Raw genomic sequence first — 72,089 nt, 5'->3', positions numbered from 1 at the left:
TGTTTGTGAGTAGACCTGTTCGTGCTAAAAATAACTCGACTGGGAAATTCCCTTCACATTGCCGACCGGTTCGTGCTATTTTTAGCACGAACAGGTCTGCAATCTTTGCTTCCCTGTTGTCCAATCGCGCAACGCGTTAGTTTTGACAACAGCCAATCAGAATGCTTGATACAAGCGATCGTTTGGAACCACTTTGTTTACAATATGGCAGACGGTCAACCCACAGAACGCTTTGCTACAATAAACGAAGAAGAACTTAATGATCTATTGAAGAAAAAAGATGCAAAGAACACACGCAAGAACACTGCTGTCGCTGCGAAATCATTTAGGCAATATTTGGGTGCCAAAGGTCAGTCAACGGGCTTCGAACATTATAGTAAACATGATTAGTTTGAGGATATGAACTATGTGTTGTTGGACTTCAGTGTCTCTTTTTAACTGAATTATACAATTTCATATATTTGTGATATTGAAAGCTACTGGTAATTCATCAATATCTACACTCCAATAAAATCTGACCATGGATTAAATATGAAATCTGTGATATATTGTTACTGATTATAAATGTTGTTTTTGCAAATGGTTCTATTATTAAACTGTTGAATTGTTAACTTCTTAATTGTTATTCATTTGTTTTATTTGGTCATATTACAAAGCAGTTATTGCATTTTGTTTTCGGTGTACACGAGACTATACGGACCTGGGCAAGAGTTTGTTCACCTCGGCCTTCGGCCTCGATGAACAAACTCTTGCCCAGGTCCGTATAGTCTCGGCCGAGGTGAACAAACTCTTGCCCAGGTCCGTATAGTCTCGTGTACACCTCAACAAAATGCAATAATTGTATAATGTCCAACAAGTCATCAAAACACGCATAATGTCCAACAAGTCGTCAAAACACGCATAATGTCCAACAAGTCATCAAAACACACATAATGTCCAACAAGTCATTAATACACACATAATGTCCAACAAGTCATCAAAACACACATAATGTCCAACAAGTCGTCAAAACACACATAATGTCCAACAAGTCGTCAAAACACGCATAATGTCCAACAAGTCATTAATATACGAATGACCTCCAACAATCAAAACACGCATGATGTCCAACAAGTCATTAATACACACATAATGTCCAACAAGTCGTCAAAACACACATAATGTCCAACAAGTCGTCAAAACACACATAACGTTCAACAAGTCGTCAATACACGCATAATGTCCAACAAGTCATTAATACACACATAATGTCCAACAAGTCGTCAAAATACACATAATGTCCAACAATTCATCAAAACACACATAACGTTCAACAAGTCGTCAATACACGCATAATGTCCAACAATTCATCAAAACACGCATAACGTCCAATAAGTCGTTAATATACGTATAGTAACATTCCGGGTGTTGATTCTTTATATCGACATGCCAAGTGAAAACAGGAAACACAGTATTCACGTGCCGATTTGATGTTATTTGTTTTTTGTTTTGCATGAAAAAAAACGCAGGAAAGGACGAAAGGACATGATAAACGACCGCATGGTGCATTGGCGGGATCACCGGCTGTTCCATTAATTTTGCATTTTTTTCGTATATAGCTATCAAAAGTTAAAAAAATGAAAATGACTCTGTTCTTTATGTTTTTATTCCAAAAATATATGAATCAAATGGATTTTTTTTGCGACCATGAATAGTAGTAGTAATCTACGTATCCCGTGGTGCGCGTTATTGAATCCCTATATGATGTCAGAAAAGTTGTCAATACACGCACAACGTCCAATAAGTCGGCATACACGTATGACGTCCAATACACTATGACGACCAATTCACGTATGACGTCCAACAACTAGTCCTTACATTTATGCATATTGTGTATTGATCTTTCAACATGCATCCATGTTTCTGATGTGAAAATATCATATAGAAATGAAGGGTCCGCCAAATCAGAAAAGACAAGGTGGTATGCTCGATAACAAGCCAAAGGCATTCGTCATTCGCTTGCAATTGACCTCGAATGTCGATTTGACTACAAACATAGGAATAGTAAATCACTCAATAAAGGGTTGACAGTAACAAATGTTAATGTTTAAGGGTAGCAACATCTTTTCAATATCAATAACATTATAATACGATGACCTGATGATAGAAAAATATAGATATCTGGGTTTAATCTATTCATTAGCATCATTTAATTGACTACTGAATTATTCTAAATACACACTGGAGTAGATAGATATACATCATACCTTCCATGGAAACCGTACATAATTTGATATATGTTATGCATACTTACCAACTTGTACAGAAATGCGTACCCTATATTGAATATTAGTTATTGATGACAAGGGAGGATAGTGGTACTGTATTTGTCTGGTTCCTAGGTTACACACTAATCATACAGGGTACCATACAAACAGGATATTGTGGTATTGGCATAAAATCATATTCAAATTAGTCCGCCTATGTATCAAAGTCAGGAATATACATACACATTAATATATTTGATAATTGTGGTATTTCTATAGTAACTACTATAGACCTAAATGTAATTACCGTATTGGGGCGGTGTACAATGAAGCTAATTGATGTCTAAGAGAGCCACTACAGCTTGCGTACTCCATACATGCGTGACACTTCTTCGACTCACATTATTAACAATTTATTGCAGTTTATTTGGATGTACTTTACGAAATGAGGATATTACATGATGGCGATGAAGGCGAGACTACCCACCAGGAAGGATATTACATGGTGGTGATGAAGGCGAGACTAACCATCAGGAAGGATATTACATGGTGGTGATGAAGGCGAGACTAACCATCAGGAAGGGTATTACATGGTGGTGATGAAGGCGAGACTAACCATCAGGAAGAGTATTACATGGTGGCGATGAAGGCGAGACTAACCATCAGGAAGGATATTACATGGCGGCGATGAAGGCGAGACTAACCATCAGGAAGGATATCACATGGCGGCGATGAAGGCGAGACTAACCATCAGGAAGGATATTACATGGTGGTGATGAAGGCGAGACTAACCATCAGGAAGGATATCACATGGTGGCGATGAAGGCGAGACTAACCATCAGGAAGGATATTACATGGTGGTGATGAAGGCGAGACTACCCATCAGATAGGATATTACATGGTGGCGATGAAGGCGAGACTAACCATAAGCATCAGGAAGGCGTCTATAAATTTCATGTACTGATCGGAAGACGAGTGGGGGCGCTGACACAAACGCAAGATGAGTGGATCAGTAGCATATTTTATATAAGTGGTGGTATTAACACGGGCGGGATGAAAACTTTACCAGTCTGTCTGAAAATTAATCTCATTGCAGAGGAAAAGGAAAAGACCGATAATGAAAATACAACAACACTGTTCTCAGTATAAAACTCAAAAGTCAGCATTAAAATTAGAGACAATCAAAACCTGACATAAAAGCACGTGTCCTCATATATTACAAGTTTGTAAATATATGGATGTCATAATTATGATCAATTCACTTAATTGTTTGTCGAATAAAGCAAAACGGTTAATTAAAGTTTCACAAAATCATGTAATTAGCATCCCTTGCATAATGAAAAATCGTATAAACTTATAAAACTAATCATTCAAGAATTGACATGCTTTGATAACGGGCATGAATTTATTTCTTAAATCATACCACAATTAATATAAAACCACACTATATGAAATGATTAACACTCATCCATCGCTGGACTTATAAGTATAACTCAATTATGACTTCAGTCTCGGTGTGAAGTGTACCCCACGATGCATTAGTGTGTATAAGGTCATCGCGGACCATAATGTACTACTCTTCCCTGGGGTAAACTTTGTGATCACACTAGTTTTTATTTCGAGAATGTGATTTAGTCTTCATTTGACCTAGATTAGCATGACGAGACTTGCCGATGAACATTAAACACCTTATCATCTTATTTTAACCTGATTTTGTCGATTATTATTTTCGAGTTTCGGCTGTTGTTGTTTTTTAAATCTACAAAAGCATAATGAAGCACACCATTTACAAATTACTCATCTATTCAGGATGAACGTGTGCAATCTATCCAACTATCAAAATCATAGTATATAACTCAACGTACCTGTGTTCTCAAGGTCATACCAAACTCACCATGCACAACTGAGTGTACCATCCGGGTCCTAGTGTAAAACTCCAGGAACTAGTTCACTCAGGGACATAATGTACAACTCAAGCAAAGGACATTGTTCACCTCCGGCTGCAGAGTGAACAACTCAAATATATGTCTAGTTACCTGACAGCTAAAAATAAATCAACAAATTTGATCGCTGCGCGATGCTGATATGCCTCCTATGTTTTGAAATTTGAATTTTTTCGCATCAGTCAAATTAAAATTCAGAGACAATAGAAAACATGTGAGTGCGTACCTTAGCCCTAAGATTATAGTGGTTATGCAGTGAAAACAAGTGAAAACAAGTAACTCTGCTACAATTATGAGAAAGTGACTGAACAACGATCTTAGGAACAAATTAACGGCTTACTGATAACCATAAAACTACATTTGCCTGGTCTGATAATATTCCTTTGATGTTGCCACAGGCGATCATGTGGGTGGTCACTTAGGTCCTCGTGTGACGGGCGAGGCTGACATTTGGGGTGCTTGTTAGCTACCCGCAGGTACCTACCCTCACTCACCTCGCGTTCATCAGGCATAATTGATCACCCGGGACGCTGATATCCCGCTTACTGCCCTTATATGGAAATTAACGTCCTACTGAAAGTATCAACCTGCGAAAAATCAAAGAAAAATTGGCCCACAACTGACAAAATTACGTGTTTTCATCAGACGTAATTGCTTGTCCAAATAAATAGTTGATTGAAATAGGAAATAAATTCTCTAAATCTATGTTATTTAGAGTTTATTCCTTTATCGAATTATTTCATAAAAGAAAATATGTGTTAGTTATAGTTGTTATATACATGACTATTTGTTTTGTACGATATGCTATATGTTACGATATGCTATGTGTAGACATAGAGACACACATGATACATGTCTATGGAAAGAGATATAATTGACCAGTCATTTTTTTCGATTTCATTCACATTTTTTCATTTATTTCAATCACTTTTTCATTTTTTTTATTCACCTCTCTCCTATTTCATTCACCGTTTTCTTTTTTCCTCACTTCCCACTAATTTATTCACTTTGACTTTTTATTTTATTTTTTTCTATAATTCTTTCACTTTTCTTAATTACAATTTTTTTTTTAATTTATTCACCTTTTCTCTTATTTTATTAGCGGGTCAATATAATACTAACTATACCAATACACGCGATATGTATACATTGAGTTTTAAAACAATGTTAACTTAAATTAAATTAAATTTATATCAAGTTATATTTTCAATAAAACATGTAATAGGTTATAGGTGTAGTACATTTGTATGGTGTACAGTATGTTATGTAGGTGAACAAATACGACAGAGCTGAGAAATATTCATTGGGAAATGATGTATTGTGGTAGAGTAAGGTAAGCGACTGATTGACAGTATTATAGATGCCAGTGGGCGGATCTGATTGTCGACTGCAATTGACAAGGCATTCCTGTGCCTTTGTCTACGTATCGGTGTATGACCAGTTAGCGGTTGTAGGTGTGGAGTGATGGGAAGTCTGACTGTATTATGTTATTGTCTAACCTGGTAACACTGTGGACTCTACTACCTGGTTAATATTTATACTGGAATTGTGATTCATTTATCGATGTGTTGTAGACAATGTGTTGTGTAAAGTCGTTATATTTCTATTGTTCATTTAACGTCACTAGAAATTGTACGTACTTATTCTGCTTTTTTTACGTCATTGTTCCTGGTGTTTATCTTACCTCAGTACAAACCTATTTCTGGTGTTTATTTCAAATCCCTATTCGTAGTGTTTATTTTACATCACTATTTCTGGTGTTTATTTTACATCACTATTTCTGGTGTTTATTTTTACATCACTTTTTCTCGTGTTTATTTACATCACCATTTCTGGTGTTTATTTCACATAACTATTTATGGTGTTTATTTTTACATCACTATTGCCAGTGTTAATTTTATATCACCATTTATGGAGTTTATTTTTCATCACTATTTCTAATGTTTAATTTACGAAATTATTTCTAGGGTTTATTTTATATCACTTTTTCTGTGTTTATTTTTTTGTTACTATGTCTGGTGTTTAATTTGAGTCACTTTTATAGGCTAGCGTTTATTTACATAATTGTCTATGGTGTTTATTTTACATTACAATTTCTGGCGTGTCATTTGCGTCACTATTTCTGGTGTTTAAGTTACGTGACTATTCCTGGGGTTCATTTTACATCACTGTTTCATTGTTGATTCTATATCACTATTTGTAGTGTTTATTTTACATCACTATTTCCGGTGTTTAATTTACGTCACTATTTCTGGTGTTTATTTTATATCACTATTTCTGGTGTTTAATTTATGTCACCATTTCTGGTTTTTATTTTGCCTCACTATTTCTGTTTATTTTATATCATTATTTCTGGTGTTTAGTTTATAACACTATTTCTGGAGTTTAATTTGAGTCACTCTTCGTGGCGTTTATTTTACGTCACTATTCCTAGCGGTTATTTTACATCTCTATTGGTAGTCTTTAATTTGCGTCACTAATTCTGGTGTTTATTGTACGTCATCATTTCTGGTGTGTATTTTGCCTCATAATTTCTGGTGTTAATTTTACATCACTCTTTGTGATGTTTAATTTGTCTCACTTTTTCTGGCGTTTATTGCGCCACTATTTCTGATCTTTATTTTACGTTACAATTTCTGGTGTTTATTTAAAGTCACTAGATACGGGAAGGTTACTTTGCCGACGGAACATTAGAAGTCACATTTTGCTATATCATTGGGATATCTATCAGTCCTGTGTTCATACTGTTGTAGAAATATGGCTAATCATCTAAAGGTTTTACACTGGACACCTTTGCTAAGTTCATTTTATTATGTTTTAAACGACCACACATTGATTTACACTGTTCTGACCTTTAGTACGTGTGATAGAAATCCTAATAAACACACTAATGGCTACATGATGGTGTATATATCTCTCCACGTGTTTCCTGTGATTACCTTTAAACATGTAAGTTATTACCGTTAATAATCGACTTATGAATGCCCTATATGTTTTAATAACTAATACAAATTCATATGATTCATCTTGCATAATTCATCGGACAATTATTATGTAAATTATTGAATTTATCTCCCTTAAAATAGGTAAATTAGATAATAGATACACGGATCCGTGCACCCTGAGGATAGGGTATATAACGCCAGCTTCTGGAGTAAAGATGTTGAAATGATCTGCCATTGATTTCCAACCATCTTTCCTGAACATTAAAACATTGACAGACATGTTATATGTCCAGTATATTGTTACTTATGTAATCATTCACATGTATCAATTTATATATAGAATATCGCCAAATCCACATTTTGTCTGATACCTAAAGCATTACGACGATGAAGAATTTAAAGAATCTGTAAAAATAGGGTTAAATCATTCATCATGTATTTCCTTTCTTATCTGTTGCCCTAAAGCGACACTTTATGGCCAAGAGAAAATTCTATTTTATCATACTGATACAATTCGATTTGTTGGGAGGAACCATAGAACGGCCTAATTTAAAAGCTTATACAAACGTAACAATATATTGGTATTCATGTATATTTCAACAGTTAGATTAGGTATCTATCGATTTTATGAGGCATATTTAAATTTTGATGAAGAGCTTAACAAAACTATCAATCATCACAATAAATAATACACCTAATTGTTTAAAACATTTATGAATGTCACTTGTGCATAAGTTGTAAAAAACACTAATAGCTTTTATGAGTTAGTATTTTCAAGGACAGTGAATGGCGTCTATTCCTTTATGTGGTTAGTCCTGTCTGACTCATCCTTATCTATCTTCTGTCTGAAATATGTTTATGTTTATTGAAAAATTCAATATCCCGAGAATCTTGTGATTATAAAAAGTGCAATCTCTTCATGAAAATAATGTATGAGGAGTGTACGAGGAATATCATTCTATTAACTGCCTGTACTGATAACCTTTATCCTGCATACCGTGTACTAGTATTGATTTATTATGACATATATAACGTGGATATAGTTCACGAGAATAATAGTTATGGATTTATATATTATAACGAAGTATCAAGTGTATATCTATAATTGTGCCATTGCAAAGCACAACATGATCTTGAGAAATGACCCTTGAAAAAGTCTACTTACTTTGTCAATTGAATAAGCATTTAACTTCTAATTTACAACGAATCTCTGAAAGTGTAATCATGTGATGTGTATCGGGAAGTATTCTGTGAAATATAATTATATACAGTATGTTAATGCATTTTGTTGATTTTAAACTTACGACGTATATACGTGAGGTTAATTATAACACTACCAGACTGATACGGAATGATCTGTCGCATGTCAATACACTTTACGGGTATAAAATGGCATCCATGTTTATGTACATTTCTAAAGAAAGTATACTATCATTTAATTATATATCGTTTACGTCCTTTTAGACACAATCATCAATTATAACAACTCACCATATTTAGTTTAAACTGTGTTGTATTTATCAATTTCCATTGAACAATATATATACAACATATAAATCATACAAAAAGGAATCAGAAACCAGTGTCAAGACACTTATATAAATCTGACACCTATATATATAGGTTGACGTTACATAACAGCATAGACATAATAAAACACAACATCTTATCATAATGACAATAGAGTCTAATGTGAAAACATCAGTTGGAATTTGATCAAATGATCAAAATGTGAAAGTGGGATTTTGCTTCCACCTGGTTGTAGAAAGATATTTAATGTGGCATTTATCTAAAATATTAACGTACAAAATATGTACAGGCTACGTTAGCATGGAAAATCCGTTAATTTTACAAGGACCATATTTAACGTAAAGAGTAAAATATTACAATAAAAAATACACCATTTACTTGTGACAATATTGTCAGAGGTATGCCATGATATTATTGTGCTTCTTTTAAAAGGAGGTGGATCAATAAATTCAAAGATACAAGGAAATCGAACATTTAGATAATAACAGTATATTGAAAGAATATTGTATTGGTGGCAGACAAAATGTGTTATATTCTCCGTAAAGCTATAATTTATTCGATAATTCCCGTAACAGGAAAATAAGACATGACGGGTGAATATTCATATATTGATGAGAGTCTGGTGAAGTAAACCACTCCCGAAATCTTATTTTAGCAACACTTTCATTATTAATTTCATAACTTATCAATCAAACTTGTTTTTACATATAAATTCTTTCAGATCTCCTGATTCTTTTAACGCTATCAAAATACAAATGTCCTACACATCAACTTAAAAACTGTCCGAAAATGTTTTATTAGCATAGAAATGAAAGGTAAAGAGATGTTAAGCATGCTAGGCTTTTATACGTCTGCGTTAGTTCTTGACGTCACTTCCGGGTCAGAGTTTCACCTCTGATGTCATAAGAACCATGTTCAGTGAGGTGTGCGAATGTGCCGAGTATACGTGTATGGTTTATGCATAGCTGAGCAAGTAAACAAACCCTATACATATGTTTAATGTATAAGATGTCTAGAACATACACTTTGTTGACTGATGAATTAACTTGGCAAAGGACTTTGTACTTAATGTGCATATTGCGCTTAACGTTAGTTTTTATTTAATTATTTATGTATATATTAATTCATTCAATTGTTTATTCAAATTATGTTTTATCAGTCGGTATATTCAATTCAATAAACATGAATTATGTAATGATACAACTGAAACACATATGATACAACTGGATTGACAACATATACAAATTATACAATTGTATTGTCAACAGATACAAATTATACAACTGTATTGTCAACAGATACAAATTATACAACATGTATTGTCAACAGATATAAATTATACAATTGTATTGTCAACAGACACTAATTATACAATTGTATTGTCAACAGATACAAATTATACAACTGTATTGTCAACAGATACAAATTATACAAATGTATTGTCAACAGATACAAATTATACAAGTGTATTATCAACAGATACAAATTATACAAATGTATTGTCAACAGATACAAATTATACAAGTGTATTATCAACAGATACAAATTATACAAGTGTATTATCAACAGATACAAATTATACAATTGTATTGTCAACAGACACTAATTATACAATTGTATTGTCAACAGATACAAATTATATGACTGTATTGTCAACAGATACAAATTATACAAATGTATTGTCAACAGATACAAATTATACAAGTGTATTATCAACAGATACAAATTATACAAATGTATTGTCAACAGATACAAATTATACAAGTGTATTATCAACAGATACAAATTATACAACTATATTGTTAACAGACACAAATTATAGAATTGTTTTGTCAACAGACACAAATTATGTTATTTGTTATGTTATTGTTTTATCAAAAATAAAAGGTAGTCAAGCAATATAGTTCCATTTATGCATAATGCTAAGATGTCAGTTATGCTCACTGCCTGAAATGCCAGAGCTAGAACAACTCGTTTGCACTGTATAGTTTAATTTGATTATAATCGTGTTATAGTGCATATGATAGGAAAAAATGGTTCAATCATTGTTCTCGCGCATTGCAATTCCCAGAAGACCACATACAAACATATGACGCTCATAGCTGTCGTTTGGATTACAGCAAGAATGGTTCAAATATCCCGCACAGACTGCAGATATATTGTCAGTTTGAACATGAAATTTAACATCTCACTTCCTCTGCATGACAAAAGATTCCGATAAACTGGTAGGGCAAGTAGCTGAAGTGAGAGAAATATGTTCTCTTTAAGGAATGAAATTGATTTTTTCAACATTCATGAGGTCATAACATCATTGGCTTTCTGGATATATTTACCATGAATCTCCAGAAAAAACTGGAGTGTACTCTAAATAAACCGCGAAGCGGTTTATGAAGAGAGTACACTCCAGTTTTTTATGTTATGACTGTATAACAGAAAAAAATAATTTATGTTAATTCTTATAATTTAATTTCGTCTTATACACACCAAGATATTTCACTTTCTTTGGCGAACTCTTTTCTGTGATAAATTATTACGCAACGTCATCAGCCAATCAAAAATGACGTTACATTTCGCAACGTCAACAAAATTATTTCAGCCAATGAAAATGCGTGTTTCATACAAAATTAAATTATACAACTGTAATTGTCAACAGAGGGATGTTTTATTTTTATGTTTTAAACTCTGCATCTAACGTGATTCATGGAATATGTCTAGAAGCCAATGTTGTTTTGACCTCATGAATGTTGAAAAAATCAATTTCATTACTTATATTTACATTATGATTATTTTCTATTTATCTGTGAAAGTCCCGATTGATACAAAAGAACAATTTCATTGAGTAACGTAGGAGAGAGAACAGCCGTTTTCGCGGGAAGGTGTCAGACAGTTCTTGGCACGTACTTTGTAAACGTCATAACAACAAAACAAACAAAATGTAGTTCCATCTTCGACACTTATTCTGTAAGATTTTTCGGGTAATTTTTATGTTTTGAATATTTAGGATGCCGTAACGACATTGGATTTTGTAAAGATTTCATGGATCGCGTTTATTTCAAAGAACACGAGAATAAGCAACAATCCGACGACGGAGCGTACTACCTGCGGTAATGCGGTCCCCGGCATTACTACGCACTGTGATGAGGCAAATGTTGTTATGATAAATGAATACAATTTTCGCTTGTACGTTATCTCTTTATCAAATCTGCTATAAACGATATTGCTTACAAGTTCAAGAATGTGATTTTCGCTTATAGTATTCAATGAAACTGATAATCATAAAACAAACGAATTCATGAGATTGTTTACCTATTGATTAAAAAGCATAAGAAAAATCATTTTAAATCAAATACAAGTACCTTATTTATTAAAGTAATAATACCATGTATTAAACTTATTTAAATTCAATAAATGGTTGACATACAACTTCATTGCACAGTACGGAATAATAAATTAACCTGAATCATCCGGTCATGCTTTGACAACTTTGTTGTGATAGGGATATAAATGGAATCCGGAAGGTATGTTTAGAAAGTTGAAAGCGAACCTAGAACATCATGTCAAAAAAAACATATTTGTGATTTTAAATCTATAAAACGGATAAAACGTGACGAAAGCATTAACAAACAAAAATAGATCTACATTGCGACACGCACAAGACCAGGTGTTCCGGAAGAGGAAGAACGCTTCTGCTTTATCGACGACGCAGCCTTGTAACTCGGAACCACTAGTCATATCAAGGAATACCAAACACACTTAACGTCACGCCATACAAGAGATCATATTAGCCATAAAACTTCGGTATGATATCCATCAACCCGCATCTCCAAAAACCCTGTAAATTATCTTCAAGCGTAGATAGTCGTCAACTGTCAAGAAGATTGTGATATTTGGAACATATCCTTGAAACAAATGGGATATGGACGCCTGGGTAGAGAAGGTGGAGATTACATTGTCTAGAAATGGAAAATGCAATAGGGACGATTAAACTAGAAACATGAAATTGAGTATAAGATAAGAACTTGCATATGATACAGTCGAAGTACATACAGATAATTAAGAAATTTCACACAAATAACGCGATTTATGTTACATATAAAACAGATTTACCTTTATGATAATCCTTTTTCATAATTGTTTTCCATTCTCGAAAATGTGTCCAAGACAATAGATTCAAGACGTAATGTTCCAGCACTTAATATTGCGATGATATATACTACAGCGTCATAACACAACCATAAATATCACACCTCAAAGGTGGTACTAACAGAGAGAGAAAAACAGCAGTGAAAACAGACAAAGACTGACACAAAGCTGTCAGATTACAGGCCCAATCAAAACAATTCAGCGGTGAAGCAAAGAGCTCCGAAAAGGTTACTTGTGGTACCTGTAATTCATTAAATCATCTAATGTGGCGGTTTTGCCATAGGATTTGTAATGATGGTAGAAATGGAAATGGACCATCATACCGATGATACCCCAATGGGTGGGACACTCTACGACAAACTGGACAAAGGCAAATTTCATGAAGAGCACTGGCGCTTCATGTTAAATTTGTATTTGTCCAGTAGGCATTATCATTCCATAACTGCCAACTACTATAGTGTACCTCTCCACCAGTATGATAACCCTACTACACTGTACCTCTCCACCTGTATAATAACCCTACTACACTGTATCTCTCCACCAGTATAATAACCCTACCATACTGTACCTCTCCACCTGTATAATAACCCTACTACACTGTATCTCTCCACCTGTATAATAACCCTACTACACTGTACCTCTCCACCTGTATAATAACCCTATTACACTGTACCTCTCCCCCAGTATAAAAACCATATTATACTGTACCTCTCCATCAGTATAAAAACCCGTCTACAATGTACCTCTCCACCAGTATAATAACCCTACTATACTGTACATCTGCACCTGTATAATAACCCTACTATACTGTACCTCTCCACCAGTATAATAACCCTACTATACTGTACCTCTCCACCAGTATAATAACCCTACTATACTGTACCTCTGCACCAGTATACTAACCTTACTATACTGTACCTCTCCACCAGTATAATAACCCTACTATACCGTACCTCTCCACCAGAATAATAACCCTACTATACTGTACCCATCCACCAGTATAATAACCCTACTATACTGTACTTCTCTAGCAGTATAATAACCCTACTATACAGTACCTCTCCATCAGTATAATAACCCTACCATACTGTACCTCTCCACCAGTATAATAACCCTACTATACTGTACCTCTCGATCAGTATAATAACCCTACCATACTGTACATCTCTACCAGTATAATAACCCTACTAAACTGTACCTATCCACCAGTATAATAACCCTACTATACTGTACCACTCTACCAGTATAATAACCCTACTATACTGTACCTCTCCACCAGTATAATAACCCTACTACACTGTACCTCTCCACCAGTATAATAACCCTACTATACTTTAGCTCTTCACCAGTATAATGACCCTACTGTACTGTACATCTCACAGCATAATAACCCTATTACACTGTATCTTTCCACCTGTATAATAACCCTATTACACTGAACCTTTCCACCAGTATAAAAACCCGTCTACAATGTACCTCTCCACCAGTATAATAACCCTACTACCCTGTACCTCTCCACCAGTATAATAACCCTACTAAACTGTACCTATCCATTAGTTTAATACTGTACCTCTGCACCAGTATACTAACCCTACTATACTGTACATCTGCACCTGTATAATAACCCTATTATACTGTACCTCTCCACCAGTATAATAACCCTACTATACTGTACATCTGCACCTGTATAATAACCCTACTATAATGTACCACTCTACCAGTATAATAACCCTACTATACTGTACCTTTCCACCAGTATAATAACCCTACTACACTGTACCTCTGCACCAGTATACTAACCTTACTATACTGTACCTCTCCACCAGTATAATAACCCTACTATACCGTACCTCTCCACAAGAATAATAACCCTACTATACTGTACCCATCCACCAGTATAATAACCCTACTACACTGTACCTTTCCACCAGTATCAAAACCCGTCTACAATGTACCTCTCCACCAGTATAATAACCCTACTACACTGTACCTCTCCACCAGTATAATAACCCTACTAAACTGTACCTATCCATTAGTTTATACTGTACCTTCTGCACCAGTTATACTAACCCTACTAGTACTGTAACTCTGCACCTGTATAATAACCCTACTATACCGTACCTCTCCACCAGAATAATAACCCTACTATACTGTACCCATCCACCAGTATAATAACCCTACTATACTGTACTTCTCTAGCAGTATAATAACCCTACTATACTGTACCTCTCCATCAGTATACTAACCCTACTACACTATACCTCTCCACCAGTATAATAACCCTACTAAACTGTACCTATCCACCAGTTTAATACTGTACCTCTGCACCAGTATACTAACCCTACTATACTGTACATCTGCACCTGTATAATAACCCTATTATACTGTACCTCTCCACCAGTATAATAACCCTACTATACTGTACATCTGCACCTGTATAATAACCCTACTATAATGTACCACTCTACCAGTATAATAACCCTACTATACTGTACCTTTCCACCAGTATAATAACCCTACTACACTGTACCTCTCCACCAGTATAATAACCCTACTATACTTTAGCTCTTCACCAGTATAATGACCCTACTGTACTGTACATCTCACAGCATAATAACCCTATTACACTGTACCTTTCCACCAGTATAATAACCCTACTACACTGTACCTCTCCACCAGTATAATAACCCTACTAAACTGTACCTATCCATTAGTTCAATACTGAACCTCTGCACCAGTATAATAACCCTACTATACTGTACCTATCCACCAGTATAATAACCCTACTATACTGTACCCATCCACCAGTATAATAACCCTACTATACTGTACTTCTCTAGCAGTATAATAACCCTACTACACTGTACCTCTCCATCAGTATAATAACCCTACCATACTGTACCTCTCCACCAGTATAATAACCCTACTATACTGTACCTCTCCATCAGTATACTAACCCTACTATACTGTACCTCTCCATCAGTATACTAACCCTTCTATACTGTACCTCTCCACCAGTATAATAACCCTACTATACTGTACCTCTCCACCAGTATAAAAACCCGTCTACAATGTACCTCTCCGCCAGTATAATAACCCTACTACACTGTACCTCTCCACCAGTATAATAACCCTACTATACTGTACATCTCTACCAGTATAATAACCCTACTAAACTGTACCTATCCACCAGTATAATAACCCTACTATACTGTACCTCTCCATCAGTATAAAAACCCGTCTACAATGTACCTCTCCACCAGTATAATAACCCTACTATACTGTACCTCTCCACCAGTATAATAACCCTACGATACTGTACCTATCCACCAGTATAATAACCCTACTAAACTGTACCTATCCACCAGTATAATAACCCTACTATACTGTACCTCTCTACCTGTATAATAACCCTACTATACTGTACCTCTCTACCTGTATAATAACACTACTAATGTACACAATTTCTTACCTGTGCTACGTTTATATACGAATATTAAACGATCGCCTCTCATTAATGTAAGACTTGCCTTCACGCATGTCATATTATGTAAATGTCACACAGTAAATAAATCACGAGAGGGTATTTTATTATTCTACCAAGGTAAGAAAGGAATAATTTCTATTTTTGTGTCATAAATAGCTCATTGTTCTTCCTTATGAATACATTATGTGTAGACTGCTCCTGAAGTGTTGGAGTGACGTAATGAAAGTACAACGACACACGCCCCATGTCAGTACACAATGTTAACGTTCCGTTAGCTCTGTGCTTCATGTAACACAGCTTTCTATATTGGAAACTATATTTGAACGTTGTTTTTCTTTTTCGTGACAATCAAACCAGCTTTTTATTCCACCTGTCCTGTCAAAACAATCGTCTACAGTGTGTTTGATATTGATATCCTCCTGTAGACTACATCTTCTATTTTGACTAGTTTTACCGGCTCTACTAGAATCCCTTTATGTCATTGTTTAACTGTATAAAATAGTACACATACTGCCAAACTGGATTGTTCTGATAAGGAGATTCATGTAAAGTTACTTCTGTTTAACCAATGTAACTCCAATCATAATATAGGTTTTGTCTAACGTCAGTGAAATGTAACTATTGTTTGGTGGCCTGGTGTCTCTAATTGAAACATATAATATAAAATAATATTGAGTATTCATTTTATCTTGTTTAGTTACAAATGTAATATATTTGAGCGTTGCGATATCTGATAGGAAATACCATAGGTTGACCCATTTCTTATTGCAATCTGATATCAAGCCTAAAAAAACGGAAGAAAAAAACTAATACAAGAGTGTCTGTGGGGTGGTGAAGTGAACTCGCCATTAATCGTTAGGTATTTCATTTTCTGTCTCATTTGGCAGCTACTGAAAATAATCACTTCCGCCGGAATACTCAATACGCATGCTTGTAATTGTACGGCATTTCCGTTGTATAGGTATAATATGAACATCTCTCGGGATTCATATTACATTCTCTCAGAATAAATCGTGAACCACACTAATAACGCTAATGCTGCAAAGGACAAAATAGCTGCAATGATGTTCTTTTCTCTTCGAAAATTCTGTAAATTAAAAATGGCCGGGGGAGTTTGCCGCATTTTATGAATCGATAACACTGATGACTTTGTTCATAAACAGTCGATATTGGAGGAGAGCATGTGCTTATAGCTTTGGAGTTCCTGTATTTTTGATAAACAGTCTTAATCTAAAAATATACAAGATAAAGAAATAAACGTTATGTCCTGCTTTAAAACTCTGGCCATTTGCATATAAGTGTCAGATGGAAAAATTTGGATGAGGAACTGACGATTCAGCAAAGCAAATTAGCATCCATTAGCAGTAGAGAAATCAGAATCCCGTATCACACAGCGTCAACACAAGAACTCTGCAGCCAAATCCGAATGGTAAAAACACACCAGAAGCCTAGGTACAATATGGCAAAGAGGAAGACAACTGGTTGTAGTCCGAGACCAGTTTAAGTGGTGGTGGTGGTGGTGGTGGTGGTGACGTTATATTATCATCTGTATATTGGCATATTAGGCGAATTCCCCAACAGCAGTAATACCATTTTCTACTGGCAAACTGCTGGGTGTCGTCTGTCTTTGGTGATAATATTATTATTAGCATTATCACCCTGACTGAACTAGGTCGTCTTTGTCATCACACATGTAAGAAGGCGGCTAGCCAGACAAAATATCCCGAAGCCATCTTGCACAATTAATTAGTGTACGAGAAAGATGCCGGAAGGAAGAAATTACACCTATATATAAATATATAACTATCTGATGTATACATGGCCTAGTGCCTGGGGTGTCGTGAGAACTATTTCGGAGACAATGTACTTTAACAAAGGCCTAACATCACTACCTTAGCCTTGTGGGAGTTTTGACACATCTGCATACCCCTCCAAGGCATTCTGGATCCTTTTGCGACTCGCGAGCCTTGAAGGCAAATTGTCAACCTTACGTTAGTGTGAAGGTGAGGTAAGTACATGAATGTAAGGTAAGCAGTCGTAGTTGCCATTCATACAAGTTGTAGGAAGGCACGTTCGTCCAATGTTGCCTTTGGGCTTTGTGTACAAATGTGACAACATCGCCCGTAGGATATGTCTGCGACATACTGTTTTATTCACACTGAATAAGCAGTTTATCTGTTTACGTTTTTGGATTTGTGATAATATTAAAGACTGATGACATTATTAAATTCACCTTTGTTTTCTCTTTTAAATACATTGCATGCAATACTGTACAAAGGAGCGAAAGTGACCATTCCAATCAATATCTGTACACTTACTTTTCATTGTCGAAAACGAAAACAGCTTTATACTGACATATTTCTCATTTCATACATTAATTGTTAAACACGAAAAGGAAATATAATAGATACATTCTCTGTTGAATTCATATAAAAGTCAGATAATGGAACATAAATATTTGGACCAAGATGCCAAGAATAAAAACAGCACTGCTCTAGATCAGCGCGGCTTCGATCGAAATGCCGGAAGGAATATCACAATGAAGTCATCAGGTGCAGCTACACATTATAACCATATGCCTCATTTCTCTCCTCATCAGGACATGCAAAGGGGGCCGGGTCGTTTTACTTTGCTCATCCAAATTGGGCAGAGAGTCGTGTCGGAGACATTGACCCACATTCATTAAACGAGGCGGAAAACCATATTTCCGGTAATATTAAATCAATAAGACTAGAATTCGCAAAAATAAATCATTATTTTCTTTATTTCTTTGTATGGTGAGATCCATTTTAAGTTTTTGCGTTGGGGTACTTTAGTATATCTACATAAACTAATGCTCTAAAGCATCAAGGATGTATTTTTCTGGAGCGATGCTTCCTTGTCATTATAACTTCCCGACTATCTCTCTCCCCTTAAGGTGTAATCATGTGCCAAGGAAAAGAAACCCAATTAGCTCAAATCTGGTGCCTCTTAGGGAGATTTAGCCACATCTGTCGTGTCTTTAGCAATATTCCCCAACCACAAAAACATTGGAACACGGAGAACATGTTCTAGAGACTAACTAGAGCCTACGTATAATGTGCCTGCCACGTGCTATCAATTTCTAAATTGTGAAATGAACACAGAACAAAATGGATAAATAAAGATTTTTTGGTGCGACAGTTTGATGAAGACTGAATGTCATTTGCTATTATTTATTTACAAAAGCAATTTCGAAATTAAAAGCAAGATATCCCACCGGAGATATTTGTTTAATTTTTGAAGGCCTTAAACATCCTATGTTAATATTGCATATAGCAACATTGGCAACGTCAACGAGAAAAAAGCAGTGAACTTGGACCATCCCCGGATGTTATATAAATAGCAGTCGTTAATATTCAAAGACAGTTCAATTAGTCTAAATTATTTTTAGATTTTCTCTTCCTTGGTGTGAGTGTCCTAATTATCTCCGATCGCCATTGACGTACTAGACATTTTCTGATCCATAAGATTTCGGCCGTTTGACCGTTAGCAGAACTTCGTTTATAATAGATTCACGACCTTCAAGGTCATCGTCATAAATCTATCACATGGTCCTATTTTAAGTCGCCGTTTTACTGTATAGTACAAACAAACAGCCATGTATTATCTGCATGTTACCTACGTCCATTTGCAGTGTCTATTGTACACATATGTTGTAGAGGTATGGTGTTAGGCTGCGACAACACGGCAAGGCAACAATTTTGCCGTTGCTTTCTACCTGCTTGGCTCCCTCCTGTGATAGGTGCGCTCTTGCTCCCTGCTCTGTACAGCATTGAGGTTTCAACAGTACTGATAATATGTATCCCAATTTTCGATCGTAAGAGGCGACTGATGCCTTTTCTTTGCCTCTTCTTCCTCAAAACAAAGGAAAGGGATGCTGTTGCATTTTCTTCCCTCTCCACTCTGTCATTTTAGGTACACCATGCTGATTATATTCCGGCTCTCTTTTCAATCATTATAAATCGGTGTTTGTATCAAGGTTGTTTTCTAACGTAAGATACTTCAATTTAAACGCATCCTCCATTCATCTCCCTAGGAAGACACATGCCATTACATTTTTCCCTAAACATAACTTTCCCTCACTTTACCAAAGGGTCTTAGAAGAATGACACATCTGTATCCTGTATCTGTATCTGTACCATTATTTGTGTTTTTGTAGAGTCCGTTCCATCAATTTAGAAGATGGTATCAAGCATACCTTTTTGTTGGAACTAACCCATGTATCAGACTTATCTTCATTTCTATTTCTATACAGATGTATGACAACATGGAAGACAAATCCATATACAAGTAGACTTGTCCAAGTCCATGACGTATTAAGAGACGAGATCAAACTATCCACACCTACAGGCACAACTTAATGTTGTACCTGATTTCATTAACATTAAATGTTGTACATGATTTCATGAACATTAAATGTTGTACGTGATTCCATTAACATTAAATGTTCTACATGATTTCATTAACATTAAATGTTCTACATGATTTCCGTTAATATTTGAGCTCATACCCTCGTATGTTGGTGTAGGTACGGTAGGGAAGGACGGGGACCTGTCAAATGTTTAATGTTTGTTTGGTTGTTTGTTTGCTTGCTTATTTTGTACATCTGTGAATGTCCCTGGTTTTGTTTTTATTAATTTTGTTTTGTTAATGTTTGCTTGTTTGCCTGCGAACAGTAAATTACAATTCTGATACTTAACTACGAATTTTGACTTACGTACACGTGTTTTTACATGTGACACTAATGTCTTGTGCCCTTGTCGATTACGCAATCAAGGGTGCATGGCAAATATGTTTTCTTTCGAGAAGAATAAACAGACCGCATATCACACCTCTCTCGTGATTTAAGAGTGACCAGTCATATATAGTAATATAATAACACACGCACACATACAGGATATGTAATATACTCTAGTAAAGGTCATTTACCACAAAGTTGATTTTGAAATGCAATTTGAATTTTGTCTGTCGCACAGTTTTTGGAAAATTGATAAAATATGTAACCTTGTTTCCAATACTGTCGACAGCTTTTAAGGAGCACTTTTTTTACACTATGGCAAAACTACGCCGCTTTGGAATTCAGAGTTCTGTTCATTGTATAAAAACCTCGCAATATCACACAAGAAATGGAAGTTGATTGGACATGTACTAGGGATGGATACCAGCAGGATACCACAACACTGACATGACATCCAGAAGGTAGGAGAAAAGTAGGACGGCCAAAAAACCGTGGAGGAGGACAACTGAGCAGGAACGATCAAAGCTGGGATGGAGAAGCTGGGCATCAGTAAGGGAAGAAGCCAAAGAAAGAGGCACAATAGGCGCAATGCATCGGAGAGACAGGTGGGGTAGTGTATCAGGGAAACAGGTCGGGCAGTGTATCAGGGAGACAGGTGAAGGCAATGTATCAGGTAGACAGGTGGGGTAGTGTATCAGGGAGACAGGTGGGGTAGTGTATCAGGGAGACAGGTAGGTTAGTGTATCAGGGAGACAGGTGGGGTAGTGTATCAGGTAGACAGGTAGGTTAGTGTATCAGGGAGACAGGTGGGGTAGTGTATCATGGGAGACAGGTGGGATAGTGTATCATGGAGACAGGTGGGGCAGTTTATCAGGGAGGCAGGTGGGGCAGTGTATAAGGAAGACAGGTGGGGCAGTGTATCAGGGACACAGGTGGTCCAGTGTATCAGGGACACAGGTGGGACAGTGTATCAGGGAGACAGGTGGGGTAGTGTATCAAGGAGACAGGTGGGGCTGTTTATCAGGGAGGCAGGTGGGACAGTGTATCAGGGAGACATTTTGGGCAGTGTATCAGGAGTACAGGTGGGACAGTTTATCAAGAGTACAGGTGGGGTAGTGTATCAGGAAGACAGGTGGGGCAGTGTATCAAGGAGACAGGTGGGGCAGTGTATCAGGGAGACATGTGGGACAGTGTATCAGGGACACATGTGGGGGCAGTGTATTAGGAACACAGGTGGAGCATTGTATCAAGGAGACAGGTGGGGCAGTGTATCAGGGAGACAGGTGGGGCATTGTATCAGGGACACAGGTGGGGGCAGTGTTTCAGGGAAACAGGTGGGACAGCGTATCAGGGACACAGGTGGTACAGTGTATCAGGAGTACAGGTGGGGCAGTGTATCAAGTAGACAAGTGAGGCAGTGTATCATGAAGACAGATGAGGTAGTCTATTAGGGGACGGTGGGGCATTGTATCAAGGAGACAGGTGGGTGAGTGTATCAGGGAGACAGGTGGTACAGTGTATCAGGGAGACAGGTGGTACAGTGTATCAGGGAGACAGATGGGGCAGTGTATCGGGAAGACAGGTGGGGCAGTGTATCAGGAGTACAGGTGGGACAGTGTATCAGGGAGACTGGCGGTACAGTGTATCAGGGAGACAGGTGGTACAGTGTATCGGGGAGACAGGTGGGACAGTGTATCAGGGAGACTGGCGGTACAGTGTATCAGGGAGACAGGTGGTACAGTGTATCAGGGAGACAGGTGGTACAGTGTATCAGGGAGACAGGTGGGGCAGTGTATCAGGGAGACAGGCGGGACAGTTTATCAGGTAGACAGGTGGGGACATTGTATCAGGTAGACAGGTGGGGGCAGTGTATCAGGGACACAAGTGGGACAGTGTATCAGGGAGACAGGTGGTACAGTGTATCAGGGAGACAGGTGGGGCAGTTTATCAGTGAGGCAGGTGGGGCAGTGTATAAGGAAGACAGGTGGTACAGTGTATCAGGGAGACAGGTGGTACAGTGTATCAGGGAGACAGGTGGGGACAGTGTATCAAGGAGACAGGTGGGGGCAGTGTATCAGGGGGACAGGTGGGGACAGTGTATCAGGGAGACAGGTGGGGCAGTGTATCGGGGAGACAGGTGGGGCAGTGTATCGGGGAGACAGGTGGTACCGTGTATCAGGGAGACAGGTGGGGACAGTGTATCAGGGAGACAGGTGGGGCAGTGTATCGGGGAGACAGGTGGGTGAGTGTATCGGGGAGACAGGTGGTACAGTTATCAGGGAGACAGGTGGTACAGTTATCAGGGAGACAGGTGGGGGCAGTGTATCAGGAAGACAGGTGGGACAGTGTATCAGGAAGACAGGTGGGACAGTGTATCATGAGTACAGGTGGGACAGTGTATCAAGTAGACAAGTGAGGCAGTATGTCATGAAGACAGATGAGGTAGTCTATTAGGGGACGGTGGGGCATTGTATCAAGGAGACGGGTGAGTTAGTCTATCAGGGAGACGGGTGGGACAGTGTATCAAGGAGCACGAGGAGGATAGGTGAAGTGAGTGAATTATCGAATCCTTGCTTTTCAGCTTAAAAGCTTATTTCATTAGACGCACAAAATTTAGTCCACTTTACAGAGGTCTTTCAAGTTTCAAGTGGCGTAGGCTTTCTAATGAGTAGGGCTACATTATAGAGAGATCTTCTAGTGAGTAGGGTTACATTATAGAGAGACATTCTAGTGATTAAGGCTACATTATAGAGAGATCTTTTAGTGATTAAGACTACATTATAGAGAGACTTTCTAGTGATTAAGACTACATTATATAGAGACTTTCTAGTCATTAAGGCTACATTATAGAGAGACATTCTAGTGAATAGGGCTACATTATAGAGAGAACTTCTAGTGAGTAGGACTACATTATAGAGAGATCTTCTAGTGAGTAGGGCTACATTATAGAGAGACTTTCTAGTGAGTAGGGCTACATTATAGAGAGACATTCTAGTGATTAAGCTACATTATAGAGAGACATTCTAGTGATTAAGGCTACATTATAGAGAGACATTCTAGTGAGTAGGACTACATTATAGAGAGAACTTCTAGTGAGTAGGGCTACATTATAGAGAGACATTCTAGTGATTAAGCTACATTATAGAGAGACTTTCTAGTGAGTAGGACTACATTATAGAGAGAACTTCTAGTGAGTAGGGCTACATTATAGAGAGAACTTCTAGTGAGTAGGGCTACATTATAGAGAGACATTCTAGTGATTAAGCTACATTATAGAGAGACATTCTAGTGATTAAGCTACATTATAGAGAGACATTCTAGTGATTAAGCTACATTATAGAGAGACATTCTAGTGATTAAGCTACATTATAGAGAGACATTCTAGTGAGTAAGGCTACATTATAGAGAGATTTTCTAGTGATCAAGCTACATTATAGAAACACCTCCAAGTGAGTAGGCATACGTTATAGAGACACTGTTTATTGAGGACGGCTGCGTTATAGAGATACTGTCTATTGAGGACGGATACGTTATATATATACTGTCTATTGAGGACGGCTACGTTATAGAGACACTGTCTATTGAGGACGGCTACGTTATAGAGATACTGTCTATTGAGGACGGCTACGTTATAGAGACACTGTCTATTGAGGACGGCTACGTTATAGATATACTGTCTATTGAGGACGGCTACGTTATAGAGACACTGTCTATTGAGGACGGCTACTATTGAGGACGGCTACGATATAGAGACACTGCCTATTGAGGACGGCTACGTTATAGAGACACTGTCTATTGAGGACGGCTGCGTTATAGAGACACTGTCTATTGAGGACGGCTACGTTATATACACACTTTCGAAAGAGGAAGGATGCCTTATAGAGATTTGTATCGTGGCGGGCTCTATGGCAGAAAGCCAAAAATACACAGCAAACCTTTTAAAACGTTCCACACCGAATAGAATATCGAATTGGTGCCTCTTTTGAAGCAACACAAAATATATTATCTGAGGGAATGTTAATAATACTTTGTAAAGGAAAGCTAAAAGTGTATTTGAATCGTAAAATATGTTTGGTAGACTCGGTAGTACAGGTACAGGACACGTGTACGCGATTTGTATCATTTAACTAAATGTACATGTGATTTGATTGATAAGTTTTGCAACGTTGTTTATGAGACGACGCAGTACATGTATATGTCTTATCCATGAATATAACTCCCGTGCCTGTGGTTATTGGTGAAAACTTAACTGGAAGACGTTGCCGATACGTTCTTCTCTTTTTTTGACACCCCTTTGTCTTACAACATCGGTATCTCAGTCCTAATCTGTACCGTCCAAAATAGAGACGCAAGTGTTTAGAATCGGGGTTTATTATGTACTTTGTACAGATATCATGCATGTTTGCTCTGATATCTATTTATAGCAGAATAGTATAAGGCCTATACATGTACTGTTTGAGTAGTAACATGACATATGTTTATCTGTATCTGTGACACTAGTCGTGGACCAACTGCTGTGTCCAAGACTATTTGTATTGATGTATACGAGGGTTTTACAAAATACCGACCACTGGTGTCCGGTGAAACTCGAGGCACAAATAAGCGATAAAACACTGGCAGGGTCGTAACTGTTTTTATTTACGCCAGGAAAGTGTCTTAGCTTGATATATGATTTATGATATCATTTTCACATTAACAATAAATGGCCTCGGTCAGTCAGAATGGCAGTGTGAGAGTGTCACATGCATTAGAAGCTCGTAGTCGCTCATCATATTTTGACCTAAATAACTGTTTCTGATATGTACATTGTGTCGCACATTCGGGTTTCGTTTATAGAGAAAATAACACTAGATCCAATATCGTACATCTTCACCATGGCATAGCCTAGGTAGTGTTTGTTATAATAGTGTTATAAACAAAACAGTAGCAAACTCTGGCCAACACACTAGTACATATATATATTTAATGCACAGTATTCGACGTACACATTCGTAATCTGTAAATAATACACTGTACAGTTCATATCGAAAGCGCTTTTTAACAAATATTCTCCGTGTCGTTGTCAAAATATTTTGCATTCCAAACAAAAATTATGCAATTCGTGTTTTATGTTCACCTTGCCATCGAAGACGATCGATTACATGCTTTGCTTCAAAATTACATTATATGTCAATCCAACTTCCTGTGATGACATGTTATGCGGCATGATAGGTCACGGAACCGGAAGTCAGCAACGGATAAAAAATCTAAAATAGAAAATCTGTCTTCCCAGCTCAAAGCCAAAGAAATCGTTGCAACCAGGTGTCTTCAATGTTTAGTTTAAACAATATTTTATTAACATTCAAGTACACACATCACAATACAAATCATATATACATATAGGATTGGAAAACAAGCTAAAAGCTTATACTAATTCCTCTTCAATATTGATGGCACAATTGATGTTAGCCATATATGATTTCATTTCTGTTATTCCATAGATTTAATACTATGTGTTGGTTATTGTCAACCTCAGTAAAACTTCAGTTTACACCTATTGACCACATATTCACCTTTTTTCATATGAATCAATCAACTTCCGGTTATATCTCGCTGATTATACCCATCACTAAAATAGTTATCTGATTGGAATGTTCATATTTCCCAAACAACGTTGCGAAAAGTCTCGTTTCAGTTAACTTCATTTCTTAACCTATGGTTATATTCCATATATACGTGTAGGATATTGCACTATCCAGTCAAAATTACCCATGTACAACGGTACATAATATCACTTACCCGGAAGCCCTCGGGCTTTAATGTATCGAGCTAACTGAGAATTACCCGAGCAATATAGCTTGCTAAATCATTGTGATTCGGGAGCAATTTAGCAGTGATTATACGCTCGTTGAATATCCTCTCTAGCGTTGAAGGCACAAAACGTGTAATCCGAAAAATCGTTTTTGATCATGTGACAGAGATTCATTTCAAGGGAAGAACCGATTACCTAAAGAATTTAAATTGTGAAGATTGAATTGCAGAATCGATTCTGCTTTAGACTTTTTACTTTTTTTGTTATAGTTTCTATATTTATTATTAACTATGTGGGAGAAGATAATAGTTTTTTAATATTATATATATTTAGTATTAATAGCTACAACAGGAATACTTGGTGCTATTTGGTTAACGATTTTGTGGTTATTGTCACGCACTTTTTTCAGAAAATGATATTTTATATTATCTGTGACATCAACATGGATGACTTCCTAACGAAATGGCGTACACGACATTTTATTTACCAGTGGTATGATCACCTATTGCAAGCGTATTATTCCATTCTTTCAACCTTCTGCTACCAGAACGCCAGAGCGAGTCGAGAAAGAGCCTGCCATCTGCTAGTTCATAAGGTCATTTATATTCATTAATATTGTCTTTTGTTTATAAAATCCATAGGAAACTTTGCCCTGAGCACGAGATTATGTAACCCGTATACACCACATAGAATTTTGTATATTTTGAAATGGTTTCTCAATGTTATCTTATAAATATTAAACATTTCAGATATCTTCGTACATTATGAATAATGTATTACTGAAGATATTCCAAACAATTCCTGTAAAATCACTTTTGATCACCATTCTATCTTCTGATAATTATCATTTCTGTCAATTCTTACACATGTAATAAACATAACATTATGCATGTAAATACTCATTTAAAAAGTTAAGGTGGAATTTTTAAATAAATAGAAATTATATGAATATTTATAATAAGCATTGTTCTTTTAACCATTTATTTTTCATAAACACAGTCTCTGTAAAGATCATCAATCAGCAACATTTCAGTAATTTTCTAGATAAATAAACATTAGTCTTGTAAACATTTCTGTTGTTCATAATCCTTTTAACATCCCTTTTTGTCAGTTTTGGTGTAAACATCTTTTATTACTATACATGTAATTGTTCTAACAATTCCGATTATAATGTAACTATAGACACTTCTCTTTAATTAAGCTTTAATTAAGGTTTAAACATTTCTAATAAGCACTTTTCATCTTCTATAAACACATTTGGTATATATCGTAATTAAGTTTATATTTCTGTAAACAATTATCAATAGCTTTCCCATAAACACTTCCATAAACATGGTTTATCATTTAAATTTGCCTCCACAACAAAGGACGCTTAACCCTATTTATACAATAAGATATATTTTGAGTTAAATGTATGAGAAGAGGACTATTGATTATTTTGTGCATCTTCTTCTAGCTAGATGGTAACTTATGTGCGTTAAAATCGACAATACGTGTACAAACGGTGTCAGTTTAAGTTAGTGTAGGTCGCTTTTGTATGCGTTAGTCTTTAAATTAAGGCCATTTATAACTATGATAACGATGAATCATTTTTCAGAAAATCAATTGCTGTTTCATATCCTGTGGTTATGCTGTTCTTTTCGTTATTTGTGAAACATGTATCTTTTTTTTGTTATGCTGTTCTTTTCGTTATTTGTGAAACATGTATCTTTTTTTGTTATGCTGTTCTTTTCGTTATTTGTGAAACATGTATCTTTTTTTGTTATGCTGTTCTTTTCGTTATTTGTGAAACATGTATCTTTTTTTGTTATGCTGTTCTTTTCGTTATTTGTGAAACATGTATCTTTTTTTGTTATGCTGTTCTTTTCGTTATTTGTGAAACATGTATCTTTTTTTCATTTTTATTGCTAAAGAAAACCGAGTTTAATACACCTTTATAATCGTTACTCAAACCTACAAAGGGGAGTATGAGAAATTAGTTCAGCAAGTTCCCGTGACAATTTTAAACTACAATATACAGAGGATACGGAATGGTGTCCCGTTTAATATAACATAATTATATTTCATGAGTATGACAGCATATCAATATTTTCAAGAGTGAAAAATATCGAAATATTCTGTCATACGAGCGAAATATATGTTAGTTTGTATACTAGACAGGACACCATTCAATTTTCTTTTTATTGCATTTTATATGCTTGAAAACAAAATTAAACACACCGAAAAATTAATAGTGTCACTTATCGCTTCGATTGAAAAACTCGGCAAGTTCCAATGAGGTGAATACAATGTTCGCTCCGATTGGTCAAAAACGAAAAACTTATATTTTCACTGCAAAATCTTACATTTTCACTGCCCATCACTGCAGTGAAAATAAAAAAAAGTTATTAGCTTGATAAATTTCTATATTTCACTGGCAAAAATGCAATAGATATATTTTAGCGGTTTCGATTGAATATCCCGTTGGATATACACATAGACTGAACTACCTGGTATTTTGTTAATGTTAACTGATTATTGGGGGAAACCACTGAATAACAAAAAACAATATCACCAGTCTGTGGATATCCATGTACAATATGCCCTCAGCTCCCCAACAGGTCCTCAGTTCCCCAACATGTCCTCAGTTCCCCAATATGTCCTCAGTTCCCCAACATGTCCTCGGTTCCCCAATATGTCCTCAGTTCCCCAATATGTCCTCGGTTCCCCAATATGTCCTCAGTTCCCCAACATGTCCTCAGTTCCCCAATATGTCCTCAGTTCCCCAACATGTCCTCATTTCCTCCCAAAGTCCTTTTCTCTCAGCACAACAAATAAGTACAAACAAAGAAATGAAATTTCTAAACTTTATTAGGATTCGCATATCATCCATTTCATTGGGTAACGAAATGGACTTGAATATATTTGATTCTGTCCACCTCTCTTACATAAAACATTTGGTAAGAGGATTCGTAAAAGATATCGTCAGACATATTCTATACATGTTAGAGGAATGTCCCCAAAAATCCTTCAAGACATACACATCTCAAAATAAAACATAGGTGACTCTAGATTCTCACATATATACTTAAATTAAAATGTACACTCTCGCCTTGCAGCTTGCTGAAAATTAAAATAAATGCGACACAAACATGAACTTGGACTAGAGATTTAAATTATAATCACATAATAATAATTTTCAAAATATTTCAATATACAACAAAATTGTGATACAATGACTGTAATATGTCGACCCGTTTAAGGTGAGAGAAATCCGGAATGCTGAAGTAAAGTTCTAAACACAAATCCACTTTGAGCGACCCATGTCCAGTATAAAACGACACCCATTCTCCGTATAACTTCAGTTGGTGAACTCGGGTATCCTTGTACTGGTACTATCGTCCACACTAGCCACTGTACCAATAAAATCATCGTTTTATTTCTAAAACGGTATGGGTAGAAAAGTCGACCAAGCAAAATAATGTTCAAGGATAACTGACTTGGATAAAGAGACATAATTCATAACACAAAGGGCAGGACAAACGCAACATAATAGGCACTTACAACTCTCAGTGCTCCCAAGTCACGTGCAACGGAAACGTCCAAGGCCCCAACGCATGATGGGTAATACCAGAAATACAATCGCTATAATTCGGTCGTTTTGTGGTATTTCAGTCCTGCTGAGTCTCTTATATATTCATAGTTTACGTCAGATTCCATTCTTTGTCCGTTGTGGAAAGACACCTGGATTTCCTATATGTATATTATCCCATTGTGAAATAATTTAATGATGTCACTTTTATAAAACACGGCACCGTTTGCGTTTCAAGCATGATGAATTAATGCTATGTTCAAGCACTTCTTTGACATTGAACCGGAAGTTCAGTTATGTTTTTTCTCCAATTATGTCCATGGAAAATATGATAGCTACTCTCTTCTGTTTTCATCCTTTTCCTGTTTTGTCTTTCCATTGTCCAATTGTCCACTTGGTACCTGAGCATTTTGAGATGTGGAATAATTTTTGTCTAAAATTTTCAGCATCTCATTCAGATAATTTTGAACTGCAGTGAGTGAGGCAACGACAGCTGGTGACCCGAATCCGTGAGTGATGAGGCTGAAGTGAGTGAGATGACGCTGTATCCCTGGTTCCAGGATCATCTGTGGCCTGGTGTTTCCTAATGGAGATCTGTCTTGGTTTAGTAGATCCATGAATTCCTTGAGAATTTGTCTGAAAAAATATGAAAATATTGTTAAAATTTTATTCTTGGAAAAATCATCTTTTGGTAACTATTCAATAATTATTTATCTGTGGTACAAAATAACAATTTAAACTCTTTTGTAAAAGAAATTTCCATCAATGATGTCATTCATATGTTTATGGTTTATAGTAAAAGGGATGTTAAAAAAAAACTTACTTTGTGGCTAAAATCATGTTTTTCCTGGTCATTTGGTCTGCGGGATCTGTGTATGTACGGCAGTTATACTCTGCGCATTGTCTTGATGGAAACTCCGTCTCGCACAAATAACCATAGTCACGAGCTAACCTCACGGATTCACCTGTAAAATACATTGAAATTCATTACATAAAATTATACTAAATTAGAGCAATTATATGCACAGAATGCATTGAAATATTCTATATAAATGTAGATTAATCTTTGTGTTTGTCAGGGTTTTTTCAAGTTTATAATAGTTGAATCAGGCGGTGAGTTGTAAGTTTGTGGTACAACGAAGCTCACAGAATATGTATCACTTGATGCGTGCTAGATTTAAGACTCATTAAGTTAGCGTGTATTTCCAGAACCCTTGGTCACGCATGGAGGATTTCACTATCCCCATTTATCATCCGTGTCGTCGCCAAGAAAGCAAAATATTTTAGGCCAGTCAACCGTTGATCAATGATGAGAATACATAACAACCGCTTCATTTCATAAGGTGTGAATCACGTTCAATATATTTGACTATTCTGGGTTTATTTTTCGTGAATGAGAAATTCGCCGATCAAATCGTCTGAAGTTGTGATGTAAAAGCAGGTGTTAGCAATCAAACGGACTGACACCAATGAACGAAAACTCTCGTATCACACAAGCCAGTTTTGTGGTGAATACTACACAGTGAATATGTCCTAGGTAAGAGGTACATGTACAAACCGCCACTCTGTCAACCGTGGCTGTACTTCCTTACCTTGCTGTTCAGTTAAAACCTGTAACTCGCTGGTGTGAGACGTTATAAATCTTATCAGATTTTTGAAACGGCAGAAAATTGAAAAAGTTACAAGTTTAGATACCAGGGAAAATATTTAACCGTGATATATGTAGTGAAATACCTCTGTACAAACATTCTTGGAATATATATTTCAATTATATTTACCTTCGACAAGTGACGTCAGCAGCGTGACATTGGCTGCCTTCCTCCGTCCAGCGGGCAAACTAAGACCAATCTTGTCCAATTTGTCGCGAAGTGACCGTCCGCCATTTTTAGACTTGGCTCTGAAAAAAAAGTGTTTTTGTTTTAATACTAGAACATGATATACCGAGGCAATGAATACTGGACATTTCACGGTTATAGCCGAATTGGCACGGATTAGTTAAAAATTAAATACTTTGATGAGGCAAGCAACAACCGAAAAGCCGTACTTGAAATTATCCTTAATATACATTAACACACAGTAATACTCAAGCCAAATTCACACTGGTAACATTTCATAACCAAACTCATTGATTCCTGAACATTAAAACGAATTAACAATTCATATTACGAAATGTTGGCAGATTAAACCCGCTGTTGTTTTCGCCAAGGAAAGATAATCCATGTATTGTTAAAAGTGTTGATGTTGGATTATCTGCTCTTGACGGTAACGCCTGGTACGGGTATTATCACACTGTAGAGCTCTCACGCCAGAGATATTTACCTTGGCACCTAATACCCTTAATCCTCTGTGCTACCCGTCCTACATACTGCCAAATACATACATAAGTGTATAACTATACCACTACTGTTGATTCCTAGGTAGGATTTATATTACCAGCTTGTTCTTTGGGTTCACACCAATCTAGTTACAAAAATCACCTTTAACTGAAAGTGTCTGAACAGATCCGTCGTGTCAGCTGTTATAGATTAAAGACGGGCCGGATGTTTCTTAAACTAGCTGGGGTTATGTACCGCTAAAGACAGACTGTGCTTCTGAAGAATAGTTTGAAAACTGCACCCCGGTGGGCAGGTCATTGTCACTTAGCTCTTCCGCCGATCCTCACAATGTACAGCCAAACACTAATGATGAGGTTCGCAGTTTCAAGCGTCACGTGACCTTATTTTAATGAAGTCAAATTGTACAGTGGTTCTAAAGATATATCAGATGGCAGAACGATTGTATCCCAGGGGGGTCCTCTATCAGGTGTACAGGAAACGCCCACCCAAACAAGACAATATCGCAGTCTTGGATATGTTAAATACTGGTTGGGCAAACTTGAAAATCTCATAACTACCCCGAAAATATACTGTACGTGTAACAAGAATAAATATACATACCTGCGTAGAACACCCCCTAACAGTGATGCATTGAGACATTCAGGAGGAGACAACCGCCTTTGTACTTCCGCTACTGTGACCTTGTACTTTGATGTGGAACTAAGCAGAGAAAGACGACCCGGGACAGAACAGAACACGTCGCTTGGCGATGAAACACCGGAGATCACAAGATCTTTGTTGTTTTCATTCTTTTGTCGGATACCTATAAATAAACAAACAAATTCGGTTAATAATTAAACAATCCAAAGTTGTATCAGGTTGTGTTGATACTTTTGTGCATCATAGATAATATGACAACGCCACGATTTTCTTTGCCATATTAAAATCTGCGCAGAGCAATAAGAGGTTAAGCTAGATTTGACTGGTAAAAGTGAGAATTGCTTCACAGACGATTATCAATTCTCGTATTCCACTCGGGTGTGCAAGGCGCTTGAAATTGGAACATTATTGTTTCCATGGCGGTCTGAGAGCTTAGAAATCTGGCAGGCTGAGGAAGGGGAATAGGCCTTTTACTTCAATTTCATAAATTGTGAGAGAAGGCCGCAGACACATAATCTGTGAGTAATTTCTTCTCATTAGCTACGATCTTAGAAATATTCACCCGAACAGAATTAATTCAATTTTCCTTTCGGTTCCCTCCTCAGCTTGGTAATGATACAGATTAGCTAATTATGAGGCACGCATCCCTAGTCACCAGCAAGACTTGTTAAACCAAAATACCTGAAAATGATCTCTTATGTTCGAGATATTCAAACTGGAAACGATATTCGTGAAAAAGAAACCAAAATCTTTAATAGACATTAAAATAAAGAATGTAAGACCCTATGTGTAATTTACTTTGTGATCAATACTTGAAGAATGGGGAAATACGACGTATATTGACTGGCATGCTGTGTGAGATTCAGCATCAATTCCTAATCGAGAGGATGGAGCAGGGAAACTGATTGTGTCCCCGGTGCCTGTGCCTTATGAAATTAACTGCTATCCTATTGCAATGAAGATTGGGCAAACAAAGACATCCTCAGAAATTTCATTAAGTAAAACCACCAATGTTTACTTCCACCTAAGTTAGGCCTGTAATTGGCCGACGATTAGAATATTACAACTTAGAATCCTTTCCTCAAATATTGCAATCGATCGTTTCTGCAATATTCCTGAAGATGCCAAACATATCTAGGGGAATTTAATTGTCGCCATAACCGGAAGTGCCTTTTTAAAGACGCCATATTTGTTTTGTATCTTTAACGCCCTACATGACTCTAGTTATAATAGAAATTGAATCGCGTTTACAAAAAAACATATTGTGAATTAATCTAAGAACTAACACGGGTGGTTTGAGTTTAAATACAGCTCTATGTGCAAACACTTGATAATCTCAGATTCTTTGAAGCTATCAAAACACCTGGGGAGCAGAAATACCATGTTTAAACAGCACAGTTACAAATCTTCCTTTTAGAAACAGTTCAAAAGGAGTGTATTTAGATTCAATAGAATCAGTTTGTATCCCTAATAGTGTTCTGTTGGGTGCATTGTCAGCCATTTACCTGTACCTCCGGACACTTTGGGTGTACGCTATATCAACACACTTTGTATCCCAACTATATGATTGAGTTTATTGGGGATTTCTTATCCTTGGTCTATATTACTTTGTACGTAAATAATGTATAATTAATTCTCACAAGATTTGGACTCTGGGGCGAGAAAAACGTGAAGTGAGTGTGATCCTGAAAATTAATGTGTCAAGTTACAGAAGCTGTCAAAATCTTCCATAGGAAATGAAGAAAACGAACAACTTCTGATTAATACGGAAATTGTGTTGTAGTTTTGAAGGGTGGAAGGCAGTAACGAAGGAAGCGTGAAAGGTGACCCAACTTGCTAATTGTCAAAATATAATTTATGCCAATACGTTAATAGTACGGGTGGTAAGAAGGTAACCTATCAGCTCACGGGGCACGATAACACCAAACATTTGACGGACTAGAATTACGAGGACAACTGCGGTTTAAACCTGGTTTGATGTTGCCGCTTCAATGTAGAAAAATGCCCACTTGTATTTAGCATTGATAATGAACAACCTGGAGAGGTTTGCCACCCAAACGACCGTCAAATACTGTCGAATAAAATCAACAGTTAAGAGAGTTATTGTGGGGAGAATGTTAAATTTCTCTTTATAGTCCACACCGAGGAACAGGAATTCACCTGTGTTGCGACAGACTTCCTGGAGGGCCTGTTGGTGTAGCTAGACTCGTATTTACGTTGTAATAACCCACAGTGTCAACACAAGTAATATCTAGTCTGACCAAAATTGTAACGTTACACCGACCAGCCCGGGGGTAAACGGCATTTTACTTCCGTAAATACGAGCTTTCCTAGGACACAGAGCAGAGTGGGGTTGATTCGATCGCTAACGGTACAGTACTAATGTTAAAATAAATTGCCAATACAAATTAACATTTTTCTTTGTTACAAGATATTTAACTCAAATTGAAGCACTCTCGTTTTATAGGGGTCGACATATGTTTCTGAAGATGCAAACAGCAAATGCAAAGAATTGCTTATGCAATCAGAGCAGGGATTAATGTCTACGACTCTCGATAAAAGCTTTCTCTCCACTAACCTATAACGACTAATGAGTTGGGAAAGGCTTCCAATGTTTATCAGAGATCTTTCACAATTTCTCATATCACAAAAGCGCTATTCAGTATCGGAAGATTGGTAAAAAAAATATGAAAAAAGTCTGCATTATAAAGCATTCCAAATGTGTCATGGTAAAGGCGGCCTTTTAGTTACAAAACAACTATGATCTTTCAATTACCGCGTTAACTGACGCCAACAAACCTTTATGGTTATATTATAATATCAAACCCACCTATGTGTAACGGAGAGCAAGGGCCATGAAACTATCGCTAAAATGTCTCAATCACAAGAACAACGCACAACGGCACCTGCTGGTTTCACGTAGGAGGCACTAATTCAGATTCAATATGCTACCGTATCTAAACAATTCTAAAACGTATTTCATCATTTTTTTATCGAAGGGAACATCAAAAATATTTAAGAGGTTCAATTATTGCCTTTTTACCTTGAGAAATGTTTTAAAGGTAAGGTATTTCAAATAACATGAATCGATTTTTTGCGATTTTATTTTAGTGTTTTTTTTCTCGCTAGTAAAATATTCTCAAATAAAATGTATGTGTAGGCAAGAAATATTTCTCATTTAATGAATAAAAGTACGCGTATAAGTTATTAGCGAAAACTCAGAAAGTGTTTCACGTTTGACATTTTATTGGAAAGTGACGTAATATAAGCGGAAAGAAGTGACGGAAGAGCTGAAAATAATAGCTGAAATCGAATAGCGGACTTACCTTTACGGATCACACTGTGGTTATGCTCCCCTGAGATGAAGCTAGTCGTGTCTTCCAAGCCAGCCTGCAAAATAAAACCAAAATCAATTCTGGTGCATTTTCATCCCCATCTTACCGCACATCATACATTATCTAATTGATTCGGCTTAAAATGAAATTTTCGTGCGGAAATGTCAAAAAGTAAATCTTTTAGAGAAAGTTGCTATGGCAACTCGGTTGACTAGGAGTTTTTCGATGATTGAGGATTCGCATTCATCTGTCGCGTACGTCACGAACTGACGACATGCCATCAATCACAACAGGTATACAGGATCTCCGGGCACCTGCTGTAGCTAACTACAACAGCCTGCAAGTGCTGGACATTTGAGTTGTTACACCAATAACATATATTTTATACCAGTAGACTACAGATTTTACTTTATTGTTTGTGAATATAATTGTGACCTGTAAATAAAATATATAAACCTCTAGTACATATCTGTTTCAAAGTCAGGTTCATTCAAAAACAGCTGCTCCATTTGGCTTAAGACAATACAACAGGTTTAAACCTAGAATTGTATACAAAAAAATGAGGCCGGTATGAAACTACCTTTGTCTACGGGATTGATGAGCCCTGAAAATCTTTGTGAGTTTGTGTGTACATGTGAATTTACATCTATTCTTTATCGCCCCTCTATCATGGACATGACCTGTGATTTGAAGCGGAAATAAGCGATCTGGAGTTCCTCTCTTCACCTCTAAAGGTAGAACTAGCTATAACCCACTATTAAATAGTCATGACATTTAATGTCTGTACTTAAAACTCAGCCATGGAAATCACAGATCTACAAGGTTTACTCTGGAACAGAGCTCAACTCCCAGTTTAAACTAAACATTGCAATTTATTAAAAATATTTTAACTTTACATTATTGTTTCCCTTAGTTCATTGTAAAATAAATACACCTTTATCCATGCAACAACAAATTGAGTATTAAGAGTAATCTATATTAAGCAAAGTGTATCTTTTAAAAATCTGTTATCAGTAGATAATCATCAGTATTATTATTTCAGTTTTTTATCTGCAAGATTGTATACAGATGTCAAGAAACAGTTTTATACAATAACGGTTTTACCTGCTATGACATTCCCCTGAGGCTGTTTAATAGTCAGTGGTACAATAAAGATTGCAATAAAGAATATAGAAAAATGAAATGCTCCATAACACAGAAGTTATTTAAGGTCTCCCTATACAGTAAACACTTAATGTATCTTTTAAATTCATCTGAATAATTTCAAGTATTTTTAAATTGAATAACTCCTATTCCCATACCTTAATTTTAAATAAAATTTGATACATTTTAAATATATTTGTATATCATCATTTATGACTTTTCCATAAAAAATAAATTGAAATGTAGAAATGATCACATGATAAATAACCAGTTTTCCTAGTGTATATAATTGGCTAAAAAAAATATTAATGTTTTTAAAAAATGTATTTTCCAAGATGGTGAGCCATGATCTTGTGAGGATAGTTGCCAGACAATTATCAGGACTAGTAAATAGCTATACAGACATTTGCCTTGTTTTGATTCTATCCTCTTATTTTCACACAAAGCCCTTTTTTTAATTACCTTAAAACATGTGGGAATGAAATTGATCCACAACCTACCAGCAATAGAATTGAAAATTTTCAGAAATTGTATCAGTCTGTAAAATAAAATACACTTGCATGGGCTACATACTGAAATCTGAGAAAAATCGGTGTCAATTTCAACACTCATAGGACAGCTTCAACTAAATAGTGATATCACACATCCTATTGATTTGTTGTACAATGGTATACAGGGTAACAAAATCCAATACAGGAATATTGTTTATTGAAAGAAAACGTGTTGGTTTAAAATTGTAAAAGTGAACCTTCTTTATATTAAAAACTAGTGTAAATTATATTTCTCACAAGACACAGTTTTAGTTTTCTTTTTTTTACGGATATTATAATTATAAAATAAATCAGAACGATTTCATTGTCACTGATTCAAATGGGTGACTCTGGATTTTTGAAAACTGATCTTGGTCAAAAATGTGTGAAATTACCATCAAGTCATCTGAGAAAGTGTTGACACTTCTGTAACAATGCAATTTGGGGTTTTTTGTTGGACAGATCCACAATTTTTGAAAGAAACCTGTTTTGTTGAGAGGGTTGATAATGTAAACACTTGATTGAGGTAGATCTGAAATGGTTATCTGATGACTAGGTATGTACTTGGAACCGGAATGACCACTTACGTCATTAGTGTCCACCTTACATTGTCCAGCTTGATAAATGACCCCTACATTTCGACCGGTTATGGGTGAACTGGGCGCGGAGATGACAAAACCTGCCCCTCCCCTCCCGTGGAATTGTTTTGTTGACCTATCATGCATTATATGTGAATGGAGGTATTCACGTCGGCTTGTTTACATAGAGATTTAATTAAAAACCAACATTGATACAGCGGATGAGGTTGATACCGGAGCTCTGCCATTATACTGGATAACTCAAGTGGAAGACTCAGATTTTAGGATAAATACCAAGTAATAGGGAATGGACTTTCTCCATACCTGTCTTATATAACCCAAGTTTCCAAATGGGTACAGTCTAAACCACCGAATCTTGTCTAAATAAAGATTAGTATTTGAATAAACACCGGAAAGATATTTTACTTAATTAAACCAGTACTAATGGAACTTAATCTCATATTCAAAAATATAAAAACAAAATATTTTGATAAGTTATTATTATTACCACTAAAATTGTTCGCTACGTTTTAAAAATTGAATATAGTACCACAACGAGTTTTTTTTTATATGGAAACTTGATGAAGCCATTTTGATATTAATTTAAAATCAGATATAAAAAGTAAACAGACCATATCACTATGCTTTTAGTCCTGCATGGATGATTTATATTTCTGGGGTTCATTGTCGAAATGTCATATGTCCTTAAGTACCACAATGGGGTTTAATTTGTGCGATATGCTTTGGCCAGGTAAAACGACCCTTTGTAGTTCTTTTACAATGTATTAATGTTTGTTTCATAAAAAAATGACATATAAAATGAACATCTTCATCTTGCTTTTAATGTATTCTGTTTTCTCTGTCAGGGAAATTTATAGAATGTTACTCAGGTAAAGACTTGAATAAAATTACATTAAAAATAATACAAAAGAAACTGTCGGCCCGAATTAAGTCATTCTGGGTCTGAAGACGGAAGTAAGATGCTGGCGATAGACGGAGTGCTTCGGCGCCACCCCAGAGTTCTAGACAGGCACTAAGTTTGAGTCACACTTTCCTGGTCATTTCTGCCGACAATTTGTACTATGGATGATAATGGGGTACGGTTGAGTACAGGTGTAAACTACATCTATTTACGAGTGTGCTAGGCCCCCTACTCCCGTTTATATCAAAGTCAGGACTGAAGCGATGTATTTTAAGTTTACAAGTAATTTTGAAGGAATGTTATATCTATTAAAATAAATATACAATATACATTAAAGAGGTGTATTTTAAAAATTATTATTTATATATTTTTGAAGTATTTCTTTCTGACAGATTATTTATAAACAGTTTCATTCTCATCCACTATAGTCTGTAGTGTATATAAATGTACATAGCCTCAGGTGATTAGATAAACTGCTATATTGGTGTCAATCAAAGTAAACAAATCCCGAAAATATTTAAGTCACTGTCCAAATAATAGATAAAAACAAACAAAAAATGGCAATAAATACTACAATATTTAGTCAGCTATTATCTGAAGTAGTATATTTTCATTGATGTTAATTTAAACAATCTTATTATCAATGCCGTCTTTAAATCTTTTCCCGTTCATTTAATTTCTAAATTAATTTTGGTAGTAATTGTTGGTGAGCTCTGTGAATTATTGCGATAAAATTAACACATCAATGTAGTTAATAAAATGGCCTCTCTTCTTCATGCCGACGACTGTTAGAAATCAGGTTCCAGTGTCATTCAAAATTACCTCAAAATTCGACATTCAATTAAAGAAGAGAGCATTCCTACCACCTCCAAATCTCACTTCATTCATTGCGGAGTTGTAACTCTCCAATTAGCTTAGAAACTTTAACGATATTTCATAATAATTTCTACGAGTCGAAACGAGGTGGAATTTTCTGAGGTAGAATATTGTAACTTGAAACCGACTCTATGCGATTTTAATGATAGACATTGTGGAAATATATGGCTTTAGTAACCGACAATTTGTTGAGAGACGTTTGAAGAGACCTTTGGTGGCCTATGCTAGCTTTAGTATAATACTCGTGTGACGATGCTAATCATTGGAGGTGTTGATATAATCCGATATTACCAAGTGTCTAATGACGAGACAGTTGTGACGACTCAATAGGACACACGGAAATACACCAAATCATCTAGACAATTTAGCTGGTGACAAGTAAAATAATTTATGTAATTTTTGAATCAAAATTAAATAATAAAAAAAAACATACCTGGTGAACGCCGTCGTCTAAAACTTGTAAACCATTTCCTGTGTGTATATTTAATATGGTTGGGTCCTGATCAAAACCCAGATGGTGTCCACCGGGAACAAGAATATCCGGACGTCTCATCCCACCGTAGTCGGTCCTTCGGGGATCGTGAGGGGCCGGGAGCCCATGGTGCATGTTGTGTAGTCCATCTTCCCGAGGGCGGAGTACGTTCCGGGAGTCGGGAGTATGAAGCTGGTGGTAATGCTGTTGTGTGACTGTTCCCTGATGGAAACTTCCCAGATGGGAGTAAGAGTCCGTATTAAAATGAGGGTGATGGAATTCCATACTTTGCTGGGATGGTAGATTGTAGGGAGGGGGGAAGTACGGAGGCTGGAAATCTGATGTAGGTGTGTGGGAAAGTCTCGGGGCCGGGGGAAATGACCCCGCACTTGAAGTGACCAGTTGGCCCAAACCCTGGCTGCTGACCACATCTCGACGGTCCTGAAAATTAAAAAAATATAGTCTATTAGTTATATAAAGCTATTATATGTACAGATTGTTTACCGTCATCATGACAAATACACAGTAAACACGACATCCGGGATGAGTTTGGATGGTGAAGATCGTCAACCATATGGATCATCTTTATCCTTCATAAGTACGGAACTGAGTGTCCTATTTTACATTTAAGAATATACAAAATACATATATTCACTTGCATCAAACATTTAAAAGATATTCTAAAAACATAGTCAATAAAATGGATTAATTGAATATTTTAAAACTAGTATATTAAAAATCAGCATGTGAAAAAATCCGAAATGTCAATAAAACGTATTATTTCCTCGGGGTGGTTCACGGCCTACAGGTAAGCTATTGTATATAATCACCTCTGAGTCTATGATACCGAAAGCCGAAGGCATAGTTGTAACTTGAGGTTTGTAGTACTGAGAATTGTGATCCAAGTCCGTAAGACTGGCTGTTCCGTTCACCACGCCTTTTTGTTGTCCCCCTACCTCCTCAGCAGTAGCCCCAATATGATTGTGTCCCACGGGGCTGACTTGTGCCATACCGGGGTCACACCCTCACAAACGCCACCCCACGGGATAGCAATCCGAATACGATTGTCACAACACTATAGAATTCCTCCATGTAGCATAATTTAGCACCGTGAAATTTTACCAGATGTAAAAATAAGAAGATGATATTTCTAAGAAATTGTACAAGAGAAACTGTTATCCCCTAAATCCTTGTATACGGTTCAACAGCGATCGTCGTGTGTACTTCAGACAAGACACTAACGTTCATCTCGCCCAGAGGCACGATTTCTAAATAAACCGCGAGCTAAATGAGTGCTTATACCGGTGGGACGGCCCATGGTTCATTGCTACTGCATGGAAGGCACGTGTGGGCGGGGCTTACACTGAACGGACGCATTTGATTGGATTATTGTCTTATATGGATGATTGGGTCGGAGTAATATCCGGTTAGGCCCCGCCCATATTACGCTAGCTTGCCGATCAAGTGGAAATTGGTATGTAATAAGCTTTTGTTCGAACAATGGAGATAGCGCTCAGCTACAGACTTTTCTGTCAGTGATATGATTAAGTAGGACAGCGATATATTTTACTCTACAATGATTGAATAATGGTTGTAATTATATTCATTTTTACATGAAAAAAATTAAATATCAAATTAAACATAAAAAAATCCTAGTTTGCATACGAAGTATGCTGATTTTTCTGATTGAATTAACATTAATTTTCGAAGAATTTGTCTTACAGGAAAATATTATAGTATGTATAAGATTACATTGGTACAGGTACTCAATGCCATAATATTACGTTTGTATGTATGTTAACCTGCTTGCCGTGAGTATATCCTGTTTGTAAGAATAACAACTAGTAAATACAGTCAGTCAATAAAAACACGTTTCTTTGTCATCAAAGCGACGGAGCGGTGTGGTAATCGATTTCAACGGAAGGTTTTTAACACTAAGACAACACCTTGCTGCACAAGACCGGTCTTTCTTGTTACGTCATTAAGCCAAATGAAATTGAGTACCTGTGTCTTTTTGTCAATTAGTTAATAGGATTTTAAGTTTATTTCTTAGACGAACAACTGGCGACAACTTGGTTCAGTGTCAAAACAAAAGAATTTTTTTGAGAAAAAAAGTAAGAGGAAAAATGAGGACTGACAATGGAGACATAATCTCATTATTCTATTGGCACACTCTTGATAAAAAATGTCTCGTAATACTCACGAAATCAAATCAACCAGAAATCAAAGGACTGAGCCCCGTGGGATTCCAGAGACAGGTGTAATTTAATACTCATAGTTTATGATATTCTATATCCATTTATATTTCGATATGAGTACACATATAAGTGATAGAAATGTATATATTTTTCTTAAATTTACCTGAAAATCATCGGTTGTTCCTGAGACGTCATACATAACTACAGGGTCTTCCATATTTCAATCTGCTTGTTTTCAAAGTTCTAAATAGCTGAAGGGCTACTAGTAAACTATATTTCAACAGAGATTGGTCTGATAAGTTAGAAGGCTCTGATAAAATTCTTCGGGATTTCTTGGATGTCAAAGGGATAGATGTATCATAAGACAGACTTGGTCATGTGGTAAGATACGAGTTGGTCAGTTACACTGAATGTACTGATAGATATCTAACTGGGTGTATATATAGTCAGCTGCTCGGGGGTGGGGCTGAGTACTCCGACCCTTAGAGTAGCTCTCTTTCTCTCTCCGGGTGTCAGGTCCATCCAAGCGTGTGAGGATGACCGAGAAAGAAAACAGATAATTATCACCCCAATCACCCTCGGGACTCATCTGCCTAATTAAAGTATCTAATTGCTTACCTGGTAGGTGTGTTAAGTGGCTCATTAAAATATTAAAAAAATAAAGTCAGACCAATTTATTGTTTTAATTGAGCAAATAAATACTCTAGTCGTTAAAACTATACTGGTACATCCGCAAATTATGTTTACTAAGTACAACATATTAATTATTAATTGATTAGTTGGTATGCTTAATCTTTTCATTGTGAGTAAAGGCGAGACCTTTTGTCAATCACCGATAATTGCTGGACATTGATCAAAACCAGCAACCGTATGATTGTATAGGAAGATGTGATGAATTATGAATTTGATATAGTGAGTCGGAGGTCTCGATCTCCTCATACCAATCTTGTTATTGATCAGTGACTGGACACGGCATTAACAACAGGTAACGAACATGTCCCGCACTGGAATTGTAAGTAAACAATATTTACACTACTGCATTATGTTTAATTTCAATTTTGTTTGGTGATTATATCTCTTCTTAACAACCAATCGACAGTAAAAGGAGAAATTTATTTTAAGAAATTTAAGATATAAGTACTTACATGTATATCTAACTAATTCTTTATTATTTCCCTGCATATACACACGTTGGATTATATAGAAATAAGTTAATTATTGATATTGACATTGCCTGCTACAAAGGTATGAACTATAAGTATTACCCTGCTATATTATATCTATATATCAATACAAAGACTTACTCTTATTAAATGTGATCCGATATCATATTATAGGACTACTTTAATATCCCGCTATACCGATATGACAGGTACTGACGTAATATCTTTTATCTATAGTGTATCAGTTTAAATATAGCAAAACATATACCTGGTTCATATATTCATCAATTTCACTGCGCATGAGTATATTTTCCCTCGTGTTTCACAGAAAAATAATTAATGCAATCAATTCCAGACAAATATATGCATTATTCATGTAGTCACGTGGGTATTCTATCGTGCGTCGAAATATGAATTCTGGAATTACGTTCATTGGGAGGGTAAATAAGGTTTCCACTGGCCACAACTGTCTATACACAGCTGATATGCAAATGTCAATCTATCGATTAATTCATATAATTCTCAGCAGGTGCGCGTATAATTTGTTCTATCGAGTAAAATCAAAATATATATAAGTTAGATAGCATGTTGCATTAACGTTCAAGCAATATTTACAAAATAGCTCATTTTCAATTTTGATAAGAGAATAAAAACGATTTTTCATTTTTTTTGTGTTTTGATACAATGAGTTGATTAATCCGTATGGCAGTGTATTTACTACACAATGGCATTAGGACACAATGTAGGGCACAATTATTATTATAAACAACTGATATATACTTTATGATATATACTTTAGTATAAGTATATATAACAAGACTAATGAGAATAAAGTTCACATTGGTATTTAACCTCAGAATTAGAACGATAAAAAGGGAAACAAAACTTCACTGCTAAATCACTGTTCATAAAGATGTACATACAAAGAATGTCGTTTATTAAGTAAGTTGTTATTTGTACGTGCATCCTAAACATGTCCAATGACCTCGATGACCTTGATATCAAGAGAAGAAATGACAATAAATATTCTAAGTATGATTAAGTCACAGAGTGTAACTGGTAAAGTCACAGAGCGTAACTGGTAAAGTCACAGAGTGTAACTGGTAAAGTCACAGAGCGTAACTGGTAAAGTCACAGAGCGTAACTGGTAAAGTCATAGAGTGTAACTGGTAAAGTCACAGAGCGTAACTGGTAAAGTCACAGAGTGTAACTGGTAAAGTCACAGAGCGTAACTGGTAAAGTCACAAAGCGTAACTGGTAAAGTCACAGAGCGTAACTAGTAAGGTCACAGAGCGTAACTGATAAAGTCACAGAGGGTAACTGGTAAAGTCACAGAGCGTAACTGGTAAAGTCACAGAGTGTAACTGGTAAAGTCACAGAGCGTAACTGGTAAAGTCACAGAGCGTAACTGGTAAAGTCAAAGAGCGTAACTGGTAAAGTCACAGAGTGTAACTGGTAAAGTCACAGAGTGTAACTGGTAAAGTCACAGAGCGTAACTGGTAAAGTCACAGAGCGTAACTGGTAAAGTCACAGAGCGTAACTGGTAAAGTCACAGAGCGTAACGGGTAAAGTCACAGAGTGTAACTGGTAAAGTCACAGAGCGTAACTGGTAAAGTCACAGAGTGTAACTGGTAAAGTCACAGAGCGTAACTGGTAAAGTCACAGAGTGTAACTGGTAAAGAATTACACTGTTTCGATATCACTTAGAACATTCATGAAATGACACTAAAAAAATAATGCATCACATCACAAGTCATTAGTGTATCTTTTCTTTGTCTTTTTTATAATTCAAAAGACAGAAATGCTTTGTATGAAGGTAAAACTATTTCTTACTTAATAGATGACAATGGTAATTGTTAGCGGTTTCCTTAGAAAGATATTTACGTTTCATTTTTTGATACTGATCAATTTTCAAGCAGAAATGGCATAGACATGTTGACCGATGGCACATGGGCATATTAGGATCATTTTCATATATCGTACCAGGATAGATATGAACAGTGTATAACGGCAGTTGACAGTAATATAAATAACGAGAGATCCCTATCGCCACTAACCGGAAGCAAATAAAACGTCGTAAACACCGGAGACAAAAGTGGTTTACTGATAACGATCGAGAAACAATAGTCAGCAGGTCATTATAGACATTGTGTAAAATTCCTATTGTTACTGTATTTTGAGTTGTCAGTTTGAATGGACAGCGGTCAGCTAAGTCCAGCTGAAGTCCAGACACGCCCGCGAGACATGCACAAGTACGCTACGGTGGTCAGAAAAGTAAACAAATTACAATGTAGCCCGCTCCACCGATTATGTTTCCTTAAAGTTTTATGACCAAGAACTTGTTATGTTTTTCTTTTAATTAACTCTACATAAGGACGTTATTCAAACACACTCGTAAAGCTATGCCACGACTAAATCGTAAGGCATTGTAACACACGGACACGGAATCGTCACAAATCCTCCGGAACATTGCAATACAAGGCGCAAAGAATAGCCTTACACTTGTCGCGAAGTCTCCTTGACCACTTAAGCACATTATATAATTCGGACACACTTGACCAGAACTACCTGTTGCGATTAGAGTGTTTAAAATTGAGATTAAACATCATAAAAGGCGAGGTAAGACGATTTGTGGCCGTTTTTCTAGCCCTTTGATGGGTTTGTGGTCAGTACAGGGATTCTTTAGCTGGGTATAGAGAAATCGACAGTCCTGAGTGGAGAGGTGTTGTGTTTTTTGCAGTGTTATGTACTTGAAGTGTGGATTGGTATTTTTCGTAACAAAAGAGCTTTACATACGGCCAGACTGTACGGCGCTACCCTCTCAATACAATAAACATTCTCCTCGGACAAATTAATGTATTCCATTAAAACTGGAATCATCTCCACCTATACGGCCACCACAGTGCTCTGTGGAATTTAAAAGGAGTGAAAAGCTATAATGTAATGATACCGAGAAAATTGGCTTAACGTAACAGGATGAAAGTGTAGAGAGTGATACGGCCAGGTACGGACTAGGCTGTGGCCACTTTACACTGGCCATAGAACACGTCGCAGTATGGACAGTGGTCAGTGATTTTGATCAGAACAATCTTTTCGTTCCACGACTTCGGACAATTTGCCTTGACATGCCAAGTAGGATCTAGATGGTTGTTGATATTTACCTTTCAAATGAATCATGTTTCGATAAAACCAATAATTTGGTTTATGTAGAAACACTTAAAGGAACATGTTTAAACTTTACCTCGGCATGAACAATTTTGCCCATTAAACTTAACACCCAAAACAATTCCAAAGTCAACCCTGTCTCGTGTAAAGTTTAGCATAATATAGGCATATTTTATTATGTCTATACTAGAAAAAGATACGAAAATGAAAAATGAAACATTGCACCATGAAAAAAAAACCTGCCATTAGAGTTAAATTCATGTTAAAAGTATATCAAATTTCTCCATTCCCGACCCGATGAGACTACTGGTGTTTTCCGGTGTAAAGATCATGATATGCCCCCAGCAATGTGAAACTCAGCGCAATGTCGAGTTCACCGAGTACAGAAGGTAAATATACTATGATAATACGATATCTGCTGCACGGACCATGCACACTGATTAATAAGACAAAAAAAATGTGTGCCACATCTTAATGCTTAAAATAATTACGTGTGAAAAAAAACATGAACCAATACCGCCATTGATGAAGGACGTGTTCTCAATGTTCGACGGTTTACCTGTGCAGCATTCAATGACTTAGCGTTGAATTGAACGTATTTGTTTAGACACAATTGGATTGGGCAGAAGTTTTTAACAATTTATTAAAACCCTCTCCACAAATATATATTACAAAGGTTGTGATAGTGACACAGTACATTTATAATTATTATAAAGACTTAGGTTTGACATATATATGGTAATTAAAATGAAAGTTTAGATCGACAAAAACTGAAACATATAGTAAAACAAAAGCTAAATTATCAGTTTATTCAAAAGTGGTTTGTGGATATAGAGAAGAGCAGCAGAGGGCAAAACCATCTATTGTCCAGATCTAACATTTGTTTTGAGAACTGCTAGACTAACTTAAGTAAAAGGGGCGGATCACACAGTGTTTTGTAAGTTCCGCATGTCTAACTTCCCTTTGCCCCTGAGAAACTGGCCGTTGGATATGAATCCCTCGTGATGAGAGAATATGTACACTTTGTTATTAAGACGAAGTAGGAGATGAATATTATTATCTCTTTGAATTTAGAAAAGAATCTATTTGTCAGGTTGGCGACAAAATTGTACCAAAATATTATTACACAAATCCAAATGTAAACAAAATGAAAGGAATGTTTGCAATATGTAACTTACGATTAGTAAAACGTATAAGTATATTTCTTGTAAAATTACAAACAATTCTAAAAAATAATTGAGATAAAATATCTATACTTGTGTATATCAATATATCATAATTACATTATAGCCTGTTGAATCTGTCCATATGTCCATCTACTCTCGTTGCTGTTATGTATTGTTTGACCTCTTGTTACACACTTAATTGTGTCAGAGTGATAATAAAAATCTTAAATCTTGTATTAGGAGTGCAAACGCATACATACAGGAATCAATAGAAGAAAAAGAACACCAGTATATCGAGAAAAAATATATAAGATGGTTAGTGGTGTATCGTAGGCATATAGGTAATATAAACATATATACTAAAACAGCTGTGTACAGGATATACGTAATACCGCTTGTTTCGGTCAAAACACACCAACATTGATCAAGTGCAATAACGTACCAAAACACACAGACCTCCTAACACGCATGTGCGGTGTATACCAAATACCAATACCAATGTGTGTATACCAAAACAAACGAATCCCAAACATATAAAGATTTAGTTTAAACTGTATATCTATACTACATATAAATTATACAAAAAGGAATCAGAAACAAGTTTCAAGACATTTATATAAATCTGACACCTATATATACCTATAGATTGGTGTGTCAAGGGAATCAAATGTAACTGGATTAGGTACGTCAGTATTTCCTGATGAGTTCGTATCATTTTGATTAAAGCTCATACATGTATTGGCGATGAACCATTCGATACTGGTACTTGTAGATAAACATCTAAATTGGTATTCTTTTATACCACACGATTTCGCATTCAAATTGAATTATATTAAGGACTTTCAACAAAAAACTCGATACCACACACATGTAACTCAAAAGCTGTGGGAATTGAAGAAAACAATTTAAACGATTTTTCGGTCTGTTCTCTACAAATGATCCAATTAAAACAAAGCTAAAATCTTGTATCAGAGTCCACTCAAAACATTCCACAACCAACCACCTATGTACAGTTATAATTAGACCGCAATAAGCATATAATTTACACCGGAAATCCAGCAAATTCAGGTAAATTAATAGAATCTTGGGAATGTGTCATTTTGTTCCGAACGATATACATATGACACGATCTAGTAAAAAAAAAAAATAGTAAAACAAAAACCCCAGAAAAATGCCTAAAGAAATAAGGGGAAACAAAAGGTAACAGCATTAATACAAAGCATTACCTGACGAATCACAGCTGAAACCTAAATAACAACACAATGATAAAGCCAAATAAGGATCGAATTGACGGAAAAACTGGATAGCAATAAAAACAAAGAACAATACAAAACAGGGTAACAATAGGATTAGAGAACAGCACAAAACAAGATAACAATAGGATCAAAGGACAGTACAAAACAAGATAACAATAGGATCACAGGACAGTACAAAACAGAGTAACAATAGGATCAGATGACATTATAAAACAGGGTAACAATAGGATCAAAGGACAGTACAAAACAAGATAACAATAGGATCAAAGGACAGTACAAAACAAGATAACAATAGGATCAAAGGACAGTACAAAACAAGATAACAATAGGATCAAAGGACAGTACAAAACAAGATAACAATAGGATCAAAGGACAGTACAAACAGAGTAACAATAGGATCAGATGACATTACAAAACAGGGTAACAATAGGATCAGAGGACAGACAGAACAGGGTAACAATAGGATCAGAGGACAGTTCAAAACAGGGTAACAATAGGATCAGAGGACAGTACAAAACAGGGTAACAATAGGATCAGAGGACAGTACAAAACAGGGTAACAATAGGATCAGAGGACAGTTCAAAACAGGATAACAATAGGATCAGAGGACAGTACAAAACAGGGTAACAATAGGATCAGATGACAATATAAAACAAGATAACAATATGGCCAGGGAATACTACAAAACCGTGGGGGTAACAATCGGATCACCGGATACCACAAAACAAGGTACCATTAGGATCAGAGTTTCCTGACACAAATTTGCCACCCGTCCTTATGTTTTATGACAGGACCAGGCGTTCCGGTAGAGTCAACTTTCCCTTGCCTAAATCTATAATACGTGATAACGTTTTCAGACATACAAATGGACGTATGCAGGACACAGAAGATCTAAGACGGAATGTACACAAATACTATTGAATACATCACTGTAGCAGGCACTGCCTAAATATTTAATTCATCAAAAAATAGGATATTCTATTGTTTATTGGTCACCAAAATATACCATGTTTCTGTCATAGTATCATGTTGTTTGTCTGGAACATAACGGAAAGGCTACAGGGAAATCAGTGGGACACTTTGAGGTTTGTTATTCCAAAAAATGAAATTAATGTTGACAATGTTTACAAGTTATTAGACTTTCTAAACCTAATCAAGGTATTCAATGTAATTATGTTAACAAAGCAGACTGATTTAGAAGCAATATATCAAAATGCTTACGTTGGTAAACGACGCATAAGCATGTGTTCACATGGTTATATAAGACCCGATTGACAAAGTTTAAGTAAACTAGACAGAAACAAAAGAAACAGACGTATAACAGGATCCACTAAGTAGTAATGAAGAATATGATGTAACAACAGGTATGTGTGGTAGAGAGAAACAACATTGATCGTAAGCAATGCAAAGTGATTTGGTAATTGATTACAGGTGTACAAAATTACAGGTATCATAAGGTACTATGACATCAGAAAACAATACAAGTTTTTGTTTAGTAGCAATGATGGCCGATGCTTCAGCGAATCTTATTAATGGATACCGTCAAAGAGCCAGATAGAGATGTCAAGCAAGAAAAATACCACAGTCACCTTGTGACTGGAGAATTGGGCACCCTCCCAGTGGTGTCATCACTGAGGTGTTGTACAATGGACAACAGCCGTTCAGCTGGGTCGTCAGTGGAAGCTGTGGTCGAATCATGTCTCCATGACAAATTACACTGGATGGCGAAACAGACGCAATGATTTGTCAAGTGAGTTGGTCCTGTCGTCATATCGACACTCCGTAACCTACCACTATCAACTCTACGTTTGTATACCTGTCCCCGTCACCCACTTATCAAAAAGGCCAGTGATGAAGTGCAGAAGTCACTGAATCTGATTCACATTTCAATTTCTTAAGAATTAAATTTACTTTCAGAGTATTGAATCGAGGTAATCAGTTTGCTTCTTCTGTAAAATGTACAACACATAATTTCATGTTTATTTTTTTCCTAAAAATAAAATATCTACGTAAAAAAAGGAGCGAGATGTCACATCAGAGAGAGGTGTAGGCCAGAGTGAGATACGGGCATGGGTGACCAGGCCGACAAGCTATAAACACTACAGGCTTGTCATGGTGGTTTCGGTCTTGGGTGGTGCTCGCGCTTGTCACCATTCCGGCTTTCATCTGACCACCTCCATTTTGTATATTATTATTGCTAGTATCTGCCATTATTTCGGTATGACATAATGTCTACTTGAACTGTTTTGCCGTGTTTGTCATGCTATGTGTATATGACGAGTTAAGAAAACGTTACAGCGCTGTGGTATTGTAAACATATATCCTCTAAAACAAGTACTGATTCTGGTAAATATCCTAGATTTAGAGGCAATTATCGGCAGGCCTTCTGATCAGCATTAACAGCCAAACCTTTACGAGAGCACTATGTTACTAGAAATATGTCTTACATTTTATACAATAAAATCATTCATATTCAGTTGATTTTGGTATCAGTACAGTGGATACAGAAATACATAATTTCACAAACGTAAAAAACAATGACATTGTGGAACAGAATTTAGAATAATTAGGATAAAATCTTGCTTTAGAAAAAGTACTTGATTTGGTAACTGATTGCTGAATTTATCTGGTCACTTTTATGACACACTAAAACAATGATCGAAGTGGTACCTGCAGAGCTTTTCACATATATTGGCTCAGTTCCTTGTCTTCATTGAATATGACAGAACTATTGTCATATAGACACAGTGCTAACACAATTTTAAATGTAAACAACTCATAAAATGTCAGCTTACTTCTGTTTTTGGGTTTTGTTGATTGGATCATCCTACAACATCCTCATGCTTGTTAACAACAAATGATTATGCGTGATGACTTACATGGTACCATAGCATGCCGTTTCTAATACATTATCAAGTTTTACTCAGAATTAATAAAGAAAAAAAAGACAATGGGGCTTTAGAGTAATATTGATTTAGTTCCAAATGAATGGCTTATTTAATGCTAGTCTGTTTTTAACTACCAAATAAAACACTGTGTTATCGATATGAACCGTTTGCCGGGAGGATTGGATCACTTCCTTTAAGTGTAATGGGATATAGGTCCGTTGATGAAGCGCTGTCATTAAAACTATTTCGAAAAGGATCAACCTGCACAAACCGTTTAAAATTTCTTCGGGGCAGGATATATTGAACATTCATACAAACTTATACACTCGCTCTAAATCTCGTACATTATAGATTTTTACCAACGATAAGAACCCTATTTGATGGCTGTGAAGTTCAATATTCTTGCTTCATCTACCCAGCTCCCGTACCGTTTTTCTGCTGTCCTGAGTTCTATTTACCGAGTGTGTCGAGCCGTGTAACAAGAAGCGAAAAGCTCTGAAAGGAACTGACAATCTTAGCCTCTAATGGTTAACACCTCGACCGGAATCCGGATAAAGATTGGGCGGGGAAGGAGGTTTTATGTGGTATGAAGAGTATTGAATGCTTCGTCACGCAAAAATCCGGCTATTGTCGCGTTTTGGAAATTAGTATTTTCCCGTTTGTATAAAATGTAAAACGATGGACGAACGACTGTGGAGGATTTATGGACTCAAATAAATGTCTTTTGAGGACTTAATGATACAGGCATTACCAATTGTTCGTCGTCTATTTAAATCCCAGTAAAACTATTCCTTGTGAATATAAACACAAGAAAAATACTCCGTGTCTGTTTAAATTACACACAAATGCTGGGAACTGAGAGATTGTGAGTGGTGTGACGTTACATAAAGTGAAATTAGTCGGAACAATAGAAATCAATTTCTACGTTAGAATTACAAACAGATTTTATTAACAACTTAACTTTTAAAGTTTATCGGATAGCATTTCTAAGATAATTTACATGTTAAAGTTACATATATATTCATAAGTTTGTTAGAGTTTTAGAAATATTGACTATGAATGACTTTTGCTACATCGTCTATTGTCTTGTTTACGCGAGTGTAGATCTACACTTGTAAACTACATGTGTTATTTTGTTTGTTGAAGTGGTTACATGCATGATTGCATAATTTGTTACGATGTCTTTTTGATCATGGCACAGAGAGAAGTTAGATACACATGTGTATATTTTATAAAGTGTCGAACACGAATGAATTATAGTCTGTATGTTATGGCGGCCTTTAAAATAATTTTTGAGTATATGTTGTCTTCTGATGTAAAGTTTTACTTTTAGTCAAAGTTACTACAGCGCCGACAGCGTTTAGAGCCTGAAATGCCACCTACTATATCGAAATATACCCAACCATGACCAATAAAGGAAAACAAGTATATCAGTGGCCTAAATTGATCGCTTGTCAGACCAAAAGTTAACTAACACGATAGAATTTCCTGCATTACATTAATTTATACACTTTAAATTTAAATAAATAAAATTAGAAGCTCAAACCTTTGAAGACGAATACATTGTGTAAAGTTATACAACAGCTTATACTTGTTTTCAATCGATCATAATTACTCTTCAGCACATAAATGAATAAATAAAAATTAAGGAAAATCTTAAAATATAATCGCATCACTTAACAGCGAAAACATAACATGAATGTCATATAGTCGAGAAAAACCGTGTAAACATGCGGTAAGCCAATATAACATGCTCACAGGATATTTTTAATGTCATCAACAGCCCTTCCTGGGCGAAAAGAACGTGCTGTTCAATATATTTCGACATGAAACCTCGTTTGGCTGCAATAGATGTATTACCCATCAATTGAGATGTTGGTTAGTTAACAGAAAGCTCGGAGTGTTTTAATTCCCTAGAGATACGTTAATCGGAACTATGTCATCACCAACTAATTGAAGTATCTTTTGCTTATACAATTATATGTATTACCATAATTATCTTCAATTCTTTCTTGATCATTTAAGCGTTAATTAGTTGCATACTAAATTAAGACTTAATTGATTTATTACATTGGATATACTAAAGATAAAATTTGTATTCTATCTAGAACGAGAATTCTTTTTTTGGCTTTTGACCTAAATTCTGTTAATTTGACCAAGTTTTAAATAGCGTGTCCACATTTCTACATTGATATGGACATTATGATATGTGAAGCATAAACTATATATTTCAAATTCTCTTTTCTTTGACAAAAATATGATAATCCTACAAATATATTTTTCAAAGAAAGAAAAATAATTTCAAAACTGTTTGATAATATGATTACCAACAATAACTAACACATGTGATGAAGAGTGCCTGGTAGTTAGAATTAGCTTTAAAAGCGGTGATGTGGTTTAAAACCACGCTAGACACCATGTGTGATGTTCTCTGTGCTCCACTGAGAAGTAACCTACGCTACACTAGCATATTTAGATCAATGGATGCGATAAACATAGAGGTGTGGTTACCAGAAGTGATGAGTTGTAAGGGGCGGAGCCTGCTGAAGTGATGATCCATCAAGGTGGGGCTTGTTCAAGTGATGACGTTAACTGACAGCTGTCAGCTTTCGCTGATGCAGAAGTATTACAAGATATAAGGGAAGCAATCCAAAGAAAACATTTGTACAATATTGACTTTTTTAGCAAAAAATATATCTTAAATCGAAAAGTATTCTGGATTAATAAGGTACCATTGGATGTTTAGTATCTATGTGAGAATGATTAGAAGTTTTCCTAGGTGAACTTATACATGTATGTATCTAAGGTGTAAACTGCCCAGAGCTGACCGTTATTAGACTACTAATCACGTTAGACGAACGTACAGATTTGGTGGTCAGTATCCTGCGGACACAGACTGGACCCTTCTCAAGTACTCTCGGTACACACCTGATATTTACACTTGTAGATGTGTATCCCTTTTTATCCCGTTGAAGCGATAACATACATGCTATAATTATATTCTGAATAGCACTCCGTGTATCAAAAAATAAACATGAATATGATATTTGTAATAGGACCATTACCGTTATAATGAATATTTATTATCTAACGCGACGTCTACAACAACCACCTATTTAATATTTTCGAATAATATATTATACGATTTAAATAACTTACTGTCACAATTAGCAATAATTACTATTACTGCAATTTAGCAAAATTTGTCAATTAAACAAAAAAATAAATGCAATTTAGTATACGTCAAGGGTGAGAAAATGAAAACAAATATGAACTACAACACTAGTTTATATATATAATTTACTGCGAACAAGACTTTGATGAAAACGAGTAGAAATATTGTAGAACATTCGTGTGAAGAGACTTTTCTATAGTTAAACCAAGAACTACACTACGAATCTCTATCTCTTGTTTTGAGTAGATAGCACCATTATAACTAATATCCACCAAATATAAAACAGGACAGAGATGGATTATTCTGCGTTTACCTCGGTAGTTTTACACCACATATACGAGAGACGTTAATTTGTTATAAACTGGATGACTAACAATCCCCACACATTGCCCTTGTTTTGACTCATTCTAAATCTTTCAGACGACCTGGTAGATTTAGTTGATGAAGATATACGATGCTAACGCCAAACCGTAATGACGAGAGTCCATATCCGCCCTGCTAGAATCAAAGGTAAAGACCCCTGATGAATGAATACGGTTCGCAAAGTCAAGTTTGTGTGGCCTTTTTCTTAGGAAAGTTCACGCATTAAAGGGGCAATTTGTCCATCACGTAATTGTGAGTTCAGAATTTCTTCGAAAAATGTCTTAACTATGCTGTAATTACTATTACAGAACGATGAATCATGTACTAATGATATATTCACGTAACAACATAGTAACTGCTAATCTGATTAATTATTATATTGAAACAAATATTCTCATTATACTAGATCTCATCTTTTGATGAAGCGTTAAAATGTATTGATATAAATAGATTATAACAGTTACTGATTAGATATATAAAGCAAAATTGTAAAAACGGGAAAGAAACTAAAAAATGTAACGACTTACATAAATATTCCAAATCAAAACAAAACTTAGGAGGATAAAATTATCAAAATGCCAAATAACAGGTATTGTTACTAACTTAACGGATGGGATCCATATCAAGTAAACGTGTTGATACAATATGACCTTGTTGCCCTTTTTAATAATGTCCCCCACGTGACAATATAATATGAGATTGTAATACATGAACCCGATCCCGGACCTACACAAAGTGACAGCATCATTTCATTGATGAAATGGACGCCGTTCTATCGCTAGATTAAAATTTATTAATTACTTACGACGGAGGCAGCAACATTTCTCATTAATATTTGGCCTTCATTAAGGTAAAATCATTTCTATTAGGAATACCGTTCCAGTCGACTACGATAGTTATTATAGAACATACCAAGTGTGACGGTATCCAAAGCGTCAGTCCAGGATATAACAACTATGGTTTTATTAGTGTAATTAAGTCTTCATCGAACATGTTTATGGTGTCAAAGGGGATAAATGTGATGCTATCTCCTTAAAAATGATGATAATTATCTGGAGGAAATCTCCCTTTACACAGCGTCAAGTGAATAATCTTTTTCCGTATCCTATTCGTTGAGAGGATGGTTTCCTAAAACACAATGTAGGTCTTGCGCAAATTTATCTATTAGTACTTGTACATTTTGTATTTGTCAGGACGTCTCTTTGAGGAGAGTTAATTTTATTCAGCTAAAGTTAATTACCCAAATGATATGAATAGCTGATTATAAAGTAAACACCAGGAAATGCCAATAGTAGTTTGAAATAACTAACTACATATTTACGAACAGATGTAGCACCATTTTGTCAGAAACCGTTTCTTTGGTATGTTTTTGTCATAAAACGTTGATAACTGAAACGTTCTCGGGATGGAATATTAAAATTCCAAACGTAAGGAATGAGAGGCTATCGCACTTCCTCCTTTGTAAGGTTATACGAGTATTAGACACTAGTCATGTTAGCTTGTCAGCAATCACGTCAATATAAAATAGACGGTCTTTATTTTCATTAACATATCAACTAGGTTGCATAATAAGGTATTCAACATACTGCTTTTAAACAAGATTTTAAATATGTTTTTATAAATAGTGATTCGATGGAAAATAGGGGGAACATGCTTGTACTTTTGCAAAGCTATGTAGACTTTGGCTATTCGACCAATGCTCATGATAGCATATATTTAACAGCGATTGATCATCTGTTTGGTATGACTGATGGGCCATCGTGACAGACCAGAACTCGTACGTCAGACGGTAATACGGGTGTGTGATTCAGGGGTAAATTCTTACCCGTACAGTTGTAGTGATAGGGTGTAACACACTATAAAACCACTATACACTGTATATTGGATTACGCGCACTATCAGACGGAAGAATTAATCTAACTCATCATTTTGTATTAATGATGAATAAACCTATATATTTTGTATATATAACGACAGTACATTCACTGGCACAATTTTATATAGAAATGTATATGGAGAATTAAAAGGCAGCTAAAGTCTTAGTTCGTGAATCTGGATACTTGCACATAATTAATATTTTAATTGTTCATGTAAGCTATATGCAACAAAAGTTATAAATACAATTATAAAATATATCAAAAGTCACCATACGACGACCGTTTTCTTTCAAGGAATTTGCATGCGTTTGTTTATGCGACAAAATCGAGGATATATAGATATATTGATAAAGTTTTATATATTGAACGTAGATGTGGTGCAGTGGTACATGTATATACTTCGAGTATTTCTTTTTAGGCGATCATAATGTAATACAAATATAGTTCAAAATAAATCGAGCTAGTTTTGTTGTTATAAGGTAGGATAAAAAAAATGTATGTATATATTGAATGCTTTTCCTGCTGAAAAAGAGTAAAATCTAAGTAAATGACAGACATGCAAACGTTGACAAACAGCTGATTAAATTAGCATATTTACGACATATGTCTATCTGCTGAAGAATAAGTTAGAAAAGCACTGAAACATCACTAAGTAACGGATACAGAAAACAAACGAAAATTCGATTGAAGGAACGATTGTTTGATGAAATCAATTCTGTCTAATTAAATCATTCGTTCTTTAGAATTTAAAGACGCATAAATGCGTCAGGTTTAGTCTGATTATATACATCTACTCTAACTGGATTTTCGATATTCCTTGAGGCGTATACAAAACACCAGTCCTGTTCTATATCTTATTACATCTATACCTTGTATCGATTGCAGTTAATTTCTTGTATCTGTCGAATTAAGGCGACTCAAATGAAATTTAAGAAACCGGCTTCTTTATTACGGCAATTTATATCAACCGCTTGGTCATTTGTTATACTCGAAATCAGCAAGGCATCACCTTTAACGACAGTGTTTGTCGCGTGACAATCGCGTGAAGATGAAATATAAATCATAAGTCGTGTGTTGCTCATGATACGTTGACCATCGTTAATGGTTTGTGGCAACTCGTGTTTTTATTTTCACCGACGTTAGCTTACTTGTTCATAAGAGGGATATCATGATTACCTGGCCAGGAATATGCACCACAAATGACTCCCTGCAGTGCGGGTGGTGTACGTTGTTGTATGGGATGGCGAGATACACGACAAGTTTAATATGCAGTTAAAATAAGAGACTAGTGATAATTGCTGTAGCGATCGTGCTACTCCGGAGATCTAACACAAACATTTAATGAGTCATTTTATATCGTTCTCCGTTAGTGACTTCCTATTAGTAATATCAATCAGTCATTCTGGATTCCTCTCCACTATATAATAGAATACTCTTGAAATATCTTCACATTTATTTCCTTTGTTCCATATGCTATATCAATTGAAAGCTTTCGACTACTCTTGTTCAAACAAATACCAAACACGAAAGTGAAACAATCTTGTTGATAGCATAGTGCCCTAGATGTAATGGACTTCCAGTTGTGATTATATAGGCAACAGGTAGTACCACTTAACTGTCCAGGGAAACCTCTTAGACAGCCTATTAGATTACAATTAAAAGAAATGCTGTGCCCATTGTGAGTACAAGCGTTGTGGTTTGGTCACAATTAGAATCCAATCACAACATTCCAATATACAATGTTGAATTATGTGAATGTTTGTGGAGAAGTGGACAATTTTAAATTGGACTTTGACCTTGGTCAGGAGACATATGAAAATAATGACATCCGGTTGAAACATCAACATATTTTTATTGAAGTTTTATCTTTGATTGGATACCCATCCCAATAATATCTTAACAATCATAATATTTGTGTGTTATTTTATTTAGCTCAAAATGAAGCAGATGTGAAGTGGAGATCGACTTACACGTACTTAAAATTGTTCAATAAAATAAAGGAATGTATGGCATTTAAACTGCCCACCCGGTGTTGTAATTAAGCATATATATTTATATATACGTGGTCTTTATATTATATTATCCTTTGTTTTCCCATCCATTCTGGGAAATATGATATTTTTGCGACAAAACAAATTATTTGAATAGTTAAATACTACTGAAAGTTAATAAAAAAAAAATAGATAATATATAATTTGCGTTGAATTTTGTTTTAAAATTCCTTTAAGATGCAAGTCGGTTAGGATTAGACCATTTAGTGAGTACTCCATGCTTTCGTTTAAACCATCTTAAAACATTTCAGTAATATCATATGTCAGCGGTAGGACATAACACCTGAAAAAAATACAGCACTACGAAAAAAACTACCGAAATAAACATACGTGGCCTTTAACAGATATATGTTATTTCCACGATTTATAACGGCCGTGATATATCAGATTCACATAGCCTACATATTCTATGTTGAGTCACATTTTGGTCACTCCATTCACAGATGACCTTTGATCCAGAGGTGGACCAGATTTGGACCTCAACATTCGTCAAACGGGCGTGACAGAAATACTTTCCACTGGTCAAATGAGAATCATTTGTCTCGCAGATTTCTATACGTGCCCACCACCTACATAGACATCCATTTGTCTTCGGTGACGATTAGGAGTCTGACAATACTATGATGGCAGGTGGCAAAAACCGTACCTACATATATATGTTTGAAAACGGACATACAAAAGCCTGGATCCTAAATTTAAAATGTTCAGTATCTTCAAGGCGTAATACGTATAAATGTTTCATGAATACCGTTTCATTTGAAAAATCTGTAGACTTACAATTTTAATCTTGGAACTTTGAAATAAAACAGGATTACTTGACCATGATGAACTGAAATTCTATATTTCATTTCTGTACTCAAAAGTCTACTAATTCTATCCTGACAGTTTATAAGATTGTACATTATTTTGGCTATTCCACTGTTGGCATATGTTAAATTTGAAGTCAAAGTTATGAAATGTCACACTTACAAACCGGGACGGTGCGTATACCGAATTTTGATTCACGGATGATATACCAAACAAAACTGATAAAAGAAGCCGCAATGATATGAGCCACATTCAATGCTGAGAACCGGATTTTGCGTCTATTTTGTGATCACTCATGCATATCTCTCTGTATTTCCTTTTTGTTTTTATTACCTTAAACTGTGTCTTTTCTGCTTTTTCTGATGAGAGGACTATGCCATTTTTATGTCTTTGCTTTCTTTCTATTACTAGTGATGTTTATTTCCGATGCTGAGAGTCAGCTAGTTAAATTATTGCGATCTACATAAAAATTATGTAAAGAATTGTCACATTTCAAAATTTAAATCCAACTTCTCTTTCTCGTATCAGCATCTTAGCGTATTCCATTACATTATTTCCTGAGACACTCTTTCAGTTGGTTGATGGGAGGTCACAAACTATCTTTTAAATAACTCGATATAATAAATTATAACACTCAAAATAATTAAAGAGAGAAATTAGATGATGTTACAAAGTATGGTGAATTCTTTTATCCAATCTTGATGACACAGATGGTTTAAGGTTTAGACCGCTAGATCAGATCGTCTCGATAGAACCACACAGGACATCGCCAGAGGCTGCCGCTGCTGTTACTGCTGAGGAAATTGACATGAGGTCAAAGGTTATAGGTGAACACACGGGGCGCTGATAGGATAGTGCTGATATAGTAATTGTGACATTGCCCCGTTATGTCTGTAGTTATGGGACCATGGTACCGCTTTCCGACGCAGGAGGGACGAACCCGAGTCAACACTAGCGCGTGCTACATATGTTACCGTACACACGCCATATTGTAGTGAGCAGAATTTTTCATCCAAGTGCCAACATGTCATCAACGTATGTGCACATACGACACCGATCACAATTAACATCACATACTGTCGATTATTTACCATTGTTTGATGTAGAAGGAACTAAATTACACTATACTTTCCCGAATGTTAAAATATATTTGTCGTAACTCCGATGAAACATGCATCATTACATGACTGAAATAAGAGTGGGTCGTTTTTTTCCATGTACATCCAGTCCGGTTGTCCACTGCACAGAGCGAAAAGTTACGTTTTGGTATCTTAACATTAAAGTAAAAGTAAATAGATAAAAAAAAGGCAGTAATTAGATAGTCGATTGTCTGCTGAATTTGCATGTAAGTTTGATATTTGTTCGGAAAACATTTATTTTAACGCCAAATGTATAAGTTAGTGCTTTTTATCAAGTTTTGGTCAATTATATAAAACAAGTGGCACTGAAGTTGTTTAAATAAATCTGATAGTTACTATATACAATTTACAAGGTACAGTCAATCAAAACGGTAGTCGGTTAAATATTTGTTTAGTCACTCAAAAAGGTTACCACTCTATTTCAAACATCAACTTAATCTGTCCACAGCTATCTATCACATACTACTCCAAGTCTTTAAATGGGATAGACTTTAAAGTTATTTTTGAATTCTGGAGGCGGAGACTAACCTCCTTACATAATATTCATGTTTCCATTTGATTCAAACACTCATTTACCGACTATAAAATAGCTGCCGTAGCTCTTTCGAATGTTTCATGTTGATAAATCTTAAAATAGAAAGTGACACCACAAAGTAGCATATTCATAATAGAGCCCAATAATTCGCATATATTCGATTTCAATATTATTTCAAATTTTTGATATGTCCATAACTTATACTGATATATGGATATTTGCCATTTTAATAAGATCTTATTTGTTGTAAAATTACCTATCTATTTTGCTACCATTATTCAAAGTTTGCGTATTAAATAAGGAAACGACTTTCGATAGGAATGTTTTTTTGTTCGTTTTAAACACTAAATGAAACGTTCAAAAGAAATAAAGAATACATGCTTAAATGCAAGTGTATTTGATGAGTTTACATCGGCTATGCACGTTTGTGTTTTCCAAAATGATGAAGCGTTTAATTGGTTTGGGGACCGTGCATATTTTATTTGTGTGAAGCGGATGTTGAACAAGGCGATCAAAGACAATGCTTTCACAATCACAATACAACTGATTCAAACACGTCAACCACAGCCAAGACACTGCCTTCAAGACCTGACTACGAAACATGTTTCAGCCAATGGCTTTCAGCTATCATCTTCATGCCCAGAATATAAGTTAGAAGTTTGGTTATAACACAAACTACGATATTTCTAGTGTTTACATAAAACATCACACAGCGATAAATATAGTGTATCTACCGAGCAAAGAGATAAGCAAGTATGGTCGTTTTATTTTAATACCGTATATTTATTTATCAAACATAAATGTTTTCAAATTGAAGAGGTTTAATTCACATTTACTTCATACCTTTATTTTTCATTATTTAGTGCATGCATGTTTTCTTTTCAGGGAAAATTCTGTTTTGAAATATAAATGTCCCCGATTCTGATAATACATAGGGCATTTATTCACAGTTTACCTGCGAAACAGATTTGATTTGCTAGAGGGGACAATGCGGCACGAGGTCATAGATAAATGACGACAAGTTAGCTGGACAATAGTTCCGGCCACTTATGGAATGAAAGTGAACGCCAGATGTGAGTGTAGCTGTCACTATGGTATTTGTTAAAATGACTAGGCACACCCTGCCAGGTGGGTCTGTGTTATAATTCAATTTAACTTTTGTGAAAAAAACCCAGTTTTAATGCGTTCTATTAATTACAGCTATTGCGGTTGTTACTATTTTACTCTATTTCATCTACTGAATGTTTTTGTATAATCAGTTAATTAGGTTTGCCATGTAGTGGTAGCACAGTGACAATCCATTTTGAATAAAGGTTTTTTTTAATATAAATTTATATTTTCTAAGGTCGTTAAGAATTCATCAATGAATTACCAAAACAAATACTGACGATATTCATGCTTTTGTAGTCAGCTGTTTTAAATGATTACTTAGATGTATTTATATATATAGTAAGTGATAGTTGTTGTTGATTATTTTGTTTTTATTTTATTACTGTTTATAATCCCAGTGACCACTTACGATAATAAATAAATGGTTCATAAAAAGGCGGATTATACATCGCAAACTACATCATAAACTATCACCACCAAAAAGACATTTAACTGTCATCGCGCACTAATTAGCAAACTCGTCGCGCACTAGATAGTAAATTGTCATCGCACGCTTGATAATAAACTTTCATCGCGTATTAAATAGTTACCTGTCATCGCGCACAAATTATAAACTGTCGTCGTACAATGAATAGTAAACTGTCATCGCGCATTGAATAGTAAACTGTCATCGTACAAAACAGCATGTTTTCAAAGGACATTAAACAGTAAACTGTCATTGTACAATAGATAATAAAATGTCATTACAAAATGCTACATTTCCACGCGTCATACGCAGTCGCACACAGCTGGGGTTATTGATGTTAATATGATAAATCGTCTGCTTTTGTTTTAAGGGAAATTTTATTCACAGCTGTTCAATACAATTTTATTTAATAAATTTTGTACCTTCATATACGGCGACATACCTTGGCGGTTGTATTGACACAAAGACATGGACTTTTTCTCCAAAATTAATAAGCCATTAATTCTGGTTATATTGCATAATTGATACTATATTGTATCTACTTCATTACATGGCTAGTCCAATCAGCTGTTTCACTTAAAGTCTATCCGTGCTATATCTGTCAATTTGCGCTGCTCCTCAAACAATTTAAGCAGCGTAAAGAGATCGATGAATGGTACCATCAAATTCGTTAAATGCTTAAATTATGCAGTGATTTATTTAACTCTTTCCTGCCGTGATCATGACACAAATATTAATGTATTTATTCCGAATGAAATTAGATTAGAGCCTTATTTCGTTTTACATATTAGGAATGGGATGAGCTCGATTGACAATATCGGGTAATTTCTGTCCTTTTACAAATCCAGTTGCCTTCATAACATTTTTTGTATCATTTATTATGAATTTTAATTCTTCACCTGATATTGGACCTTATAATGGTATGCTCTCCTGTGTTTAATGGCAGATCGTAAAAATAATGAATAATGTCCTGTTTTCTACAGAAACAAATGAGTTTAACAAGAAATACTAACAGAAACATTGGATAGCAATATTTTAGACAAAATACATCAAAGGTATTGACTGTATAGAAATATAAATTGTATACAATAAGATTGTAAGATGAAAAATGGAATATCCCTAGAAGAGAAAAGAGATTGCAAGGAATGGTTTTAAATATATCTTTTTACTACATATACTTATCAAACAATTTTCTATTGCCTTATTTTCTTTTATCCTTTGAACAATTGAATATATTTATTCATCTGTTTTTAAACAAATAATATTTTATTATTCTAGATGCCGTTATTGATAAGAAAATGCCGTTATTGATAAGAAAAATAATATCCCCCCCCCCCCCCCCCCCCCCCCACCCCACTCAAACAAGAAATAAAAATGAAACGAAATAAATGAATTCATAAATATAATTTGACTCAATTTTGAATCAAAGTTAGCAAGACCCAATCACTCAAACGACTTTTCATACTGTTGCATAAACACAAAATGAAGGAAATAAAATATATTTTCATTAAGTGTTAAAAACATTCTATAGTTTTGGAGTGCTTGCTTTGTGTATTTACTTTTTATTTATATTGCCTCCTGAGATCATTCTACTGGGTTAAGCTCACTGCCGACATTTTTATGAAAACATAAATAATACCTGGCGATCTAAGATCACCCCGGGCAATTTTCAGACCAACAACTGATTGTAAATTTATGTTAAAAATTAAAATGAAAATATATACTATTAATTTAGGTTTTATTTTGAGATTATCAGAAATTATTAAAATAAATATCTATTCAACACAGTACATATTACTTACTTTGTTTTGAACAAATTCATATCCAGTCGTTTCAGTTTTATAACTTTTACAGATGTCAATTGTTGTTGAGTGACAAGTATTTGTATAGGTGCCATAGTGCTAAGCATATGACATGATACCTGCAGCATGACACATTCCCCTTCAGGTAGACACAATTAACGCACAAACACGAAACATTCGTTTTCCTTCAATAATTCATTTGTGGTGTATACATATAACGGTATTGGTCTTTCTCAGTATTTACAAAGTCTTTGTAATTTCCACAGGCAATTAAAAACGCGTCCAGGGAATTATGCAATAACAAAGATCTATCCGACTCAGGATCGTGAATAGTTGGATAATTACATTGACAAATCATGCAGAATTAAAGAAGGAACGGAAACCCAAGACACCATGCATGAGTATCCTGTCGTCATACAATTTAATTCTAACTTGAAGCAGGCCTAAAGGTGCAGTTTCGTGTTTTGATATAAAAAAAGTTTCAACTTCTTTACTTTTGCGAATATTCCCTTGAAGCAAGTGTGTAAAGAAATATTAGTAAACAAATCGTGTAAGTTGCTAATTTTGTCGGATTTGCCTTCCAGTAGTATCAGCACCTGGTGGGTAAAGTGGATGGATAGAACTCCAAAGTTTCGCCACGGGGAAAAGACGGGTACAACAAAAATGACGGGAAAGTAAGAAGAATCTTAACTTACCTGCCAGGGTGAATTCGATTCGATGGCCAGGAACGACATCACAAGCTCCTGCCTTGGGGAACTGTGGTTCTTAGACTGGCCTGGCTACCTCCTCAGGCTTATACTTTCACTCTGCAATGACCGATCAATGAAAAATCTCAAGTTTTGATTCGCCCTCCGTATGAACCAGTATAGTAGTGGGATGTTCGGATGCTTCGAGCTATCTCCTTTAACATAGATAGCAGCTTGTACCCCGGCCCCAACAATCAACGCAATAATATCCTTTTGTTCTCTTAACCTAGAGCATATATCTAAAGTCTGTTATCATCTCTAATTGAAGGTGATTCCGATTCAAATTAGTTTTTTGTCGAGTTTGACAGTGAGACTGATGATTGGTTCACAAGTTCTATGCTAACTTGTGGGTGTCGCCATTCGTGTAAGTCTATCTAAACGGTTCTGTTATGCATAATAAATCCACTACGGAACACGTGTTTAATCAAGCGTCATGCCTCCTGCTCTCGCGGTGGGATGATGGCTGGACGATATGAGCTCTCTCATTCCTATATACATCCGCTCACGAAGGACCAGAGCAATAATTTCCACCGGATTTCCAACATGGTTAGCAAAATTAATCTTTTTTTGTCTATTGAGAATTATGTGGGTACATCATTTTGGATATATGGAGTTGGCCATAAACTTGAAAGCTATATTGTGACTATTATCAATATGTATATTCTGTAAGCTGTATAGTGTTATCGTATATTTCTTATCATATTATAACATTTCGTGGAATACATATATAGATAATGGCTTAGCTATCGGACGTTACAGAAAAGAGAAAACTTACTAAGCTTTCAAATACTTAATCGAGGACACCGCTGCTTCATTATATCCAGTTTTCTACTGTCGACAAGTGTGATGGTGTAAGTGAGAGAATCGAATGAGAACACAACAATGATTTTCCGGTTTAAAAGCTTGACCAAGCTACCGCTAAACCCAATAGAAAACAAGAAAGAGTAAATACTACAAATAGATTGTGGTAAAACTGGGATGTGTAAGGGGCCATTTAACGGACGGATACATCTATTCAAACCTTCTGAATTGGTTTAATAGAAGGGGGAGTTCTATCACTCAGTTGAAGTTTGTTTTCCCCTCAAATTACAAAAAGAAAACACCAGAAATATCTCACCCTGTTTTCGACGGGAATTCGAGTCGTGATTATTATAGGTAAGCCGACACAAAACGCCATAGCTACCGTTCTCTCTTACGCGAACCTGCATGTCGTCTCATCGATAGGATACCGACAGTAAAGATTTTCGCGAGGTGATGACAAACATGTAATCAGATACCAAATTGATAATTACAAGTAATTCCTAAATTTCATTTTCCTATCAGAACTGCCATTGAAGCATGATATCGGATCAGCATCATCTGTTCTGTGTAATTGTATGTTCACATGTATCCTAACTAACCAGAAAAGGACGAAATTTAAACCTTTTTGTAGGAAAAGTCAAATTGCCGTATACTTTTCTACGATCATCATCCGACCAACACTTTTTTAATGATATAATATTTATGATGTTTCTGTATCACCACACATATAAGACGAAATAACTGTAGTGAAAATAAAGTATTCTTCAAAATTTTGATATTAAAGAAAATATATGTACAATTTGACGCAAAATTCTATTTATATGTAGAATAATGATACCTAATTATGAACAATAAACTTTTATTCGTGCAGGCGCTTTGAACAAACTAGGCCATCTGTAAATTAATTTAATGAACAAAAGTTAATGTGCTCTGAAAAACAAAAATATTAATCCATGACACGAATAATTTTTATTTAACTAACTAATATCACATTTACATCAAATTAATCAGAATTTGTATCAAACAAATTCACGCAAAATAAATAGGAGAATGACATATAAATCGAATATTTTAATATATTTTCATATCTAAGAATAATCAAATATTTCAAGCTCTACCTTTCATGTTTTACCGACTGAAAAATATCTAAAGTTAGATCAATGAAACACTTCAAAAGTTGCAGTATTTTATCCTGCACAAACAATTATGCAGTTACCAATGTCATATATAAAAGTAAACATCAAAGAAAAAGCTAGAAACAGGGAGACATGTGATCAATGCTTACACAGATACAATTCCTGATATCGCAAGAAATATGAAAGAAATGTGAAAATGTTACCTCGGGTAGAAGGACACCTTAGTTATCTCTGCCGCTTTGCTTTGCCTCTGCCGCAGGTAATGATATGGTTGGTATTGTTTTGGTGCAGCTTGTACTATGCCGAAGGGGAACGCCGTTTGTTTGTATATATATATTGTCCTGCGTCACCTCTAGTCTCATTGAAGAACCCTGCAGACAAAGTTAACATAATAATGAGACTCTATGCTGTGTCTTGTCATGGTGTTATTTGAAAAGGGGAGGGTCTATATTCATACGTCAGAGAAGTATATGACTTAGCCTTATGATGTTAGGTCATTACAGCAGTGTTTATAATGCTTCTAAGTGTTAAGGTTTTTTTGTGTGTGATCAGCCATGGTGCATTTATGAATTCTATATACATTTACGTAGTTGGCAATGGCTAATGCGTTACACGTCTTTAAACATATATATATATATATTAATATTCTTTCAAATACCACTGTATGTTTTGGAATTTTAAATCTCATTGCTAGGGTAAGTACATACTTTACGCTCTTAATGGTGTGTCATGAGAGAGGTTTATCTTTTATCTAAATAATGTTTTGTTTCACCGACGTTTCATTGTTAACTTATCAATTTATTCAAATTGTGTATTTAACAATAAACAATCCAGATGTTTAAATAATTTCATACTTATGAACAATATTTGTTAAGATGGATTACAAACTGTCCCACGGATGTGATCTTGTATGTTTACTTTATACAGAAACAATGAAATTGCCAACTTATCAAAACTTTGAAATTGTCTAAAGATGAAAAAAAAACTATGATGTTTTTTTTATGGAAAAATTCAGATGTACAGCTGGCTTTCATGACATAATTGTATTATTTTTATGTCCATGTTGCAAAAGACAATGATTAACAAAAAATAAAACATGTAAAAGCCTGGGCATCTATTAAATGAAATACATAAAAATGTTTTTAAAAAAGTTAAGACTTCACAATCATATTTGGGATTGTTATGAATTCTTACAATTTTTGTATAAATAAATTGGTTTTGTTATTGATAAGTAGGGAATTTAAAGTTTTAAATTTGTTATTTCATACATTTTCAACTTTGTTAAATATTTTACAAAGTTTCATACGCGTCACTGTACGGTTCTAATAAACTTAATTGCTGATTTTATTATATTGAGTAGATCGCTCTATCATGTGATTGATTTAAATCATATAAAGACTTAACTAATTACATTATAATTGACCGGTTAGAAAACAATTACAAAAGCGATTTACATACATAACATATATATATATACATATATTTGCATTAATTGGAAATGTAGTTAATCGATTTTATCTTGACGATTCGGATTAATACTATTATCATCTATATTTTTTTCTTATTGTAAAATTATATCTTACTAAATTACATACGTTTGAATAAACTTTAGATTCTGACAGTCCAACCGAGAAATTGCTTTTCCTTCCTTTCTTTGCTTATGACCTTAACATCCCTTAGTATTTATCAATATGATTCCTTATCCGTTCTATAATAATTTATTTTATTCCATCTTTTCCCGGGCGAATTTGATTTGCTGTAATTTTATTATCATACTACTTGCAATGAATTGTTCTGTCTTAAGAAAAATAGCCCTTTGGCAAACTAAAATTCTGAGTCTTTTAAGGGGCAATAGTTTTAATCATGGTTCCATCTTTCGATGCCGGTAACTTGGTTCTTTTAGATTAATTTTTTGCCTCGACATGGACCAGCAGACTGACTCTTATTGATCAATCAACCGGTTCTACAATATGGCGTCTCGTCTCCGAGAAAATGATCATGAAAAACGATGCTCTGACGATGGCCTTCTGTGCATCGAGTATTCTTAGAATGACAGCACAATCAGAATTCGATGCCAAGCAGGTGTCAAGCCAAGCGGCCACTGACTTGTCGACAATGACCCCGATCTCTATTTGAATCTGTGCCAAAAAAGTCTGCCAACACCGGGATACATTGTATATGTATCTTGCACGAATAGCATCGGAGAAAACGGTTGTTAACTGAAGCTGTGTTGACATTGCTAAAATAATGAGTAACATGCAATATTGTAAGTTACTGTTCTTGCTACCACTTAACTTAATGTACGAAAGGAAGTTAAAAATTGTTCTACCAACATAAACAAATGCGGCGGTGTTCAACAGAGAATGCAATCCGTTTTATTCAATCAAGATCACCCTGCTTTGAGGAAACCTTCAAATTCATTGGATAATGTAAATGCACGAATGTTTTTTTCTCTTAAGCAACTTATTTCCGTTTATATCTAATAGTGTTTAAAGTTCTCAAAGTCAATGTGTACTGGATTGTGCTCTTGAAACAAATATGAGGTGTATACCTTCTTTGTACATTTATCAATAATATTGGAAAAATGATGAGTTGATATTCCAGGTACTGCCGTTACCAACCAACACTAGTGACTTATTTTGTAACAGTATGAGTATCATTACTAGTTAACAACACCCAGTATTTCACTATCAGAATAATAATGATTTAATTAACATTTCGCGTACAACCATTACTAGTCAGCCATCTCCGCAATTCATTTTAAGAAGATTGATTTCTCGTGAGTTATATCTTTAGAGCAACGCATGGATATAGTACAATGAAAATGAATATTCAGCAAAATGTAGTCGCAATACCATATATTCACTCGAATGTTATATAATGTTGCATACATCTAGAGTTAATATAATAATTATGAGCAAAACTACCCTTGTCTAAAATTAGTTCCTTAAAGGGAAGCGTCTTTTTCTCCATCGACAACAGTCTATATATATATATCT

General features: G+C 35.5%; 1 protein-coding gene across 3 annotated transcripts; it reads right to left on the bottom strand.

The window, feature by feature from the left end:
* Window positions 1–29,676: 29,676 nt before the first annotated feature.
* Window positions 29,677–69,406, bottom strand: LOC117325558 (transcription factor AP-2-epsilon-like). Of its 3 annotated transcripts, XM_033881866.1 has the most exons (8): window positions 69,294–69,406; window positions 67,103–67,213; window positions 41,208–41,687; window positions 36,717–36,780; window positions 33,352–33,553; window positions 32,194–32,312; window positions 31,239–31,380; window positions 29,677–31,051 (listed from the first exon to the last, which is right to left on the bottom strand). In XM_033881866.1, exons 2-8 carry the CDS (start codon window positions 67,139–67,141, stop codon window positions 30,751–30,753), a joined length of 1,347 nt encoding a protein of 448 aa, XP_033737757.1. In that variant the 5' UTR covers window positions 67,142–67,213; window positions 69,294–69,406; the 3' UTR covers window positions 29,677–30,750. The 3 variants fall into 3 exon arrangements, with proteins under 3 accessions (XP_033737757.1, XP_033737758.1, XP_033737756.1); XM_033881867.1 differs by lacking the exon at window positions 69,294–69,406 and having other exon boundaries at window positions 67,103–67,400; XM_033881865.1 differs by lacking the exons at window positions 67,103–67,213; window positions 69,294–69,406 and adding an exon at window positions 42,077–42,510.
* Between the last annotated feature and the right edge of the window lie 2,683 nt (window positions 69,407–72,089).

Source organism: Pecten maximus, chromosome 4, assembly GCF_902652985.1.
Source record: "Pecten maximus chromosome 4, xPecMax1.1, whole genome shotgun sequence".
NCBI lineage: Eukaryota > Metazoa > Mollusca > Bivalvia > Pectinida > Pectinidae > Pecten > Pecten maximus.
This window is presented reverse-complemented; position numbering and strand designations above follow the sequence as displayed.

Bases quoted from the DNA above. Each gene is read 5' to 3' on its own strand.
- LOC117325558 (XM_033881865.1), bottom strand. From the start codon at position 42,256: ATGGCACAAGTCAGCCCCGTGGGACACAATCATATTGGGGCTACTGCT. The intron at 41,688-42,076 runs GTGATTATATAC...TTTAATTTTCAG, and splicing joins TCGGTATCATAGACTCAGAG to GACCGTCGAGATGTGGTCAG. The intron at 31,052-31,238 runs GTAAGTTTTTTT...ATATTTTTTCAG, and splicing joins AACATGATTTTAGCCACAAA to ACAAATTCTCAAGGAATTCA.